The 72089-nt window shown below is 40.1% G+C and overlaps 1 protein-coding gene across 3 annotated transcripts; it reads right to left on the reverse strand.

The window, feature by feature from the left end:
- Positions 1-25802: 25802 nt before the first annotated feature.
- On the reverse strand, positions 25803-31373 carry LOC133830163 (protein STICHEL-like 2). Of its 3 annotated transcripts, none has more exons than XM_062260090.1 (8): positions 31028-31373; positions 28869-30467; positions 28561-28780; positions 28232-28414; positions 27954-28142; positions 26864-27611; positions 26385-26442; positions 25803-26116 (listed from the first exon to the last, which is right to left on the reverse strand). In XM_062260090.1, the coding sequence occupies exons 2-8, from the start codon at positions 30375-30377 to the stop codon at positions 26039-26041; spliced, it is 2985 nt and encodes a 994-aa protein (XP_062116074.1). In that variant the 5' UTR covers positions 30378-30467; positions 31028-31373; the 3' UTR covers positions 25803-26038. The 3 variants fall into 3 exon arrangements, with proteins under 3 accessions (XP_062116074.1, XP_062116073.1, XP_062116072.1); XM_062260089.1 differs by lacking the exon at positions 31028-31373 and adding an exon at positions 30688-30915; XM_062260088.1 differs by lacking the exon at positions 31028-31373 and having other exon boundaries at positions 28869-30656.
- Positions 31374-72089: the final 40716 nt, after the last annotated feature.

A 72089-nucleotide genomic window follows, 5' to 3' on the forward strand; every position in this document is an offset into this window, starting at 1 on the left:
CAGTTGAGCTCGGACAGTTCGAGATCACCTACCACCCGAGAACGACCATTAAGGCACAGGCATTGGCGGACTTTATAGTGGAAAGTACTAGCATAGTCGACGACGAGGTAATAACCCCGGCCCACGAGCTGTGGAAACTTTACGTTGACGGCTCATCAAACGAAAATGGAGCGAAGGCAGGGGTCATTTTGGTTACCCCCGCAAGGAGCAGATTTCATTCTGCCTTGAGATTTGGTTTCGAAGCGTCGAATAATGAGGCTGAATACGAGGCTTTACTCGCGGGACTTCGTATAGCAAAGGAGCTCAAAGCTAGAGCTGTACATTGCTACAGCGATTCCCAGCTCATGGTAAATCAAATCATGGGAGAATACCAGGCTCGCGGCACGAGAATGGCAGCTTATTTGGAGAAGGAAAAATCTGCATTGGAGTGTTTCAAATTTTATACAATCGAAGAGGTTCCCCGCGAGCGGAACTCAAATGCAAATGCCTTAGCTCGGCTCGCCACATCCGCTGAAAATGAAGAACTGAACGTTGTGCCCATAGAACACCTATCGGCACCTAGCATTAATGATCCAGAGGAGGAAGATGTGTGTATGATCGAAACAGAACCTACCTGGATGACCCCAATAGTTGAATATCTCGAGAACGGAGTCCTTCCAAGAGACCGGAACCAGGCTCGAAAGTTGATGTATCAACTTCCCCGTTACACCATTTTGGACGGAAAGCTATACAGAAGGGGATATTCCATGCCGTTACTTCGGTGCGTAACCCCGCCCGAAGCTAAGAAGATCATTGAAGAAATTCATGAAGGGTTCTGTGGAGATCACACCTGGGGGCATTGCCTGTCCAAGAAGATCATACGCCACGGATATTTCTGGCCAACTATTAAAACGAATTCTTTCGAGTACGTGAAGAAATGCGACAAATGCCAAAGATTCTCCACGATTCCTCGAGCTCCACCATCCGAGCTGACCATGTTGACTTCCCCATGGCCTTTCGCGGTATGGGGCATCGACCTCATAGGCTCTCTCCCGACTGGCAAAGGCGGAGTAAAATATGATGTAGTCGCCGTGGATTACTTCACGAAGTGGACGGAGGCTGAACCGTTGGCAACTATAACTTCAAAAAAGATCCTTGATTTCGTAGTAAAAAGCATCGTGTGCCGATATGGGGTGCCGAGGAAGATCGTATCTGACAACGGAACCCAGTTCGATTGCGACTTGTTCACCAACTTTTGTGAAAGGAACGGCATAATAAAGAGCTTTTCATCAGTAGCTCATCCTCAAGCGAATGGCCAGGTCGAGGCTGTGAACAAAACTCTCAAAAGTTCTCTGAAGAAAAAGTTGGAGGAGGCGAAAGGACGGTGGCCCGAAGAATTTCCCCAATTCCTATGGGGATATAGGACCACAGCTCGAACATCAACGGAACATACCCCGTTCTCTCTAGCATACGGTTGCGAGGCAATGTTGCCCATTGAGGTCGAAATCCCAACGATCCGAACTCAGATTTACGATCAAAGTTCAAACCACACTCAGCTCCAGGAGACCTTAGACTTGATTGAAGAAAAATGAGAAGAGGCCCAGTTAAGAAACGCTGCCTACCAGCAGCGAGCTATCAGGTATTTCAACAAAAGGGTTCGAGATCAAAGATTCGGTGTGGGAGATCTGGTGTTAAGACGCGTATTTTTGGCAACACGAGATCCGGCAGCTGGTGTGCTCGGACCGAATTGGGAAGGACCATACCAGATAGAGTCAGTCATCCGGACTGGTGTTTACAAGCTGGCGAGATTGGATGGGAGCCTGGTACCGCGAGCATGGAATGGAAAACACCTTAGACCTTACTATCAGTATTGTAGGAAGTGTGTTGCTTGTAACCATGATTGATTATCTGTAGTAGTTTGTCTGCTTTTGAATTCCATCAAATAAAGATCTATTTCGTTTAATATGTTATCTCTTTTTATTTTTGCAAATCTCTCTTAATTTAATAACCTATGGTCACACTCATAGGATATTAAGGGGGCATTATTGGTATATATACCATTGATATAAAAAAATAAAAAAATAAAAAACATAAAAGTATTTGGATATAACCAGATACGCGAACTTAGATAGTTTGGACATAACCAAATTATCAAAAACATAAAAGTATTTGGATGTAACCAGATACGCGAGCTTAGATAGTTTGGACAACCAAATTGTCAAAAGATAATAACGTTTGGATTTAACCAGATGTGCAAACTTAATAGGTTTGGAACAAACCAGCTAAAACTAATCGACAAGTTGGAATTTAAACCTACTCCGAAATAAGTCGAGATCGAGGCTGGAATATCTTAAAGAAAAATAGTTTCGAACTCATAACCTCGGGGAGATAACCGAGGATGAGGAAAAGTAACTAAGCAATAAGATATAACTAAACCATTCACATTACATACCATACAAGTACTTTCGAGTTCATGGTTAAAGTAATATCCGACCTTGATGAATAACGAGATCGGAAGCGGATAATTCGAACAAACAATGCGTGGATGCATCGAGTTTCGAGCCTAAATCCCAACTATGTTTGTATGAAGAAATAAACATAAAAAACTCATTCATATAAAATATGCAAAATATTTCGAGCCAAGAAATGTAAAGCATATGTAAGTTTATAAAAAAAAAAAAAAAAGAAATTGTATCAGCCCTGTGGGCATAAATTAAAGTAATTACAAAAATAAGGGGACGCAGCCCCGAGATAAGATTTCCCCGAGATCAGATTCAAGAAGGAGGAGTCTCCTTGGCCTTCTCAGCATCAGCAGCACCGGACCCCTCAGGACGAATAGCATGACTATCCTTCCGAGCTCCCTCGGAGGCGGCCTCCCGAGCAGCCTCTTCCGCCTTAAGCTGAGCATTCCACTTATCAAGAAGCTTCGCCTCGAGAGGGCCTAAGAAGCTGGTATCCAGGTCTTCGCTGTTGGCCCACATTTTGTACATGGCCAAATCAACCTCCTGGTCCTTCTTCTCTTTATACTCAGCAAAGAGACGAGCCTTTTCACCCTCAATAATATCAAAGGTGGCGGCCTTATCTTCTTCGAGCTTTTTGTTGGCCTCCTGGAGCCGAGCGTTCTCCTTCTCAAGTTCTGCGAGCTTGGAATTCTCCTTCTCAAGCTCCTCGAGCCTAGCTTTCAGCTTCCCAAGCTCGGATGCCTTGGCCTCCAACTCCTTAGCTTCTGCCTCAAGCTTTGCATTTGCTGCCTTCAGGTCATCACTTGCTTTGAGGTGGAGATCCTTCGCCTCCTGAGCATAAGACTTGCTCGAATGGATCTCATTGTTCAACTTATAGTTCAGCTGGGCAGTAAAGGCAAGAGACTAACAAAAGAAAAAACCGTCATTAGCGCCAGGTCGGTGTGATTATAACTAAGAATTAAAAGAAAACTTACCGCGGCAGCAAGCTCGATACTCTTCTCATAGAGGGCGGTGCAGTCTCGGGCATTGTTCAAGTATTGCCACTGAGGAGCTTCGAGACTACTAAAGCTCTGGCCGATTCGGGACATAACATCCGAGCCCAGCGTAGACCCATGGGACCCAGCTGCATTGTCAATTACATACTCCTCCATGTGGGTAGAAACTGACAGCTTCTGAGTTCGAGAAGCAGAAGGCTTTCTAGGAGGTGGACCGAGTGTCAGCCGAACCACTACAGGAAGTTGGGGCCCGGTTGTGATAGAAGCATCGACCTGCGAAGTCGGTGCCACGGTTGAGGCACCAACCTGCGAAGACGGCGCCGTGATGGAACTGGTAACAGGCGGAGCTGGGGGAGGAGGTGTCTTCTCAGCCCTCTTGGGGACTTTGGCAGGCCGGTCCACCTTTCGCGACCCCGCCCTGGGGCGCTTACTCCTTTTGGCGCCACCACTCTCGATGATGTTGTCAAGGTCGAAGTCCATCTTGCCTGCACAATCACACCACAATGTGAATCATAACAAAAAGAGGGAATAGTATAAAAGGTGATTAAAGATCGTATAGATATACAAAGCAGTGATAGAAGAAACCTAACTGGAACTCCCCCCCCCCCCCCCCGAGCTCGAGCTCGGGGACCATGAAATTCCCCCATCTTCAGAAGAGGCGGGGGGAGTACCTTCCCTATAGGTGGACGTCAACCTCGAAAGGTCCCTATAGTTGTTGGTCCCATATTGGACAGCTATCCCGTTCCACACCTCGTCTGAAGTATACATGGTGTCATACTTCCCGAGCCAACTATCAGACCTATGAACACAATCGTCTACCCAACTCCATATGTAGAAGTGGTATCTATCATACGGGCATGAAACTAACCTATCGGGTTTATGCTTTAGTAAGGTGGGGGACCACATTCTCGAGGTGAGGATGGCTTTACCTTCATCCGAGTCTGAACTCGAGGCTTCGTCATTAGCCTCATTCCCCGATGGCGAACTCCTTCTGCGAACTGGAAGTGGGGGCCTCACCCCTCTCCTCGGAGGAAGGACGCCTGTGGGCAAAGGCACCTGCTCCCAATGTTCATACTTTTTATTGGACCAGTCAAAGGTGGACTGGCCCTCTCCCAAAAGTCCGCAATCTCGGAGCTTATCTTCATGTAAAAGATACAAGAGAGACCTCCTGCCATGAGGGAGTTGGAGCAGGGTCTCTTTATGCCCCTTCATTGCCTAGTCAGGAGTAGGACGCTGAAAATTGGCTGGAAAGCAAGACACATTTCAACTAAGTATGGGTCTTACAGCTAAAATCCCGAGCACAGAGATAAAGAAAACTGGAATACTTACGAATCCGCCTAAATGAGTAGTATCGAGACGGGGACAGACAATCTGTCCAGAAGAAGGCTTTTTTGAAATCAGGTGGATGATTAGGGAGATCTTCAAAGACCTTTTTCTCTTTGGGATAGGTCGAAAGATAGTAAAATCCATCTCATCCCCGAGCTCGGGAGGGGTTGCTTTTCAGCAAAAGAGATATAAAATCTCCTGAGGTGAAGGTCCTTCCCACTTCAGCTCATGGTATAACGACCTTAGGGCTGACATGACCCTGTTAGAATTAGTGTTGAGCTGGAACGGAGCCAACCCAACAAAATCCGTGAAGTCCTTGAAAAAAGACTTCAAAGGCAACAGCGCCCCCGCCTTCATGTGTTCCTGGCTCCATGCCGCGTATCTCAGCCTGTTATCACGATCCCCGGGGGCGTAACAGCTTCGTTCGTGAGCGGCCGGAGCTTGACACTTCAAAGAACTTGACAACCTAAGGCCATGGAGGGCCAGAATGTCAGTTATCTGACTCGTCGAGGTAACCGAGCTCCAATAGTGCTCGGCCTCGAAGATTTCTTTCCTCGGCTGCGAGGAAGAAGGCTCCCCCATCAATGAAAATTGAAGTTCTCCTAGACTATACACGACGGTGACCTTTAATGCGGGGTCGAGGGGGATCGGCCTAGGCCCTGAGTTGGACTCTGGATAAAGGGCCTCCCGAAGAGTTCTCCTCTTCTTCTCTATGACCTCGTCTATTTGGCGACGATAATGAGCTCGAATATCCTCCTGCTCGCGCACAAGCTTGTACTCACGAATTTGACGTTGATTCCGAGCAAACAACGATTCTAGGCTCGGGGTTTTTGGCGAGTAAGGGATTGCCAGCAACGACCCCCACCGTCTTTCCAGATTCTGTGACATCTAGCGAGAAAGAAAAAATGGTGAGGGCCATGCATGCAAGAATACGAGCTCGATAGGACGAGCTCAGAGTTTAGGAACAAAACAAGATCGATACTAAGACCCTTATTAAAGAGTCAAAACGTGTGTTCCACGAGAAAGGGAGGAGAGTAGACAATTTTTTTTTTGTGAGAATCCCAAAAATCAGGGGAAAGAGAGTGGCGGATAACCAGAAAAGGTAACCTTGGGTATCGTGCATTTGTCAAAGCCAAGGTTTTATACCCGATATCTTGGTGTACAAGAAATGTCTTTTAAAATTTTAAAACCCAGAAAAAAAGAGATCTTGATCAAACACCAAAACTGGGTATGGAACCAGTGATGAAAACCCAGTATGGAGACGTGAACGTGAAAGCCCATCGGCCAAAAAATTCCCTAACGTATCGTACTAAGAAAATAAACTAGTACATTCACAGAAATAACAAGAACAATATGAACAAAAACTGGGATAAGGGAAAACAAAGATTGGACACTTACACAATAATGGTGATTGCAGAGAAATTGCTGACTGAAGGAGAGGCTGCAAATATGAGCTCACGGACTCGAACAAACCGGAAGTCCTTTGTTTTTTCGGCTAAGAGAACATGCACAAGAAAGAAGTTTTCTGGGATGGCCACTGGTTTCGTCCTTTCTTTTTTTGTGTTTCTGATGCGTGTAAAATAAAAGGAAGGAGAAGACCTTGAATATATAAAGGGAGAAAAGTGATAAAAAGGATTAATCTGGGCCATTGGCCAGAATCCTCATGAAATCCAACGGTCAGGGGTCAATGACATGATGGTACCAAAAAGGAGGCAGACGAATGATCGTGGGCAGGTTTCCAAGGTACTCAAGTACCATAAATGAGCAATATCCAACCGACACGTGTCCATTCTCAAGTGTGTGACGGTACGGTTCCCGAAAAAAGTTGTTCAAAAGTTTCCTTCTCTTAGGATTCGAACAAATATTTTTGAGGGGGCAAGATGTTATACCCAGATTTCGAGCCATGACAAATGTGACCTAGAAAGCTTGATTCGCAGCGAATGAACTCGTAAAGTCTGAAGTATGTATCAAGACTAGACATCGAGCCTGCAAAGCTGAGACGACTTCGAATATGGTAGCCTCGAAACCCACACGATCTCGAAGGGGAGCTCCCGAGATGCATCTACCCTCAGGGATGACCTCGGATCAGGGGTTCCGAGCCTGACGCGCGAACGATCTCGAAAGCCATGTGACCTCGGGAGATGTCATTAGCTCGAACGTTGATGAGAGACCTGGGAGAATAAGGCCTTGGAGATATATGATAATAATCTTGAACATCTACAAGTGTTGTCCATAAGAGACGTGGTCTACATTTATTAATTTAAATCCCCTAAAATCATGGGATATTATTTGATTAGTTATACGCCCCCTGGTCTTCAGGGGACGTTTCCTTTTATATCGAATTACAGGCATTTAAAGCCATTTGATTTATTTGCACAAAAAGAGTAACTACCCAAAATATGTGGGATAGTATTCTGCAATCTTCTCTATAAATAGAGAGGTCATGCACCATTGTAAAGGACCGAATTTCTGAATCTTGAGAGAAAACTCTGAAGAATTCATCCTTGAAGAATTTTCAGAGATCATCTTGAGCTTAATAAAAAAGACTCGTGGACTAGGCAGATTTAACTGCTGAACCACGTAAAAAATCGTGTTTTGTATTATCATATTTTTATAGGCCATTACTAGTTATTGTTTACGTGCTCTTCTTTCACTGTTGACGAAAAACGGCGTCAACACAAATAATCTAGATTCAGATTATTGATGTGGTAAGACATCTCGGTAAATGTGACATGGACCCATATGAATAAAAGTATTTATCTGAAAACCATTTAATGATAAAGACTTGTAATTCATATCATAACTGATGATCATTTATAGATCAACCTAAATCCTGAGTGTTCATGAACTCCTGTTCATGTTTATTAAATCATTTGATTCATTCGTTAAGGTCTCTTCAAAGAATGAGGCTAATGACTTTTGTTTTGGAGATTTAATATCATGGATGGTTGGGTACATGTATCAACAATACGGAATCTAATCTTTCCTATCAAATCGTATATTAGTTCTCTTATGTGTTAATTCTGGAACTGAATGATTTTGGGCTCAAATCTATAATTAGATTATAGATTAATTATTCACTAGTGAATTAATGGTACTTAAGGAATAAGAAGTAAATTAGAAAGGTAAAATGGTAATTCTTCCATTCTAATTTATGAACTAATTAATTAAAGGATTGAACTATTGTAAGATGGTTATATCAATGGACGACTTAAGATAAGATTTCTGTAAAAGTGTATCTATAACATAAAGAGTGCAATTCTGAATTTATAGTGGAGAAATATCAGAATTAATAAATTAACTATTATAATTAAAGAGTTTAATTATTTAGTTTCAATTTACTGGAGCTTAATGTTATAGGTCCATGGTCCCCGAAATGGCTCAAACAAACACTGACAAAGGTAAATATAAATATGGGCAAAAGGATTTTTTCGATAAGTAAAATATTTTTTCTATGCACCAAACATAATTATTCTATAATTATGTGTAATTAATTAATTGAGAATTAATTAATTATTTGATTTAACAAAAATATAATTAATTTTGAATTAATTTATTTTTGAGAATTTTAGTATTTAAATAATAATAAAAATTAGGAAAAATCTCATGCCTTCCCTGGCATGTGGTACACGTGTAGCACAATGCTCAGTCACTGTGCTACACGCATAAGAAGTTCTTGGTAGTTTCTTGGATCACAATATTAGTTATTTAAATATTAAATAAATAATGAGATATTGTAATATGATTAAAATATTATTATTTAAACATAATCTGATAACTGATTAGTTATTTTCAAATTGTTTAAAATAACTAATATTTTTTTAATATATTGGATATATTAAATATAGGATATCAGTTTTTCAGAAAGATACTTTTCAGGGATAGAAAATATATCGTGAAATCTCTCTGAGAGAAAGAGAACAGTGATACAAGCATAGGTCATTGTTCTTCACAAACTTAGGTCCAAACTTTATCAGATCTCATGTGTTGAGAACATCTGATAAATAGATTTTGCCTATTATTTTGTATAGTTAGCCCACACTCGTTCGTTGTGTGCTGAGAACATTTTGGAAGATCTTGGTGTGAGATCTCAAGGATTTTTGCCATACAAAAAAATAGCAGCAAGGAATGACTTGAGGTAATTTTCTATTCATATCTTTGATTCAATATATATATGTATGTGAAGAAGTAGATCTAGAAATCTTGTGGGATTAAATTAACAATTTTGATTGTTGTTCCACTGCGTATAATCTCTGATTTGATCTATAAAATCCAACATGATCCCGAGCACGATCCCCTAATCTTGAGCCTTGGTGGTAAAACCTAGTCACAACGCAATAATAATAATCCATTAATCCCTAAATCAAATAAGAACTTTGGAATAATATTCTAGCCTCTGGGACCTCGAATTCTACTAAACCGGGTAGTAGAACCCTTTCTGAGCCCTTAAATTTGGGTTCCCGAGCTTAAAACCCTAAATTGGCCATTTCCCTTAATTTGAGTCACGGCCCGCCCCCTAGGGTTGTGGCGTGCTACAAGTCAAAGAGCCTTGGGGCTCTCTTGTGGGGGACACGGGCCACGACGTGCCCTACTTGCGTCGCGGTGCCTAGGCAAAATTTTAGAGGTTCCCAGCCTCTTCGCACACACGGGTCGTGGCGCCCAAAGAACAAGGTCGCGCTCGAGCCCCAAAACCCAGAAATCCTACATGTTTTCACTACGTTTTCCTCAGCGAAATTTTCCAAATCACACCCAATTCAACCCCTAGACCCATAATTAAATCTAGAATTCGTATCAAGGCGACCTAATCAGTATAAACACCTCAAAAGCTAACCCTTAGCCTTACCGAAATCCAAAATAAGACTTAAGGTTTGAACCTAAACAAAACTTTAAATCATAGCAGAAAACTTAACAATTTAGTACCAAAATCCTTACCTCAATTGATAATTCAACCTGAGCTAATTCCCCAAGCACTTCAAGCCTCAAGTTATTCAAATCCTCAACCAATTTCCTCAAAATTCATCAAAACTTCCAAACTTAGTTAGAGAGTGAGCATCGAGAGCCAGAAAGAGGAAGGCTAAGAGAGTGATGTTTTTTTGTCTTCTGATTAGTTCTAGAGTTCTAAGCTTAGTTTAAGTCTATCCTCAACTCCCAAAATGTCCAAAATGCCCCTAGGTTTACCCTTGGCCACTTAATACCTCCAAGGGCAATCTCGTCATTTGCCACATTCTCGCTAATTCCTCGAATAGTCCTATAAATCCCCATTTAATCCCGACATACCCAAATAATCGCTCAATCACTACCCGTTACCTGGTAATTTCGAACACGTGCTACATTCCCAAAATACCCCTAGGCTCACCCCGAGCCGGGTATTCGACCCCGTTGTGACTATTTCGCTATTCCGCTCCCTAGGACCATCTCGGACTACACATCTCAGTTATATCTCCATAATCTCGTGGTCTCAAGCACAACACACATATAATCACATTTATGCTCTCAACGGGCCAAAATTACAAGTATGCCTTTATTAACAAGAACATATCCACATGCATATTTAATTCTCCTAAACATGCATATCTAGTCATATAATCATATATTTCAAGTAATCACGTACTAATACACATAGTTATCGTTATCATGCCGAAAACTAAAGGTTCCAAGGCTGCCAAGGCTCGACCGCCAAAGGAATTCCACTCTAATGAAGCTGAGAAACGCTTCCATGCTTTCTTTGCCACTAAACAGTTGATGTGTGAAAGAGGTTTTCGGGTTTCTAGCTCTAATTCAGAAGCCTTGTCGAATTATGTAGCCAATGTGATAGCTCAGACAAATTGGATAGCTTTTTGTCAACAACAATCTAATCCCGATGAAGAAGTGGTTCGTGAGTTCTATGCTAATCTTGTTTCATCAGACCAAGTAACTGTTATGGTGCGCAAAAAGCTTGTCCCATTCTCTGCTGCCGCCATTAACTAACTATTCAGATTAGAAGATATGGAAGATGACTATTCAGCGTTCTTAGATAACGAGGACCATGGATTGAGATCCTATGTGCTGAAAGTCATCGCTGCTCCTGGTAGAAAATGGAAAATTCTTCAAGAAGGAGCTCATAAGTGCAAGCATGGTGATTTAATCCCCGCTGCTGCGGTATGGTTCTATTTCATTCGGTACAGCTTCATGCCTACAACCCATACCTCCCACTTGTCATTCTCACGCTCTCTACTCCTTTACTGTTTGTTGGCTGGAAAAACAATCAATGTGGGGCGCATACTTGAGCAACAAATCAGGGAGCGCTCTCAGAAGAGTGCTGGAGAATTATACTTGCCATGCTTGATCTCTAACTTATGTTTGGCAGCAGAGGTCCCCTTGTATACTTCTGTTGGTCCCAGCCGCCATAAAGACATTAGTCCTGCTTGCATTCAGAAAATCCTTCATCTGAGTAGTCACTCTACTTCAGCGCCAGCCTCCTCTAGTTCGACCCCTAGTGTTAGTCCATCGAACACTCAAGTGTTGGACCTGCTGCATACAATCTATGCCAATCAGCAGGCCTATTGGAAGTATGCTAAGGTGTGAGATGAATCATTTCAGGGTGCACTAGATAGACAATTTCATGACGCCTTGCGCACTTGGTTTCCATTCCCCGAGTATATTCTGGACCCTCATGAAGAGGTTGGCAGTCAGGAGAGCGATGATTCTGATGCGGAAGCTACTGCGGCAGCGACTAGTGTGGGAGGGAGTTTCTCTTTAACCTTTTTGTTTATGCTCTTTATGTTATTTTGATATTTTCTTTCATTTTCTGTCTTGTTTATTGTTATTTTTGTCGTTAGTGTTTGGCAGCAATGAGGACATTGCTTTCCTCTAAGTTGGGGGGGAGTGTGTTTGATTTGTCGTTATATGTTTTACTTTCTATTATTTTCTTAATTTCTATGTGTGGTTTAAGTGTAGTTTGTCTAGAGTCTAGGGTTGAGTGGAATCATTGAATGTAGTGTTGTGCCAAAGTTTGGGGGTTGCTCGATGATAAAAATTCAAAATTAAAAAAAATAAAAATGATGTAATGTGGTAACTTTTATGTGTAAATGAGCTGTTAGTTCTTAAAGTTTTTGATGCTAACTGAATTTTAGTGAGAGTGTGAATTCCATTTAATGCACATATTCAACCATGAAAACTCCAAATTCCTTAGAGAAGAACTAAGCATGCATGAAGGTTCAAGCTTTTAGAAATGGCTTAATAATTCTCTTGAAGCGAAATCCTAGGAGGCTTAGCAAGTTAGATAGGATTTAGGCATTTTATTGGACTGTTTGAGCTTTTCGAGCCTACCCTATTAAAAATTATCCCTAGTTGAACCACTTTGAGCATAATGGCCTAAACATTTTGTTGATGAACCATGAAATTGAATAGCCCATCCCTTTGTGAATATCCTTTATTTTTCTTCTCTTCCAAACTGTAAGCTTAGCTTGTCTTGGATATAATCTTGATTAAGTTTGGGGGAGTAAAGAAGGAGTTTATTTCTCTCTTAGGGTGTTCGCAGTTAATAGTCATACGCATTTATATGCTCAAGTTCTTGTAGTTATGATTTTGTTCTTTTGATTATAGTGTTATTTGTTATTTTTTGTTTTATTCATCGAAAAAAAAGAATTTGTTTATATATATTTGTATGTATTTAAAAAAAAGTTGTAAATAAATAAAAGTTTTGATAGTTGCATTTGTAATTGTATTAGTTGAGCATATACTTTGTATTCAAAGCAAAGAGAGTGGGACTTGTTGGGTGAATTTAAGGGCTCATTCTAATTGTACATAGGGGTAAAAAGTGATGTGTTTTATGGGGTCCAAGGCAAGCTAGGTTGAAGGTTTTAGCTTAAAAATATTTACCTCCATCCATACCTTTAGCCTAGCCAACATTACAACCTAAGAAAGACCTATTGATCTAAATTGCTTAGCCAACTACATTAGTGGAGAGGGGTTATTAAGTCCAACATTTGAGAGCATGAAGTGAACCTTAGGATTGTGGTTTAGCTTGATCTAGGGAATATGAGTTGATCGGAAAAAATTATTCACACACTCACGGGAATAGCATTCAAATCTTGATTTTGTTAGCATCTTAATACTTGTGGAATTTGGCTTGTGAGCGCATTGGAGTTATCATATGCATAATAATTTTGAGAGATTTGTTCCCCTACTTTGGCATGATCCTTGAAAGAATTGGTTCCATTTGTTTGTTGTGTCTTGTTCTATTTTTGTGTTTGCGTCCATTTGAATTTTGTTTATTTGTTGTGTTGTTTGGGTTGTGTTCTTAGGTTCATTAGTGTCATCACTCGAGATGAGAAATGAATTAAGTTTGGGGGTGTGATAACTCTAGGATATAGAGTTATTTTACCATTGTTAAACTAATATTTTTAGCAAAAATTGTGTTTCTCGAGTGATTTACAATTATTTTAAATGTAGTTTTTGTTAATTTGCTAATTAGAGCTATTAAATGTTAATGCTTGTAAATTGATGAAAATAGGCTCATAAATGCTATCTTTGTTTTTGAAGTTGGGCAAGAGATCTAGTGGAAACTATAGAGAAGATTTGGAGTTCGAATGGAGAAGTAAATGATCAGATTTCTGCAGCATTTTCATAGAACTTCAATCAGGCAGCATTAAGGACTTTCACATGTTTTGGTCTGCCACTTTATAAATTCTTGAGCCCTTTGTATTTTATTAATATATATTTTGGGTCGAAGTTTAGGCTTTTATTAATTGGTGGTCCAAAAAGTTGGAGAAAGAGACAAGAGGAGGGCTTGCACATGAGAGAGGAGCCCTGCTCATGTGACTAAAAATTTCTTCCTTTTTGGGAGGAGAGGATAGACAGAAAGAATATACCAGCCGCCTGGTGCATATTGAAGGGACCCATTCTTTTTGGCAGCCATTAATATGAAGAAAAAAAGGAGAGAGGATTCTAAGGAGGAAGACAAAAAGAGAAAGGCTATTTGGGGGACACTCCACAATATTCTTGGCTTGCTTTCTTCCCCTTCTCTTAGATCTTAATTCTCTCTTGCATTTTATTTTGAGTTATGGATGATTATAAGTTGGGTTATTTTGTGTTTGCATCTATGAACTAATTCTCTTAAAGTTAGGATAATTAAGAAACTTTATTATGCAATTGTAGAACTTTGCTATTGATGCTTAATGCTAATTGAGGTTTATTCATTCAAGTAATTTTCATGCTTAATATTTACTATTGCTTGATCACCTTTAGTAAATGATTGAAATAGTTGAGATTGCTGAAAATGATTATAATTATTGGACAAAAGACTTGAATGGTGCAAAATTAATTTCTTTGATTTTAATTTTGTAAGGGTATAGACATATATCTTTGCCTTGCATAATCTAATAGAATTGGTGCTTGATATGAAATTCTTTAAATTAAATTGGCTTAGACATAAGTAATTTAATTAGAGAATTAAACCCATTTGATTTTGACGGAAACTTATGGTTTGATTAAAATTCTTGATAAGTAAACTGTCAGTGTGCCACAGCATTTTCATAGCATTGTTTCCAGTATTTGCATAATAGGGGGAATTAATTATCCTAGCTTACCATTTCATTATCAACTAATTTTCATATTGCATTTCATTCATTTAGATTTTAAATTCAGCTGTTAGTTATTTTTAATTGCATAAAAAAACAACTTCCAATTTAATTTGAGTTTGGTTCTTTTATTTTTAATCATTTTGCTAGACTTTAATCTCACAGTTTTAAGCTTAAAAACAATCCTTGTGGATAGGATATTGGGTTCTTATCACCTTATTACTTGTTGACAGTGTACACTTGCACTTAGTATCTATTTTACACCACCAGTTCCATTACCTTGTTTTGGTGGATTGGAAGTCCCGAGAGTACGGGATTAGTCCCGAGAGTGAGGTTTTAGATTATGAACCTTTAATTGATTTACTTTATTGATGGATCCCATATTTGGTTATGACTAGGTGACCGCTAAGGAATCAAAGGGTCAATCATTCTCAAGGGTCATTCTTTTACTAATTCTCGCTCGAACCGGAGGTAAGAAAACTGCACCCCATATGTGACATGCATGGTTGTTCATTCGGAATGTTGAGTGTTTAAATGTGTACATTGATTTCATATCAAATGCTTAGAAAACCTTGCTTACTTGTGAATGGCACTGACTTATTAGTCAGAATTGGCAATGGTGTCGGTATTAACTGTGAAGCTATGACTTACTAGTCAAGTTCGGTAGTAATACTAAGCACTGGTCGTATGGTATTGGCTTAAGAGTCAAGAACGGTATTAGCGTGTTTAACACAAGCCAAAAATATTAGACCTAATCTACATAAGCATTGATTGACTCATCATGAGCACTAATGCCTGACCGACCTCACGTTCGATGAAAAACAAAAGCGTTTGTCTAGTCTAATGGCTAGTTACTTAGAGTTAGGGCTAGAAGGCCCAGGTGACTGCATCGTCACATGGCTAAGGGTGCCGAACCCAAATAAGTGACTCACTCATCAGTCACTCATCTGGTTTAAGCTAGTGACTCCGTGGTCACTCATTTGGTTTAAATTAGTGACTCACTCATCAGTCACTCATCTGGTTTAAGCCAGTGACTCACTCATTTGGTTTAAGCTAGTGACTCCATGGTCACTCATTTGATTTAAGTTAGTGACTTGCTCATCAGTCACTCATCTGATTAGGGCGACAAGCCCCAACATGGTTACTAGAATCTTGAAGTGATATTCACTCATCTGTTTAGGGTTATAAGCTCTGTATGATTATCATAATCATCATCTGATATTATATACATGCAGTAATGAGTTTTCTTGCTGAGCCTTGGCTCACGGGTACTATGTGGTGCAGGTAAAGGGAAAGAAAAGCTCACCCAGCCTTGAGTGGAGAGCTTAGGTGGCGATGTGTACATATGCGGCCGCTTGTCCACCACGGCCAAGGTGTTTCTCAGGGGAACTAAGGGTTAACCCTATTTTTGCCGCTTAGGTCGGCGGGTTGTAATTTTTACACTGTAATGACCATTTTGGATTGTAAATAACTTGTAAATGCTTTTATGGGCCCATGTACAGTTTTATGTTTTAAATAAAATATATCATTTCCTTTTGATCGAGTTTTTCACCTTAGCCTATTAATAACACCTAGATGCACGTTTATAACCAAATGACTCCATTAGTGAGTTAAGCACAATTCAAAGTTCACAGTAACAGTCTTGGAGTAACCAGGGCGTTACATAACGTGCACTATGATGGTTAAAGCGATGGAGCAAACTATTCAGGCAATGTTTGATCAATATCATGAGTCAATTGATACACATGTTGATCAATCAATGACTCAGTCTTAAGCTATTGTTTCTAGTTCGTCCTCATATGTCATGTCTGCTCGGCCTACCACCACTTGTACCAGTAGCAAGAGTAAGAGGTCACGTAACCTGCATGATGAGTATTTGGCGCAAAAAAATGGAGAAGGAGGGTGGTGAGACAAAAAAATGAGATCGATAAGTATTTGGAAGAGGAAATTGAGCTACCAAGTCAGAATTTTGATGTTTTGGGATGGTGGGCAAGTAGTGGATGGAAATACAAGATCTTGTCGCTCATGGCTCGTGATGTGTAGCTATACCAGTTACCACAATTGCTTCTGAGGCAGTATTTTCAACTGGGGTCAAATTTTGGATCCTTTTAGGATTTCACTGAGCCCAAGGATGGTAGAAGCATTAATTTGTCTCAAGAATTGGTGGAGCAATTCACATCAACCTATCATCGTTTGAGACTACATGGATGAAGTAGAAGTGCTTCAAACCTCTGATGATCTTGAGTTTGGTAATTTTATTAGGATTTCTCATTATTTCAATTCAAGTGTCTAAGTATTTTATATTCTAATATTTATCTTTATTTTAATAATATTTGTAGAGATGATGACTGATGCTGTTGGGGGTTTGATGCCCTAATTAAAATCCAATTTCTTTGTAATCTCATTTATTATCAATAAAAGAATAGAAATCATTTTTTGACTTGTTCAATCACTTTGCTCACATGTTTTATTTTCATGATTATTTGTTTAATATAAACTTCTATTAAATCTCGAGCATATAGCAAATCGTATATATAGTGACGTAATCACAGTGGAATATAAATATGATTATATGTTCAAAATAAGTTAGTTCTAAGATTAGTCAGTGCACAGGATTTACACTGACTTGCCAATCTACGATATGATCTACTTACACATTGTAGTGTTATGTTCTTTCCATAACATTAGCAAAGTAGATAAGATCAGATGTATTTGTTACATCGGACAAAACTGATATTGACAGTTGATAGGATAAGTAAACATACCGTTATTATCTATTCTAGTCATATCATACAGTTTACCATAAGTTAATTCAATCTCAATTCTGAGTGCTTAGTATTCTAACTGATTGTATTATTTGAGTTCTTTGACTTGTTAGTTACCAGCTTACCCTACAGACTAGCCCATACTTACATCTTGGGAACTCAGTAGTATAATTGAGTGGAAGTGTTAATCATAGATATGAACATCTATAGCTTCTGATGAAGAAGTGAAACGATGGTTTCCTTTTAGTTTGGATCAAGGTGTTAAATGATAGAGATCTCATTTCAGGAATTAATATTAATTTACTGAAATATTATTTACAAAGAACTAAGTGTTTTAAGGATAAAATACAATGAGGGGTAAAACAGTATTTTAGTCCCATCTCATTGTAGACCGTCTATGGAGGATTGAGTGGCAATCATGGTTGTAACAATGTATAATTAATAGCGTATCTATATTTGTTATAGAGTTTTCTATGAATTCAAGAGTGCAATTCCGAGTCTTTAGTGGAGTCACGAAGAATTAATAAGTTAGTAAATTTATTTGTTAGATTTATGATAACTTATTGGAGCTTGATTTCATAGGCCCATGGTCCCCACTGTACCTTGAATAAAATCATCTAGATAGTCTCAATTAATTGATTTAATTATCAATTAGAATTATTAAAGTTTACCAGGTCAATTTTGGATAGTTTCACAAAGTTATGTAATTTTGAGAAGAAAAGAGAAATTAGGGCAGATTTCTTAATTAAGATAAATTGGTATCTAAATTAATAAATAAGTTTAAATGAAAGTTCAAATTTTAAATAATTAATTTGATAAAAGATTTAAATAATTATTTAATTAATTAAATCAATATAAAATAATACAGATCTTGATTTTAAGTCCAACGGGCTTATAAACAAATGGAAAATTTCACGGGCTTAAAGCCCATGATAATTTGACCTAGGGTTGTTAATTGGCTATTATTTTATTGATTTTTTAATTAAATAAATGACCTAATTGATTCTATAAAATGAATGTTAAAAGAGAGTTGAAAAGACAAGTCAAAACATAAGTCAGATTTCAGATGACAAATAGTAGTTTTCTGATAGGTTTTAGATTCTCTCAAAACATAAGTCATTTTCTAAGCCTTATTGTTCTTCTCTCTTCTTCTCTCTGTATCTATCTTATGTGTTGAGAATTTCCCACTCTAGTCTAGGTGATTCTAATGATACTTTGGAAGACTATGAAGATAATAGAAGATCGGTTCAGTTTCTTGGTAATACTCTGCGACATAAAGGATACAAGGGTTAGAGAAACTGAAGGAATGACTCATTCATTCCGCTGCATATAATGTAAGTATTCTTATTATTATTTATCTTTGAATTCAGTTTTAGAAACATGTTCTAGGTTATCTCATATTAATTTATTTAATATTAGATCTACATGAAAATAAATAAATATCCTGTATAAGTTTTCACTACAGATGCTTTTAGGACTAGCGTTCCCTCTGTTCATACTCCATCTTCAGTTTTAGCCTCAGCAGCCTCATTGCCTGCACAACAATATGGGAATTGAAATAGTAAGAAATTTCTTATTTTCTTAACTTGTTATTTATTTACTCCTTAATTTATAGTTTGTTTTGAAAAGGTTAGGATTTGGACATTGAAGTTTAAAAATTTGGAAGAAGAAGTAAAGAAGGACAAAGAACTTTGTATTTTGGAAGAACTAAAGTTTGTTTTGGGAATTATGGTTGTATTTTTTTAGACTTTATGAACCAAATCTTTTAGTGTTTTCTGTTTAGTATTTAGTATTTACTATTCGGACGTTTGTACCTATTTTGGACTTTGGACTTTTGATTTTATGACTTCTTTTCTTTTCTTATGTTTGTATTTTGAATTTGAACTTTTGATGGACATTAGTTAGGGAAGAGACTTTATGAAGTTTCTAGCTTTCTATAAATTGTGTTGAAATTATGTTTGTTTTTATACATTATGTTTGGCGTGATGAAAATGTGGCACGAAAATTATGCTTGTTTTAATACATTATGTTTGTTTTTACTTTTTATACATTATGTTCAAATTAATTTTCTAAAAAAACATGACGAACGTAAAAAAAAATACAAGACAAAAGTAAAAAAAAAAACTCTAAAATGACATTTTTGCAAAAAATGTTGTCAAAACGCATTGAAGGCCCAAACCCGAAACTTGACCATTTGACACCCAAACCCAAGCCCACTCGACACCGGAAACCCGAAAACCCTATAAATCTGAAATTATTTTGGACAGGTTCGGTACAATTTTCTTACACCCGACCAAACCCGAGCAACCAAAAACCCGCCCGATGTTCAGCCCTAGTTGGAGCTTTACCAAATTACTGAAGGTGGTCGGAGTTGATCGAAATTGGGTCAGTGGAGATATTTCGCAGTTTTAGGTCCTAAATTGGTTGTGAAGTCAATTCCGTCTGTGTTTTTCTAATTCAATTTTGCTTTGAATGTATTGTTTCTGTTCTAGTAGTTACATTTCATTTTTTTCGTAAATTTTGAGCCTTTATCCAAAATTTCTCATAAAATTTGGAATACATTTTTTTCTCGTATTTTTGTAAACTGTGGGTATAAAAGCCATAAAAACGATAAATTCTCTTAATTCTATCAATTAAATTTTAGGCTTAATGACTATATCCTAATTATAATTAAAATTCTATTTTTTTACTATTAAATTGAATATAAATTTTTTTGTTTAAAATATTTTTAAACTTACTTTTACATTATATAATTTCTTCAATATGTTTTTTTAATGTTAAAAATAATTTAATTTTGAAAGATTATAAATATTCAATTTAAATATTTTGATGTATATATATAGAACTCTCTTTTACAATAATTAATGTATATTTTTTTTAAATAAAATTATATTTATATAAAATGATATTAGCGAGTAATTATCCAAACTTTTATAAGCATGACTGATAAATACTCAAGCTTTTCTTTTTTTATGGCAAACTTAACGTTGTTAGATGTTGGGTAATAACGGACTAGTACTTTAGTGAGCTTAAGTAGTTTTGTAGTACAAAAAAAAAGTTTCGATATTTATATGTTACACTTACAAAAGTTTGAATAGTTTTACACCCAATATCTTCTTATTGTTTGATTGAGAATTTTAATAAGCTATATAATTTTTTAAAAGAAAACTACTATTTTCATTGAAAAATAATAATTTTTCAAAAATTAAGTTGTAGTTAGATAAGAAATAGAAAGAAAAATAAATTATACCCAGATTAAAAAAAATTATATCAAAATTTATTAATGAGTTTATACTATTTTATACTTGTAAGTTTTAGCTAACTAGTTAATGTAATTTTATATTTTAAAAGTAAAAATTGATTCCGTAAGAGTAGAAGGAAAATAATATTTTGTCTTAAATCTAAAATTATATTAAAAAATTCTTCGTTATATTAATAAATTGTAAAAATTTAAATATAAATAAATAAATGAAAAATAATATATGTAGTTTTATTTAATTGAAAATATCTTAATATTATATTAAAATTTGATCAGAATTAAAATAAAAATAATATTTATTTCATTTTAATAATTACATAATATATTGTTAAAAAATTTAAAATATATAAGACTTTTAGTGTAAATGTTTCAAGACAATTATATTAAACTAGAAAACATAACTGTGCTTCGCGCATTTTTTTGTAATTATTAAAAAAAAAATTATTTTTATATATTTTTTGGGAGATTGTATGGTAGTAATTCATTTTTACGCTACTCATACAACATACTTTTTATATGGGCACATAAAGGCGTCTTGATCACAATTTTTTTTTCACGATGGTGTTCATTGTATAGTGACCCTCATGTAGGTTTTTGAAAAATTCAGAATAATTAAAGTGCTAAAAACAAAATTAAAAAAGCTTTTTGTACGTGTACTTTTATTTAATATTATTATTATATGTGTTTACGTGGTTTTTTATTATAAAAAGTCTAAATTATGTATAAGAAAATTGATGTTTGGTGTGAGGGTTATTTTGTTAGATTAACCGTTTAAACTATTTATTTTAAAAAATGAACTTTTAGACATCTTGTTTTGTTAAAAGGTTAACAATAGGAATAGATAGATAGTTATTTGAACACCATATTTTGCTCGATTACCTGTTTTGACTATTTATTTTTTAAAATTAATGTGTGGGCCATGTATTTATTGAAAATGTTAAAAATATTTTATAAAAAGTAAATTATATATATTTATATAATTTATGACCATTTTAAACCTTGTATTTTAGCCGATTACCCGTTGAGACCCTTTATTTTTAAAAATTAACTTGTAGATCTCAAGTTTTGTCATGTTAAAAATAAGAATACATAAATCAATTATTTAAACACTATATATATTGTGATAGATTACTCGTTTTGACCCTTATATAAATATATGTATATATAAATAGATTTAGATATTTTAGTTTTTTCTTTTTAATGATTAACTAATAATTATAATTTTGAAAAAGAAGAATTGAAAAATGTGAAAATTTTAGAAAATAGAAAAAGTGCATTGGGGAAATTTTAGAGTACACATCATCTTCTTTGTGCTCTCCTTTATATAAATTTATATTTTTATATATTTTTTGGGAGATTGTATGATAAAGATTCATTTTCACGCTACTCGTACAACATAGTTTTTATATGGACACGTAAATGCGTTTTGACCACAATTTTTTTTTTCACGATTGTGTTCATTGTATAGTGAACCTCCTGCAGGTTTTCGAGAAATTCATAATAATTAAAATGATAAAAACAAAATTCAAAAAGCTTGTTGTACGTGTACTTTTATTTAATATTGTTATTATATGTTTTGCGTAGTTTTTTTTTATAAAAAGTCTAAATTATGTATAAGAAAATTGATGTTTGGTGTGAGGGTTATTTTGGTTGATTAACCGTTTAAACCATTTATTTTTAAAAATAAACTTTTAGACCTCTTGCTTTGTTAAAAAGGTTAACAATAGGAATAGATAGATGGATATGTGAACACTATATTTTGCCCAATTACCTGTTTTGACATTTTATTTTTAAAAATTAACATGTGGACCATGTATTTATTGAAAATATTAAAAATATTTTATGAAAAGTAAATTATATATAATTATGATCATTTTAAACCTTGTATTTTAGCCGAATACCCATTGGGACTCTTTATTTTTAAAAAGGTAGGTAACCATTTGGTACCTATGTTTTTGCAAAGTATCATTTTGGTACCCTCTATTTTTAATAATGCTCATATGGTACCCTGTATTTTAAAATCGTACATATTTGATACCCTAACTCAAATTTAATTAATAAAATTTTACCAATTTAATCAAATTGCTATTAATTATGTAAATTCCAAATTTAAATTTAATTACTTAATTACATATAACTGATGACAGTTTGATCATATTGACAAAATTTTATTTATCAAATATGAGTCTATGGTATCAAATATGTATAATTTTAAAATACAGGGCACCATTTAAGTATTTTTGAAAACAGAGGGTACCAAAATGATACTTTGCAAAAACATAGGGTACCAGATGAGTAAATTCCCTTTTTAAAATTAATTTGTAGACCTCAAGTTTTGTCAAAACGTTAGAAATAAGAATACATAAATCGATTATTTAAACACTATATATATTTTGACAGATTACCCATTTTGACCCTTATATAAATATATATATATATAAAAATAGATTTAGATAGTTTAGATATTTTAGTTTTTTCTTTTTAATTATTAACTAATAATTATAATTTTTAAAAAGGAGAATTGAAAATGTGAAAAATTTAGAAAATAGAAAAAGTGCCTTGGGGCAATTTTAGAGTGCACATCATCTTCTTGGTGCTTTCCTTTATATAAATTTATATTTTTATATATTTTTTGGGAGATTGTATAGTAGGAATTCATTTTAACGCTGCTCGTACAACACACTTTTTATATGGATACGTAAAGGCATCTTGACCACAATTTTTTTTTTCACGATGGTGTTCATTGTATAATGAACCTCCTGTAGGTTTTCGAGAAATTCATAATAATTAAAGTGCTAAAAACAAAATTCAAAAAGCTTGTTGTACGTGTACTTTCATTTAATATTATTATTATATGTTTTGCGTAGTTTTTTTTTATAAAAAGTCTAAATTACGATAAGAAAATTGATGTTTGGTGTGAGGGTTATTTTGGTTGATTAACCGTTTAAACCATTTATTTTTAAAAATTAACTTTGAGACCTCTTGTTTTGTTAAAAGGTTGACAATAGGAATAAATAGATAGATTATTTGAATACTGTGTTTTGGCCGATTACTTATTTTGACTCTTTATTTTTAAAAGTTAACGTGTGGACCATGTATTTATTGAAAATGTTAAAATATTTTATAAAAAGTAAATTATATATATTTATATAATTTATGACCATTTTAAACATTGTATTTTAGCCGATATATCTGTTGAGACCCTTTATTTTTAAAAATTAACTTGTAGACCTCAAGTTTTGTCAAAACGTTAAAAATAAGACTACATAAATCGATTGTTTGAACACTATATATATTTTGACAGATTATCCATTTTGACCCTTATATAAATACTAGATACAAGCAACGTGCAATATCAACGTTTCTTAGTTTTATTTATAGAATTCATTAATTATTTTTATTAAATTTATATTAATGTCATATAAATTTTGAAATAAATATTCTATTTTAATTAAATAATTTATTTATTTTTGTTTAAGTTTATGTTTGTTATAGTTTTTGAATTTGGGAGTGTCAACAAGAGATTATATATTATATGTTTACTGTAATATTAAATATTATAAGTATATTTTAAATTTAAGTTTCTCTCTTGCTAGTTTTTTTTTTTTTAAATAATTTGTTGCCAATTCACAATAGATTATATTATATGTTTAATATGATATTATTCAAATATGTGAGTTTAAGTTTAATTAAATTTTATTTAAGTTATAAAAAATTTATTATTTTTAAATAATTATCATCGTAAAATATCATATTTTAATTTGTTTAATTATTTATTATTTTAAAACAATTATCATTGTAAAATATCTGAAAAATATCATATTTTAATTTGTTTAATTATTTATTATTTTTAAATAATTATTATTGTAAAATATCTCAAAAATATCCTATTTTAATTATTTTATTTTATTTTATTTAAGTTTAAGTGTTTACAAACTACCGTTAAATATAAGTATATTCTGTTAAATATAAGAATATTCCATTAAAGTTAACTTTAAAAAGATAAAAAAACCGTTAAAACCAAGAATTTCCGTTATCTACACACTTATTATATAGAAGAGATATATATATAGATTTCGATAATTTAGATATTTTAGTTTCTTCTTTTTAATTATTAACTAATAATTCATAATTTTGAAAAAGAAGAATTGAAAAATGTGAAAAATTTAGAAAATAGAAAGAGTGTTTTGGGACAGTTTTAGAGTGCACATCGATCTTCTTGATACTCTCATTTATATAAATACTAGATACAAGCAACGTGCAATTTGCATGTTTGCTTAGTTTTATTTATAGAATTGATTAATTATTTTTATTAAATTTATATTAATATCATATAAATTTCAAATAAATATCATATTTTAATTAAATAATCTATTTATTTTTGTTTAAGTTTATGTTTGTTCTACTTTTTGAATTTGAGAGTGACAACAAGAGATTATATATTATATATTTAATGTAATATTATATATTATAAGTGGATTTTAAATTTAAGTTTTTCTTGCTTTTAAAAAAAAAAATAGATTGTTGCTAATTAACAGTAGATTATATTATATGTTTAATATAATATTATTCTAATAAGTGAGTCTAAATTTAATTAAATTTTATTTAAATTATAAAATGTATTATTTTATTATTTTTAAATAATTATCATTGTAAAATATCTAAAAATATCTCAAAAATATTTTATTTTGACTTTTTTAATTATTTATTATTTTTAAATAATTATCATTATAAAATATCTTAAAAATATCATATTTTATTTTTTTAATTATTTATTTTATTTTATTTAAGTGTTTACAAACTACTGTTAAATATAAAAATATTCCGTTAAAATTAACATTAAAAAATTAAAAAACCATTAAAATAAAAAATAAAAATTATTTACACGCTTATTATATAGAAGATATATTAAAATAGAAAAAGTACCTTGGAGACATCATATTTTGGTGGGCTGCTTTATATAAATATATAGATATAGATATATAGAGGCCATAGACATAATTGAAGTGAACTACATTTTTGGACGTGAGATTGATAAAATAATTTCAAATAAATATATCCATTTCGAAAATTAAATTATTTATCGAAATACTGGTGCCGAAGGAATATGGATTGCGTTTAAAAGAGCAAGGGTTAAATTGGTTTTTATAAATATAATCTATCAAGCTAGATCCTAGATCTCTCCTCACAATCACAAAGAAGAGTCCAAGTTGAAATTTCTCTCCCCGAAGTAAAAAATAATAATTTTCCTTACTAAAAAAAATCTCTATTTTCTTTTACTTGTATGTATTTTTCCACCTTCTCCCTTCTCCCTTCTTGTTTTCTTATTCAAAATAAAAACTACAGTTTCTTTTGCTCTGTATTTCTCTCTTTTCTTTGACCTGTTTGGTAATTAATAACCGGTATTGCATCATCAACTATAGTATTAATATAACAAGAAGAAAGAAAAAAAATATACACATATATATAGATTAGATGTAGATATTTAATATACATATCCACTTCTTCAGATATGTAGATATGTGGTGACCTCAGTATCTATTTGCTTTCAAAAGAATGCATTACAAAATATGGCAAAGCTTCTTCCTATAAAAAAAGACATCTTTTTCAGATATGTGTAGTGTTTCAAGTATGCAATGATAAGGTGTGAATTTCATTTTCATGTATAAAGCTTCTCCTATTTAGCAGAGTTTTACTTGGAAGTGGAGGCGCATGGCAGAACCCATCTAACCAACTGCGAGTTTTCTTGCTGATGCCTTGACCGCCAAGCCTGTTGCATTAACACAGATTTCAGATCAAAATGTCAAAAAATTATTGTATAATTGTCCTCGGAATCAACATTTTGAATCATCAGAAACATCTAATATATAGTTTAAAACTTTTATCAGATAGTAACCAAGTTGAATATTCAATAAACTAAACCTCCACAAAGAAAGCTGCTGCCCCTAAACCTTAGAGGAGAGCATTTGTTCCATTACCTACATTGGTTACTACTTTTATTGCTGTTTAGAAAAAGAAAGTAAAAATAGGAATGTTACCTTTTTAAGGTGAAATGTAGGAGTTCTCCAACAAAGGGTTTCTGAGTTCTCCCGCAATCTGCAATAAGACAATAAGAAATTCAACGTTACTAAAGACATTTCTTTGCTGCAGTCGGCAGTCACTTAACAAAGCAATCCTTATTCCACAGTGTGATCACTAATTACAGCAATGATGAAGTGCAAGAGTCTACACAAAAATAAAGATTAATTTGTTTCTCCTCTTAGTTGAGTAAAATAAAACATCCAAGTGAACTTCTGGTTTGGTCATCTTTAACGTTAATACCTACGCTATGCACAATTTATTTCTTCGTAGACTCCATTCGTATTTGTCAGTTTTATGTAGCACAAATCAAAGACAGACTTCATACTGTTCTATACCAAATGTAAGTCAGTCATATTTTAAAACTTTTTAATGCCAGGGAATATTCATAGAATGACTGAAAATTAGCAGATTGAGAGAGGATTATATAACTACTCACCCATTCTCATCTCCAGAGCTGTTAGTATAGGTGTTTGAGTTGTTATTTGTGTCACTGGTAGTTACACTTGTTTCAGAAGATGCCTTCCTCACAATAGACAATGCAAGCATGTTCTTCTGCTGGGATTCTGTTCTACAAACCAACTGAGAGGCATCTGATGAACGTGACTTTTTATGACGCCTAAAAGTTCTAGCAAAACAGTTTGGCTGATTCTCGGGCTCTTGAAAAGGTAAAACACAGCCTTCATTATTGTATCTCGATTCATTGGGAGCAGCAGCTACTAATTCAGCAATCGGTCTATGTTCCAACGATCCATGACCAGGACCATGAGGAGGAGGTGTTCTTGTGCTCTGCACATTTCCTTCACCATTTCCCAATGTTCTTACAACATCCATTCTGTGACAACATTCATGTGGAATTTTCAAACTAGAATCATCAGAGAAAGGTCTAGTACATCTTTCACTTATCATAGGCCTTTCAGATGTGTATTCTGAATAGTCTGAATCACTTCCACATTCAGTAGACGGTTGTGACTTACGGACTCTGCGGCAACAGCTAAATAACTTGAAAGATGGTTTCTTTACTTTGGCATGCCTTGACTTAGAAGAAGCACAAGGTACAAGATTAATCTTAATCTCTACATTACAATCCAAAGTAGACCGAAGTAAGTTGGCAATCAGCTTCTGTGATTTTTCTGCCTTAGATATACAATTAGGATGACAGAACTCCAACTCGGCTACCGCTCGCCCTGAAATTCCATAATTACTTGCAATTTAAATTTTAAAACCCGGGCTTGAGCAAGTATATATACTTTGAAGAGATATATATATATATTACATGAAAAAAGAGGCGTAATAATAGAGCTCTTTCCAGTGAGCTGTCACAAAAGGCCAGTGGGAAAGATTTTTCAATAAAGACATACATATATATAAATACTGAAAAAACAAAAGGCTAATGCACTTAAGCTATTTAAAGCTAGTGATGTGAAGATTTAAAGCTAGGAACAAGAGGAGATGTTATCAACTCATTATCACCTGATTTCAATTTTCTCTTGTAAGTGAAAGAGATTAAGTTTACGATATGGATGTACCTTGACTAACAACTAGAGAAGATAGTTTCCCTTGTTCTAGCAGAAAGTTCTTAAAAGAACTGGATTGGCATAGTTCTGTAGCCTTCTTCCATATGGATTCCAAGGTTCTTCTATAATCTTCAGGTATTCTTAATGTTTGTGGCGTTCTCTCCTCACATGAACAACTCACAACATGCTTCCAGCTCTCCCCTGAAATATTATAAGAAACAGGAATTGGTATCAAAGTTTACCATTGGAATTGTACTCAACTAATAAGCTTCTATTCTAAAGATTCAGACCTCTTTCATGAACATTATCCAGCCACAACTTTGAATCATTCACTTCTGAAGAACATTCCATAGAACTAAGCTGCAAAAGAGCAACAGTAAGCCATGTTGTTTGATTTTTTGACATCCTCAATTGTTTTTCTGTTTCCGATAGTATTTTCAGTGCATGACTCAGTTTTTGTAAGTCCACTTCAGCTGCAGGAGAGAAAAACAGTAAGCACAACACTAGACAAAACAAATAATTCTAATAAAAAAATAAGCCTTTGGAAATATGCAAATTGTTTGTAAGGCTTATGGAAAGTAAGACAATAATTCCGTAAATAAAACATCAAACTACTTACAGGTATGCCTACTCGAAAACCTTCTTCTAACTTCAGAGCAACCTTCCTGACAGTTACCCGCAAGAACATCCATAATGAGATTTGCTAGTTGTGATGTAAGCTGCATAGGATCAATTCTTGATCTCATCAGCTCCCTGGCCCTTATCACCGTTTTTGAAGTGTCTGATGACATAGCCAAATCTAGCAGATCAAGCAACTCATCATCTGATACAATGCCAATCTGCAATAGAGAACATAAAAGGGACACCTCATTAGAGATGCACCTTCACTGCTTGAAAAACCAAGTGACTATAAGGCTTCCCACTTACTAGTTCATATGCTAGGGACATTGTGATCCTTTTACCCAGCAGACTCAGTTGATCAAGCATCATCTCGGCATCCCTCATTGAACCACTTGATTTAGCAGCAATAAAGTCTAAAGCAACTTGATCAAAGTCAAGACCCTCTTCATGACAAATTTTTACTAATCTGCCAGAAATATCAGAATCCTTTATCTTAGGAAAGTGGTACCTCTGGGACCGTGATAATGCACTTCGGGGAAGCTTATCCAGATCGGGAGCAATCATTACAAAGATTACATGTTGAGAAAGATTATCCAAGCTGTGTAAAACAGTAGCCCATGTTTCTCCATGTAGTAAGTGACACTCGTCAAAAATGAAAATTTTAAACCTTGAAGAAACTGGAGGGATGGCTGCCTTCTTAATTAAGGATCTAACCCTTTCTCGCCGATTGATTCGTACTGGATCTACTTCTTTGACATCTCTGCTCCTCCCAGAAAAGAACATAACACATTCCCTGCAAATACCACATGGCCTGTTCTCCTCCAATGAGAGGCAATTCAGTGCAGCAGCAAAAATCCTAGAAGCAGAAGTCTTGCCAGTACCACGAGGGCCGTGAAAAAGATACAATGAAGTTATTCTTCCTTTAATGATTGCACCCAATAGAGACCTTGCTACTACATTTTGTCCCACCAATTCACCAAAAGATTTTGGCCTAAACTTTTGACTCAGACTCCTAGGAGTTTCAGAATGTGGAACAATTTCATTGCAATTGTATTTCAAGCATCTGGTATCATAACTACTGATCTCATCCACATTCTTGCATAGCAACGGGTTGTTTTCTACGTCGGAAGATTCTCGGAATCTTGGTGTTCCTGACCAACAGCAGCTTATACCACATCCAGGGTCATCATTATATACATCATCAACCTCTTCATTCGCAAACAGTGAAGTGCTACGGCTCGAAAGAGCATCTCTAAGTGAGAGAGATGGACTTGTACCATTACCAACAATTCCGAATGATTTTTTCACTTGATTGTGACTCTGGAATTTTCTTTCTGATGCAATGTGTTCTGTTCTTTCTTCCGGTAATTGACCTATGCTTAGTTCATTACACGAGTCAATATCTTCCAAAGGATTAATGGAAGGTATGATACTTTTGTTATCAATACGATGGCTGCAATATCTTCCACCATCGATGGTCAATGGACCCGAAACCTCATACGAGTTAAACTTAGATTTCCCAAGATCATAACTTAAATTGAAATCGTCAAGGAACTCCTGTCTTTGGCCATCTAAATAACCCACATTCTTAGTTCTCAAACGATGGATTTTACCAGAACCACCACCTTCTAGGCAAGAATCCAAGAACCGGAGAGAAATTCCAGAACCCGAATTCGTTTCCCAGTTCACATTATCAACCAAAGCAGAGAACTTGCTCGTTGAAGTAGTAGATGGATCTCTCAGAGACCTCACTCTCCTCAACGCTACAAGAGTCTTTGAAATAGGAATATCAACCGAATGCCGCCGTCCGTCCATGAGTTTTCAAACTCAATATTCAGAACACAAGTATCATCATTATCTAAACTTCACACACTCGAATGTGAGGATCCAATGAAAAGCACCCCCCTACAAAACAACAAGAACAAAGTATGTTAGCTCCAAATCCAAACAACCCAAATGCATAAACATGATAATGAACCAACTACTTCCCAAAAACAAACTAGATTAGAAACTAGAGCTACATTATAAAAACTAGATTAAAAATCAATCAGCATTACAAATTTGAAAAAATGGGCATAAAAAAATTAATTCATTAGTCGAAAGGGTATGCAACACAATGTAGCACCTTTTTCTTGTAATGAAAAAAATAACTTAGAACTTTGAAACATATTTTCTTTCACCCATGGATAAGAGAATGAAAACCCACAAACCCCATTCTCCATTTATTAAAAAAAATCACACATTTCATGTTTACACACACATGCAGACAACAAAGACAGAATAATATCCGCAAAAACTTGCTGATTAGCTCAAACTCTAGAGAGAGCAAGTCCAAAGAGAGAGACAGAGATAGTAAAAAGAGTGAGTCAAAAGAGAATCAACAATTCAAAACCCAACATCAAAATTAAGCAAATAAAAACAAAAAAACAGTGGGGGGAACAGGGACAAAACTTAAAAATACCAACCTCCCCATACCCCATACTTGTGAAAAATCCAAATACTCAATAAATATATAGCTAAAACTTCGAAGTTGACGAAATTTTTGAAAAGGGTCAGCGCATAAGGCGGGGAAGAAAACCCTAACCCTAAAACAGTGTCCTTGGTGATTGAGCTGAGTAGTGGTAGTAGGTTGAGAAGTAAGAAGATGAAGAGGAAGAAGATGGTTGAAAGAGAAGGGTGAAGGGGCAAAGTAGTAAATGTCATAAATGCGAAGGGCAGAGTAACACGCCATGGCCTGTGACAGAGCCGACGTGTACAGAAAATTCAGAAAGGCTTGTTTTTTTGTGTCAGAAATTCTTTTGTTCTCTTTCCCTCTATCTTTCTCTTTCTCCCTCTTTCATTACCACTCTCTCCCCAGATATTTCACTGTAGAGAGAGACCGGTTATGGTCTCGCCCAGTGAGCTTCCAAGGGTATTTTTGGTATTTCGTACAGGGTGTTTCAGATTTTCAGTTAGTTCAGTTGGAAGAAAAATATTCATAAATGCTTCTCACGCTCTCTGCTGGCGCGTGTTAAACACATGATTACCGTTATTCTTTTTCATGATTACTGTAGGGCAGGGCATATCCATGTGATAGCTTACCATTTTTGTTATTTATTTAAATTTTGATGCATATTATTTATAGATATAAAAATAGGGAAAATATTTACTTTAGTTTTTATAGAAATTCCACTGTTATTTATTTTGTCTTTTTTTTTATTTATTTATTAATGGGTAAGGAGCATTTTGGCGCCCCAAACTTTAGCAAGTATGCCACTTAAGTCCCCAATTTTTTTTTTTAGCATTTAGATCCTAATCAGTATTTTTTAGCTCCCATCTCCAACATCATATTCAATAAATAAACCTTAAAGTTAAGAATAAAATGAGATTTTAACAAAATAACACCTTTTTTTCTCTTTACACCATTTTAATTAATTTATTGTTACGAAATATATTATTTTGACAAATTAACTTAAATATCAAAAAATCTCTAACATATTTAATATATCACTTATATATTAATTAGTTTATCATTTGTTAATTATTAATAAAACAAATATACATATTTTAAATTTTAGAAACATAAAAATTGAATATTTTGATTTTACTAATGATTGTTAATTCTAGTGATATGCATAATTTTAATTTTTAATTATTTATGTTTTTTTATTTTTGAAAAGATTATTATTATTATTATTATTTCCTTAATAGCTCAAATTTATTTCAATTTTTAAATAATAATTTTTAAAGGTGCAAAAAAAGTAAAATTATATTCTACGTAATTTTGTACTTAAAATTTTTCAAATGGGTGTAAAATTTTCTTTTAACAATTTATGAGAAATTTAAATAGAAAAATGTGTAGTGAAAAAAAATCGTGTATAGATAAAATCACCATCATTAAATTTCTAGCTTCTAAAATTTAAATTATGCAATTTTTTTATTAAATATTTTAGATGTATAATAAAAAAATTATTTGGTATTATTTAATGAAAATATTTATGTTAATTTATCAAAATAATACATTTGATGATAAATAATCAATTAAAATTGGTGTAAAGAGAAAAAATTGGTGATATTTCATTTATTTATGTCAAATTATCAATTTACCCTGAACTTTTAGAATTTATTTAACAATATATGACATTGGAGACTTATGTGAGCCAAAAAATAATAATTAAGGATCTAATTACTAAATAAAAAATAAAATAAATTGGGGACCTAAGTGAAACACTTGGTTAAATTTGGGGACCCCAAATCTATTTACCTGTTATTAATTATACATTGTTAGGTATGTTTGTTTTCATGGAATGGCAATGTGAATTGGAATAAAATATGAATAAAATGGGAAAAAATATTGTATTGATAACATTATTTTTATGTTTAAGTGCATGTTGATTAAAAAGAATAAATTGTTAATATTTGAATTTATTATTGCTGAGCTATTAAAAACTAAAAAAGAATTGTGTTTCTATAACTAGGTAGAACAATAATGCTAGTGGAGTGACAATTTGTATTGCTGTAAATTTTTGGCAATGTCATGTGCCAAAAAAAATATATGATTAATCTATAAAGGAGCTGATACCCATGTGATAAGTTTAACTTAATTAAACAAGTCTATGTTATGTTTAAACATATTAACTTTTTTAATTCGCTACATAAAAATTAAATGTAACTTTAAAATAAAATATGAACCAAGAAAAATAAAAATAGCATACAAGTTACAACATATAAATAATTAAGAATGTAAAACGGACTGGTTGAACTGACAAGTTGTGTGGTATAATAATAGCAATCCATAAATATTTAATAATATAACGGTTAGCCAATTTTTTATGAGCGTTTTTTTTAAATATATATATATATATATGTAATTAAAAAAATGGTTAGTGACAAACTTTAAAGAATAATATAAATAAAGGATATTAGTGGCAAAAGTACTTATTTTTTTGTGTGGGAAAAGTACTCAATGTCTAATTCCATTTATTTCCGTCGGTACTCACCCTAATAGCTTTGTTACACTCAAATTTCAAGGATAAATAAATGAGCATTGAAATGTAGGCTCGAAAAGCGTAAGCTCGGAAATAACAAGCATTGACTGAGCACTTGTATAAATGGCATGATTCCTAATTTGTTGTTGTTGGCGATCGAGCACAAGTTGAAAGGCCCGAGTTTAAGTTTCAGGCTCGAAAGTAGGAACCTTCTCCGAAGCATGAGTTCGACGAAGTCACTAGATGAGGAGGAAGTTATCTGGAATGATGAGCTCGAAGTTTGGATCGGTCTTGAAAACGCGTTAACCTTGCATTCGAGATCAACAACGCATTTTGCATATGACAGCTGTTAGGAAATCCCTACTCCTTAGGGATTTGTAATTATCAGATATTAAATCTCAATTATCATGGGATATTATGTAAATAATTTATTTATTTGCATTTATTTTAAATTTGAATAATTGATTGTAACTTCATTTAATCAGTGGAAGATATTCTCATAACCAGGTCTATAAATAGCCTGAGATTTTTCATTTGTATTCGCGCACAAAATTGTACTGAGAATACTCTGCCGAATTGCTCTGAAAAAGCTTTGAGAGAATGTCCAAATCAATAATATTAACTCGTGGACTAGGCAGATTTTAACTGTTGAACCACGTAAAAGCTCTTGTGTTCTTCTATTCTTTCTGAAATATTGTTTAATGCTCTTCAAAATTAAGTTGACGAAAAAACGGCATCAACGGTTTGGTGCTTTTATTGAGAGCATTAAGCAAATCTCTATATTATTTAATTAGAAACCTCCTGCATAACATCAATGGCTGACACGAACAATCCAGGAGCTAGTGGACGACCATTGCCTCAAATCCCTAAGGAACGAACTCCTCAGACTGAAAACTATCCACGAAGGCCTGGGAAACAACCTATGGCAGATCAGGGCCCGGATGAGGGAAGCACATCATCCAACTCTAGGAGGCCACCTGCTCCAACCCCCAAGCCCGATGAGGATCTCTATTATAACCCTGAGAGATATGTGCCCATTGTGGAATTGGAGAATCGCCAACTACACCAACAATCGATCGAAGCCACACGACGTAATGAAGAATTGGCTAGGCAGGCCGTAGAGGCCTAGGCACCTCCTCGGAGGACCAGAGGGCGTCCCTGCGGGAGTACGGCCGCCCCTCAAACCCCGATTTGCAGGTACATCTGAACAACCAAAAAGAGCCCACGCAACCAGTATATGGGAACCAGTATAACCCTGTATTGGGACAAGGAGTTGGAGTTTTCACAAACAATAACCAGCTACCCCCAGCGCAAGCTCAACCTCCGGTGGACGTAGTCCAGGAAAGAATTAACCAGGTCGAAAGAGCATTCAGACTCCTTCAAGATGAAAGGAATAAGGACAAGATCCACAACTCTGATGAGGAGCTCGAGCATTTTGCTCCACATGTATCAAATACAACATTCCCTTACAAGTTCAAGATACCTTATGTAGCTCCTTTTGAAGGGAACTCGGACCTGTACAACCATCTGAGCACGCTTAACACAATCATGCATGCTAGCAATGTTGGTTACGAGCTCAGATGCATGTTATTTCCAACAACTCTGACGGGACCAACAAAAAATTGGTTCGACAAGTTTCGAAGGCATTTGATCTCATCTTGGGAACAATTAGCGAAAGAGTTCAAGATATAATTCAAGGCCATGGTAGGCGTCAGGCCCGAAGCCTCAGCCTTGACAAATGTCAGACAACAGCCAGGAGAGTCGTTAAAGAGTTACCTGGTGAGGTTTAACATTAAGGTGGCATGAGCCCGTAATGTCGATGACAGTGGTCACCTTATGGCAGTATGAGCTGGAATATTGCTAGGAAGTCCCCTCTGGGATGATATGCAAAGGAAATAGATAAGAACAATAACCGAGTTCAACAAAATGGCTCAGAGATTCGTCAATGTAGAGGAGGCAAGGTCAGCATTAAAACTAACCCCTAAGCCTGTTATAACTACAACGACGAATGTTAACTCAGCATTGACCTCAGCGTCTCGACCCTCTGGAGACAACCCTTCAAAGACAAAGAAAAATGAAGGGAATAGCTCAGAGGCGGACGGGGGGAAAAAGAAGAAGGGAGACAAGTATTTCTCCATTTACACGGTTTACACCAAGCTTACTGAAACTCGGGAGAACATTTTTGTCGCAAATGAAAATCAGGTCTCGTTTAGGCGACCTGACCCAATGCGAAATAAAAAAATAAAAAAAGAGACACCAATAAGTACTGCAAATTCTACAGGGACATCAGGCATATCGCCGATGAATGTCGACAACTAAAGGATGAGATCGTAGGTCTGATCTTGAGAGGGTATTTTGGACAATATATAAGAAACCAAAATCTGACTCAAGCATTGGCTGGACAGAGGGAAGCTCCTATGTAGCTTGCCTAGCAAAATACCACCTCACGAGCAAGGGAGGATGATCAACCTCCCCCAATAGATGGGGAGGATATGGTAACCATTTCTGGAGGACCACACCTTGTTGGATCAGGTATAAATGCCCAGAAAATATATGTGAACGAGCTCAAGACAGGAGACGGATCTCCCTACAAACCTGAACCGCGAGCTCCAAAGCAACAAAGGGTTGAAACTCAACCCATTACTTTTACAGAAGAGGATGCATCGCATATTTAGTTTCCCCACAACGACCCTCTGGTCATCACACTCCAGCTCGCCAACAAAAAGGTGTGCATGGTCCTGATAAATAACAGGAGCTTGGTTAACATTCTTTATAAGGCCACTGTAACACCCTACTGATTAGGGATCGTTACCATGTGTGTTTAAAATTAGTGTTGGACTCGCTAGACGAGTCATTTGGGCTAAAATATGTGATTAAGCCACTAAGGGTTCAAGTATTAAATTTTTTGGTCAAGAAGTAAACTTTTCCATTAAAAAAAACTTTAGTATTTACATGGGATCTTGAAACACAAGTTTAGAAGTTGGTTACAACCTAAAGATTACAAAATAAGTCGGCCTAGGCGGCAAAACGAGGTCCAACCCTAGCTCATCTCAGTCGTGGCGGTCGAGCGAACAACATATGTACACATCACCGCTATCGCTCTCCAACTCATGGCTGGCCAAGCTTCTCCTTACCTTTACCTACACCACAAGGCACCCGTGAGCCAAAAGACTTAGCAAGAAAACATATTCAACAATTCACAGAGTAAAACAACAGGCTTAGTAGTAATAACTGGAACTAAGCATAAACACTATACAGATCAGCAGCTATAGGGTTACACAAGGGCATGTTGCACTCCCTTTTATGCATATGGAATCCGAGCCAGCCAAGTGCTTAGTGCACTCCCAGGGTGGCCCAACCATGGCGGCCTGCGCTCAACGCGCATAATGTCGGTCTCGGCTCATAAGCCGAGTCTTACAGATCCTCGACTTATAAGCCGAGCCTCACAGACCCCCAGCTTATAAGTTGAGCCTTAAAGACCCTTGACTTATAAGTCAAGCCTTGGAGCCCCTCGACTTATAAGTCGAGTCCCTTAAACTAAGTATGCCCTCGACTAGCAGGTCGATCTTTAAACAAATCCTCGGTTTATAAACCAAGCTTCCTTGCCATAACAAACAATCACATAATACATTTATCGTACATATAGATACAATGCATTACAATACATTAAAACAAATATACACAGGCATAATCATAATCATGCGCATTTACAGGGCCAACACCCAAATCAAGACTATGTCCAGCACTCGAGCCAAGCCTTAATCATGTATATCACATATTGGGTGTAGTTTTCTTACCTTTGGTCCAAGTACAGGCTACCAATGAACGACCCTCGAGTACGATCCCTGTTCTAATCCCCTAGCGATGACCTAGTCACAACCACGATATAGGATCCCATCAATAACGAGTATATAAAGGCTTCTAGACTGAGTCCTAGCCTCTAGGACATCGAATTCCACTAAACTTGGTAGTAGGATCGATCCTGAGCCCTTAGGGTTGAGTTCCCGCACTCAAAAACTAACTCGAGGTTCATAACCCCTTAAGCATCGAGACCCCAAGCCCCTATGTCGTGGCTCGCCCCAAGTCAGAGGCTTAGCCTCCCTTTTTACTAAACATGCATCGCAGCGCGCCCTCGCGCCAGGGCCCTTCCCTGGCCCCCTGGGTTCAAGAAGGTCGCGACACTCCAAGAACAGGGCCGCGACTCGACCCTTTGAACCCAAAATTCTTAGGTTTTCCTTCAGTCAAACCCAATAAAAATCACCCCAAATCAAACCTAACACTTCAATTCAATTCCCATACTACAAATTTAACATTTCTCTAGCAACAAAACCTAACTCAAAACTTGACGGAAAACTCATAAAAAATCCAAAATTCAATCTTTGAACCCTCTCACAGGCAAGCTCTAAACTTCCTATAGAATTCAATAGAATTGACATAGAAATATTAAGTTCAAGCCCTTACCTTTGAGATATCCTCAACCCTGAACCAATTCCCAAGTTCAGCCAGTCCAATCCTTTAAGCCCTTAGTCTAGAATCCTCCAAATTTTCCTCAAACCTCCAAGCACAACAAGAGGGAGAGAGAGTCGAGTGGCAGGGAGAGAGAGAGTCGAAATATTCTCTTTCTTTCTAAGTGTTTCTAAAGTCTCAGCTACCTAAGACTCAACTTGACCCTTTGCCAAAAAGTCCAAAATGCCCTCAAGACTATCTTCAATCCTCTAGTGTCATTAAGGGCAATTTTGTCAATTGCCACTTCCCGTAAAATCATTGAGTGTTCCACTAATTTCCCCAACTATCTCCAAATAATAATCATTTAATCTCTCATTACACAATAAACCCTGGTAATGTGCTAAGGAACCAAAATACCTAGGCTCACCCTGAGCCGGATATTTAACCTCGTTATGACTTTTCCGCTAACTTGCTCACTAGGATCGCCTCGTGTTGAATAATCCAAATATATCCACATAATAATGTTGTCTCAATCATACACACGCATATTCACAATTATACCCCCAACGGGTCAAAATTACTAAAATGCCCTTCTTATAAGAAACGAGGCCACATGCATATATAATATTTCTAAACATGCAAGCATAATTATATTATAATATAATTCACATAATAATGAAATGCTCATAATACATAAGCACACAATTAATACAATTATTACCTTTCGGCCCCCTAATCCAGGCACTAAGCCACATTGGGGAATTTGGGATGTTACAACCACTCTATAAAAGATGAGACTCACGGTTCAAGATTTGAAAGCCTGTGTAACAACGTTGTATGGATTTTTAGGAGAACGGATAGCTAGCATAGGAGCCATTGAGCTCTCGGTAACCTTTGGAGACTATCTAGTCTCGGTGACCAAGATGATGGAGTTCATAGTGGTGGACACCCCATCTGCCTTCATCGTACTGCTCGGGAGACCAGCTCTGATTGGGCTGGGGGCAGTGTCGTCCGTTAGACATTTTTCCATCAAGTTCCCAACGACTAGTGGCATTGGGACACTAAAGGGAGACCAGCTCGCCGTACAGGAATGCTATAGCATTTCCATGAGAGGGAAGAACCAAACAAGTGCACATGTACTTGTTATTATCCGGGAAATGAGTGGATCTGTATTCGAAATTGAAAAAGAAATCGACCCTGGAGTAGAAGAAGATAGGCCAATCTCAGACCAATAGAGGAGCTTGAAGAAATAAAGCTCGATGAGAAAGATGCCACGAGGGTGGTGAAAATAGTAAAGAACCTCTCCTAGGATGCGAAATAGCAATTAATTTGCTTCCTGAGAGAAAATTAAGATGTGTTTGCATGGTCACTCTCGGATATGATTGGGATCAGCCCAAGCATTATAAGCCATGCACTCAACATAGATGAAAGCTTCCCTCCGAAGCAACAAAAAATGATAGGAAGAAAGCCCTGAAAGAAGAGGTCGAAAGATTGATGGCAAATCGGTTTATCCGAGATACTTTCTACCCGGACTGGATAGTCAATCCTGTACTAGTTTCGAAGCCCAATGGCAAGTGGCAAACTTGCATTGATTATTCGGCCTCAACAAGGCATGTCCCAAGGATTGTTGTCCCTTGCCTCGAATTGATCAGCTCGTAGATTCCACTGCAGGACAAGGCATCATGTCATTCATGGATGCTTACTATGGATATAACTAGATAGCTATGCATGCACCTGACCAGGAACATACGAGCTTCATGATCGATAAAGGTTTGTATTGCTACAATGTAATGCCTTTCGGGTTCAAGAATGTAGGAGCCACATACCAAAGACTTAGTGAATAGGATGTTTGCTGAGCAGATAGGGAATAACATGGAAGTTTATGTGGACGATATGCTAGTCAAATCCAAGCATAAATGTAACCAGGTGGATGATCTCACTGAGTGCTTCGTTGTGCTCCGAAAATAAAATATGAGTCTTAACCCACATAAATGCTCATTCGGAGTGTCCTTAGGAAAGTTTCTCAGATTCATAGTGAATGCTCAGGTTATAGAGGCTAATCTCGACAAGATCAAGGCGTTAATTGATATGCCCTCACCCCGAAAATAAAAAGATGTCCAAAGCCTAACTGGATGAATGGGGGCCTCAAGTAGGTTCATCTTGAAGTCTACAGATCGGTGCCTTCAATTTTTTAATCTTTTAAGAGGGAGTAAGAAGTTTGAGTGGTCGGACGAGTGTGAACTCGCGTTTCAAAACCTTAAGAAACATATCCCTGAGCCACCAATCTTGTCCAAACTAATCACATATACCTCGCCACAACTGAGCATGCCATCTGTGTCGTACTTGTTCGAGAGGATAAGAAAGTGCAAAACCCCGTTCACAATGTCAGCAAAAGGTTACTGGGGGCAGAATCAAGATACCCATTAATGGAAAAGCTGGCTTTGTGCCTAAGACATGCTTCTCCAAAGCTTCGACCCTATTACCAAGTGCTAACTATACATGTATTAACTGATTAGCCGTTAAGGCAAGTATTATCCAAGCTTGAAGCCTTTGGAAGATTGTTAAAATAGGTCGTCGAACTCAGACAATTCAAGATCACTATCATCCAAGAACAACGATCAAAGGGCAGGCCTTAGCAGATTTCATTGTTGAATGTACAGGAATCTCCAACGAGGAAGTCGTAACCCCAGCCCGTGAGCTGTGGAGACTTTATGTCGATGGATCCTCCAATGAGAATGGGTCGGGGGCAGGAATCATTTTTATCACTCCGATAGGAAATCGTTTTCACTCGTCCTTATGATTTGGCTTCAAAGCATCAAATAACGAGTCTGAGTACAAAGCACTATTAGTAGGGCTTAGTTCAAGGCGAAGGCCATTCAGTACTATAGTGACTCCCAATTGGTCGTTAATCAGGTCCTAGGTGAATATCAAGCTCATGGCATTAAAATGGCAGCCTATTTGGAGAAAGCTAAGGCAACATTTGGAGAATTTGAGTTCTATGCCATAGAACAAGTTCCACGGGAGCAAAATTCAAATGCGGACACATTGGCTAGGCTCGCCACGACCAAAGAGGCTGACACACTCAACGTGGTGTCAGTCGAGTTCTTACCGGTCCCGAGTATAACCGAGTCTGAGGAAGAAGATGTCAATGTGATTGATTCGTAACCCACTTGGATGACCCCATTACCTCAAAACCGGAAATCTCCTAGTAGACCGAAATGAGGCTAGGAAACTTATGTACCAAATACCAAGATACACCTTCTTAGAAGGAAGATTGTACAGAATGGGGTATTTCATGCCACTACTAAGGTATGTAACTCCACCCGAGGCAAAGAAGATTTTAGAAGAAATCCATGAAGGGTTTTGCGGAGACCACACTTGAGGGCATAATCTGTCCAAATAGGTGATTAGGCAAGGATACTTCTTGCCTACAATTAAAGCAGACTCATTTGAATACGTTAAGCATTGTGACAAGTGTCAATGGTTCACTTCAATACCGCAAGCTCCACCCACTGAGCTCACCATGATGAGCTTCCCATGGCCATTCGCTGTATGGGGGATTGACCTCATAGGCTCCTTGCCGACCGAAAAAGGAGGGGTAAAATACATTATAGTCGTCGTTGATTATTTTATGAAGTGGACCGAAGCTGAGCCCTTAGCTACTATCACCTCGAAAAAAGTCCTAGATTTTGTAGTAAAGAATATAATCTGTAGAAATGGGATGCCCAGGAAGATCGTATCAGATAACAGGACCCAATTCGACAGCGACATGTTCACACACTTCTGTGAAAAGAATGGGATAATTAAAAGCATCTCCTCTGTGGCCCATCCACAGAAAAATGGCCAAGTCGAAGCAGTAAACAAGACTCTAAAGATTTCTATGAAGAAAAGGCTAGAAGAAGCTAAGGGAAGATGGCCAAAGGAACTACCACAGGTTCTGTGGGCATACAAAACGACAGCAAGAACCTCAACAGGGCATACCCCTTTCTCCCTGGCCTATGGCTGCGAGGCCATGTTGTCTATTGAGGTCGAAATCCCAACTCTAAGGTGCGAGGCGTACGACCAGACCTCGAACCAATCTCAACTCGAAGAGAGTCTAGACCTAATTGAAGTAAGACATGACAAAGCCCAGCTAAGAAATGATGCATACCAACAGAGGGCTACGAGATATTTCAACTAGAGGGTTCGAGATAGGAAATTTGGATTGGGAGAGTTGGTACACAAACGCGTGTTTTTGGGCACACGAGATCCATTTATTGGGGTGCTCAGGCCTAATTGGGAAGGATCTTACCAAATTGAGACCATCAATCGACCTGGTGTTTATAAACTAGCGAGATTAAATGGGGGTTTGGTCCCGCGAGCTTGTAATGGTGAACATCTACAACCTTATTATTAGTAATGTAAGAACAATGTTTACTCATTTTAACCCAACTTGTATTTAATTTCTACTTTTCAGCAATAAAGCATTGGATTTCATTCACATGTTGTATTTTTTATTACTATACTTTTTTGCTAGCCCTCAAATTTCAATAACCTAAGATTACAATCATAGGATATTAAGGGGGCATAAGTGGTGTACAATCATACCATGAGCTCGAAAAACATAACATCAATAAAAAATAAACTCTGATAGCAATTTATGGATTGTTAAACAATAAGTGTATGGATCATTAACCAAACACGAACTACACAAGTCTGGAACAAACCAGCATAGCCTAATCGACACAATCAAAAATTGGAATTCTAGATAAACCAACAAAAATCATAAGTCGAGATAAGGGCTGGAAATTTTAGCAAATAAGTTTCGACCTCGCAACCTCGAGATCATACTTGAAGATGAGGAAAAGTTACTATGGAACAAAATAACTAGACTAATGAGATTACACACCACTAAATATTTTTAAATAAAAATATGTGGTAAAAGTAATATTCAACTTTGACAATAACGAAGTTGAAAAAGGGCAGCCGCATGAACTATGTATAAATACATCGGAATTCGAGCTTAAGCCCAACAAATATTTGTACAGATAAAAAATATAACACGTTATGCACAATATGCATAAATATTTTGAGCAAGAAATGTAAGCGTGTGATGAATTAAAAGGCATCCAAGGTAGACAATATGCGTAAATATTTCGAGCAAGGAATGTAAGCATAAAAGTAAAAACTACCATTAACATATAGGCAAGAAATATAAGTAAATGTATCAATTGTATTTGCCCAAAGGGCATAAAAATAAGTACAAAAAATAATATGGGACGCAACCCTTTTCAAAACAAGATTCAGTTCTGACCATGGGAACAGACTCAACTTCCTCCCCAGTCTCCTTTTCACCTCTGCCATCCAAGTTAGTGACCGGGACCTCCTCCTGGGCCAACTGAGCCTTTCACTTGGAGATGAGATCTTCCTCCTTGTCCTCAAGGAACGAGGTGTCCAAGTCAGGATTCTAGGACAACATCAGGTATATGGCCTGGTTAGTAGCCCAATCGTTTTTGGCCTTTAACTCCTCAAGCATGCGTTTATTTTCATCCTTGAGAATTTTTAAGGTAGTGTTCTTCTCTTCCTTCAGACGTTCGACCTCTGCTTTAGTAGCGCTTAGCTTCGCCTTAAGGCAGTCGATCTCGGCCTTAGCAGCGTCAAAGTTAGTCATCTTGGTGTCGAGCACCTTTAAGTTGTGAGCGCTAGCCTCGGAAGATGCGAGCTTGACTTGGGAAAGTTTGAAGGCTTCCTCGACCTCGTTCAAGTTATCCTCAGCATGGATCCGAGCCTGGTTTGTGTCATAAACCAAGGTCTCGATCGACACCATCTTTGAGGAAAAGAGGGAGCTCTGGCATAGGATACCGAGAAGGGCCTGAAACACAAGGTGATACATCAGTTAGAAAATTAACATGAAACCTAGAAGATAAAGGTAAAATGAAATAGACTTGCCGAAACCCCAAGCTCCATAGTCTGGTCAATGAGGCGTGTGGGGTATGCCCCCCTCAAAAATTGCCACATTTCAGTATCAAGATTGCAGCACGACTGACTGGCCTGAGACAGAAAGTCCGAGTATAGGTTGGCCCCTAGGGTCCTAGCCACGCCTGCCAAGGGATATTCCCGCACGTGGGTCAAGGCTACAAATTGGTTAACCACAGTTGAGATCGGTGCACCCACGAGCTTGGGGGCAGAGGGAAGTACATCCTTCTTGCCCTTGTCTCTAGCTGGGACTAGGTGTGGAGGAGGCAGCATGTTGATTGGAGGCTTGACAATGGTTTCCTTCGAGGTCACAAGAGCAGTGCCCCCGGCCACATTTGAAGGATCAAGGGTCTAGGTCATGGGCTCAGTGGGAACGACCTTCGAGGGAGAGGAACCCTCTGCAACCTTCGCAGGAGGAGCGCCCTTCTTTGAGGTGACGAGCCCTCACTTGGTGCCTCAAGCCTTAGGAGGTTTCCCAAAAAGGTTATCCAAATCCGAGTCCATGTCACCTAAAAAAAAGGAAAATAGTATGTCAGCAGATTATTGAGGTCGCCATACATAAAAATGACTAAGTGTCAGGAACCTAACTGGAGGACTCATTTGAGCTCGAGATCGAGGACCAAGAGATTCCCCTATCTTCTGACGAGGCTACTGAAGTCCCCTCCCTGAAAGTAGGGGACATCCTCGAAAGGTCCCTATAGACATTTGTACTATACTGAACAACTATCCCATCCCAAACCTTGTTTAAACTATACATTGTTTGGTATTGCCATAACCAGCTATCGAACCTATGGACTCTAAGGTCTACCCTCGACCATGCTAGGAAGTTATTCCTGGGGTCCTTAAAGAGAACTGTTACATTAGGTTCATACTTAAGAAGAGAAGGAGACCACATTGATGGGTTGAGCACGACTTTTCCTCCTGACGATCTCGCTAAGGCCTCGTCCTGTGCCTCATTACCCGAGCCTGAGTGTAATGTCCCAAATTCTCTAATGTGGCTTAGTGCCTGTATTAGGGGGCCAGGAGGGCCATAATTGATTTAATGCGTTATTATGTGATTGTATGCATAATTATGTGCATTGTATAATTATATGGCTATAATTGTATAGTTATGTGCATGTATGTGATATATGGGTGAGATCACATTATTATGTGATTATGTTTGAGCTATTCAGCATGAGACGATCTTAGAAAGCAAGTTAGCAGTTTAGTCATAACGGGGTCAATTACTGGGATATTGGGTAATGAGAATGATTATTTGATGATATATTGGGAGATAGTTAGATCAGGAGGAAATTCTGGGAATTCTGACTATTTTACCCTCGGGGGTGTTTTTGGGACCCCAAGCATTGGGATTTACTTGAGATTACTTAAGGTTCAAAACAATTTCTCTCTTTCTCCCGTTATTCCTTTTTACCGTTCGTCGCATTTTCGAAGGAAACTTAAGTTTTAGGACTTGGATTCAAGCAAGGATCGAGTTATAGCAATTCTAGGGAAGATTAGAAGCTTTTGGCCACAGGATTTAGTTGGGAAACGACTCAATCAGAGGTAATCCAAGCTTTAGGTTTTGAGTTTTCGAGTTTGTAAGCTTTGATTGGATTTTATGTGTTGATGAGTTTTTGAGTTGTTTGAGGCTCCGATTTTGATGGTTTTGGGCCATTGGAATGTTTGGGAAGTTTGTTTTTGGGATTTGGATATGTTTGGGTAGGTTTTTGGACGATTTTTCAATGGGAAAAACAAAGGTTTTAGCTAGGTTCCAGGTCGGGCCGCGACCCTGTTCTTGGGCGTTGCGGCCCAAGCTTAATGAAGAAGAGAAAAGTGGTTGATGGGCATTAGGGTTGCGATGCCTGGTTAGCGGGCCGCGGCGTGAGGTGCAGGCAGAATGGGGCAGGGGTCTTTGTCTGGAGGTGGGCCGCGGTGCTTAAGGGCAGTTTTGGCCAAAGTTGTATTTTAATCGTGGGAACTCAAACCTAAGGGCTCGGGGACGATTCTACTACCCGGTTTAGTAGGTTTCAAGGTCCTGCGACTAGGACTTGGTTCGGGAACCTTTTATTACTCATTTTATTGATGAGATTTCATATATGATTATGATTAGGTAACTGCTAAGGGCCAAAGGTCAGGATCGTTCTCAAGGGTCGTTCTTTATCTATTTTACGCTCAAGCTTGAGGTAAGAAAACTGCACCCATTATGTGACATACATGATTATTGATGAAGCATGTTGGGTGCTCTATATATATATGGATATCTGCTGCATTATAAATGCTTGGTTTCATTGTTTACTTGAGAATGGAGCTGACTTATTAGTCAGAAACGGCAATGGTGTTAAGTGATGGTCGTGAAGCTCTGACTTATCAGTCAGGATTAGCAATAGTACTAAGCGCTGGTCGTATAGAATTGACTTATGAGTCAAGAGTGGAAATAGCGTATTGAACGCTGGTCGATATGATTGGATCTAATCAACAAGAGCATTATATGCTCGTCTGACCTATTGGTCGAAGAAAACTAAATTGCTTGGCTGGTCTATGGCTAGTTACTCAGAGCTAGGGCTAAAATGCTCAAGTGACTTAATGGTCACATGGCTTAGAGTTCATGATCCCTAGAATGTCTTATTAGTCATCTATTATGGGAGCAGGACCCCAGAATGACTTAATAGTCATTAATCTAGGGCGCAGGACCCCAGAATGACTTAACAGTCATCATCTGATTAGGGCTGCACGCCCCAGAATGATTACATGATCATTTGTTAATATTTTCATACATGTAGTAATAAGTATTCTTGTTGAGCCTTGGCTCACGGGTGCTAAATGGTGCAGGTAAAGGGAAAGAAAATCTTACCTAGCCTTGAGTGGAGAGCTTAGGTGGTGATGTGTACATATGCGGTCGCTTGACCACCACGACCAATGTGTTTCTCAGGGGAACTAGGGTTTAACCCTATTTTTGCCGCTTAGGTCGTCGGATTGTAACTTTTGAATTATAATGACCATTCTGGATTGTAAATAACTTTGTAAACACTTTTATTGGATCCCATGTAGAGCTTAACGTTTTAAATAAAATATATCCATTCCTTTGACTGAGATTTTAACCCTGGCCCATTAATAACACTTAGATGCACATTTATGGCCTAATGACTCATTTAGCGAGTTAAGCACCATTTTAAGTACACAGTGTGATGGTCTTGGCTAACCAGGGGGTTACAACTTGATATCCTAGCGTGCCAAGGTTTAGGGTTCCTGTAGACTGGCTGGTCATGTACACTCGCCACTAAAGACAAGCTTGACTCGTGGTTTGGTAACTATTTATGTGGTTATGTGTTTAACTACTTAAATAGAATATAAATGCTTTACCTGCATGCATGAGATACACTAATAGGGCTGGCCCTTGACTGCTGCATGATGAGCAAGAATGTGCTTATTAGCACTGATATTGTTAGAACATGTTTATTAGCATTGTTAATTGTTAAATTGCTAAGTGTTAAATGTTAATTGTTATGTTTATGAATCAACATGCTTATTAGCATGACTATTGAATGTGGATGAGTTTCTACTTGATCTTGGACCGTGAGGTGGAAAGAGGTTTAGTTATCACTACCTAACTGGCCACATTGATTATTGCAACAAGGTATAAGTTGAAAGTATGCTTCCAAGACAGGTAGATTTATCAGATGGCCAGGATTATCAAGGCCAGAATGATAGACAGGGTCAGATCCCTCAGCCAGCTCCTGAGAACTGGCAATAGTTGCTTGTTGATTTACAAGCCAGGGTAATGAGGCAGGAAGAAGAAATACGCCTCCTAAGACAATAGGTTCTTGCAGGGAACATTTCGCTATAGGCACCACCTGTAATGATGCCAACAGTTGAACAGCTGCTAAAGGCTGGGAATAAATGGGAACCTCTCTATGAAAGGTTCAGGAAACAACACCCTCTAGTTTTTTAGGGTAGTGCAGATCCAGCTAAGGCTGAGCAGTGGATGTAGGGCTGAGCATAAAATCTGAAAAAACCGAAAAAACCGAGTACACCGACCTTCCGAACACCGAAAAAACCAAAACCAATTAAAACGAACATCGAAAAAACCGTTAACGGCGTAAACCGCCACTGTTCAGTCGGTTTGAAAAATCTGTGTGGACCGACCGGTTTGAACCGAAACCGACCGAAATTATAAATACATGTAGGTTATGTTATGCTTATGGACTTTTAATTATGTTTTCAAACTTTTAAATTTGTGAATGTAACTATGTTCTATGTATTTATGTTTTAAAAAAAGCACAAAAATTGATTCCAACAATCCAAATTTTTTAGGATTTTTTTAACTAAAACGTTCTAAAAAATTATGGAATTTTTTTTTAAAAATGAACTTCGGTTTGGTCGGTTTAACCAACCAAACCACGATCCAAAACGGTCGATTTTTTTCTTTAATTGGTTTGGTTGGTCGGTTTTTGGATCGCACCAATCCGGCCTGAAAACCGAATTCTGGATTTAATAATAAGAAAAAACCGCCAAAATCGACCGATGCTCAGCCCTAAGTGGATGAGCATGGTTACCACCATCCTAGAATTTATGAGGGTGTCTGGTAATGAGAGGGTGGCTTGTGCCACATATATGTTTCGGGAGGATACCCGAATTTGGTGGGAAGTGATTTCCCATACCAGAAATGTTAATGCCCTGAGTTGGGAAGAGTTTCAGACTCTGTTCAATGAAATGTACTATAATGATGCCATCAGGGCTGCAAAAGCTGCAGAGTTTAGCAATCTGTTTTAGGGAAGTTTGTCAGTGACTTAATATGCTTTAAAGTTTGATCAACTGGAAAATTTTGCAGGGGAACTGGTGCCCACTGATGGGACCAGAAGGGAGAGGTTTCTCCAGAGGCTACAACCTAGGATAGCCCGTGATGTTCGTATTACCACCATGTCAAGAGTGACTACTTATGCACAGGTAGTTGAGAAGGCGCTCATAGCAGAGAGCACAAAGAACAAAATCTGGTGTGATAATGCAGCCAGGAGGGACTTTAGGAGGGGTGCACCAGTTTTGTTTGTGAAGGAGAAGGATAGTTTTCTGAGGATGTGTATTGATTACAGAGAACTAAACAAGTTAACAATTAAGAACAGGTATCCTCTGCCAAGGATAGACGATCTGTTTGACCAGTTGCAGGGTGAAAATGTATTCTCAAAGATAGACCTTCGATCTGGTTATCATCAACTGAGGATCAAGGAGGGAGATATACCGAAGACTGCCTTTCGCACCAGATATGGGCATTATGAGTTCTTAGTCATGTCCTTTGGATTGACAAATGCTCCAGCTACTTTTATGGACCAGTTTATGATCATCTTCATTGATGATATTCTGGTTTATTCTCAGTCAGAGTTAGAACATGAACAACATCTGAGGTTGGTTCTACAGAGACTGGGGAACATAGATTATTTGCAAAATTCAAGACTTGTGAATTCTGGTTATCTCAAATAACTTTCCTTGGTCATATTGTCAGTAAAGAAGGGATCAAGGTGGACCCAGCCAAGAATGAGGCAGTCAAGGATTGGCCAAAGCCAAAGAATGCTTCAAAGGTTAGGAGTTTCCTTAGGTTGGCAGGTTATTATAGGCATTTCGTGGAAGGGTTCTCTAAGATTGCTACTTCATTGACTAAACTGACACGCAAGAATCAGAAGTTTGTGTGGTCAGATAAGTGTGAGAACAACTTCCAGGAATTGAAGCAGAGGTTGATTACAGCTTCAGTTTTAAGTCTCCCGACAGATCAGGAGAAGTTTATGATATATTGTTGTGCCTCGCATCAGGGTTTGGGTTGTGTTCTTATGTAGTAAGGGAAGGTGATTGCTTATGCATCACGTCAGTTAAAAGAGTATGAACAGAGATATCCCACTCATGACTTAGAGTTGGCAGTAGTGGTCTTTGCATTAAAGGTATGGAGACATTATCTTTATGGGGAGAAGTATGACATCTACACTGACCACAAGAGCCTGAAGTACTTTTTCACACAGAAATACCTGAATATGAGACAAAGGTGTTTGCTAGAGTTAGTAAAGGATTATGATTGTGAAATCTTGTATCTCCTAGGAAAGGCCAACGTGGTAGCAGATGCTTTTAGCCGAAAGGGTCTGGGACAAATTTTCAGTGTGAGGCTGATATCCAGAGAGTTAGCAGAGGATATGACCAGGGATGGCATAGAGTTGCTAGTAGGCCAGTTGGCCAACATTACGCTACAGTCTAGGCTGTTGGAAAGAATAAAGGAAGGTTAGTTGGGTGATCCACAACTAACGAAGATAAGAGAGGATGTTCTAGCTGGAGTATCCAGAGATTATACAGTGTCAGATAGGGGCTTGTTGCGATACAAAAGTCGGATATGTGTTCTAATGGACACTGCTATGAGACGGGAGATTCTGGATGAATCTCATACTACTCCTTACTCTTTGCATCCAGGCACCACAAAGATGTATCAGGATGTGAGATCGTTGTATTGGTGGCCTGGGATGAAGAGGGATGTGGCAAAATATGTGGCTAAGTGCTTGACATGTCAACAGGTCAAGGCTGAGCATCAGAGACCAGTAGGGCTATTACAGTCTCTGAACATCCTAGAGTGGAAGTGGGAGGACATCACAATGGATTTCGTGGTAGGGTTACCCAGGACTGTGGGTCAACATGATTCGGTGTGGGTTATCGTGGATCGATACACCAAGTTAGCTCACTTCTTACCGGTGAGGATAACCTATAAAGTTAACCAGTATGCATATCTCTATGTGAAGGAGATTGTGCGCCTTCATGGGGCACCGAGGTTGATCGTGTCAGATTGGGACCCCACATTCACTTCCAAGTTCTGGGGAAGTTTATAGAGGGTCATGCGTACACAGTTGAAGTTCAGTATTACTTATCATCCTCAGATAGATGAACAATCTGAGAGGACGATCTAGATATTAGAAGACATGTTGAGAGCATGTGTGCTGGACTTTAGTGAGCTTTGGAGTAAGTATCTACCTTTGATAGAGTTTTCCTACCACAACAACTATCAGTCGACCATTGGGATGACTCCTTATGAGATGCTTTATGGTAGGAAATGCAGATCTCCCATTCATTGGGACGAGATAGGAGAAATGAGATACTTGGGTCCAGAGGCAGTTCAGGGGACCAATGAGGCCATTGAGAATATTACAGCTTGGGTGCTCGCTTCTCAAAGTAGACAGAAAAGTTATGTTGGTCCCAAACGCAGGAACGTGGAGTTCCAAGTGGGAGGCTACGTCTTCCTTAAAGTCTCGCCATGGAATGGGGTGAGAAGATTTGGGAAGAAGGGCAAGCTGAGCCCGGGATTCGTAGGTCCATTTGAGATCCTGGAGAGGATTGGTCAGGTGGCCTATAGGTTGGCCTTATCACCAGCATTGTTGACAGTGCATAATGTATTTCACATTTCAGCTCTTCGAAAGTATGTGTCAGATGTGACTCATGTATTGAGTTACGAGGATTTGGAGCTTGAGGCAGATCTCTCCTATAAGGAACAGCCAGTACAGACACTAGACAGAAAAGACAAGGTCCTGAGGGATAAAACTATACCTTTGGTTAAGGTATTATGGAGGAACAACAAGGATAGGGAAGCGACCTAGGAGCAGGAACTGGGAGCTGGAACCAAATATGCAGAGTCAGTATCCCGAGTTGTTCAGGTAAATTTTGGGGACGAAATTTCTGTAATGAGGGGATAGTTGTAATGTATCAAATTCTCTAATGTGGCTTAGTGCCTGGATTAGGGGGCCAGGAGGGCCATAAATGATTTAATGTGTTATTATGTGATTATATGCACGATTATGTGCATTGTATTATTATATGGCTATATGTGTATATTCATGTGCATGTATGTGATATATGGGTGAGATCACATTATTATGTGATTATGTTTGAGCAATTCGACATGAGGCGATCTTAGAAAGAAATTTAGCGGTTTAGTCATAACGATGTCAATTACCGGGATATTGGGTAATGAGAATGATTATTTGATGATATATTGGGAGTTAGTGAGATAGGAGGAACTTCTTTGAATTTTGACTATTTTACCCTCGGGGGCATTTTTGGGACCCCAAGCATTGGGATTTACTTGAGATTACTTAAGATCAAAGTAACCTGACAGAAAGAAAATACGTTCAAAACACTTTCTCTTTTTCTCTCGTTATCCCTTCTTACCGCTCGTGGCATTTTCAAAGGAAACTTGAATTTTAGGACTCGGATTCAAGCAAGGATCGAGTTATAGAAATTCTAGGGAAGATTAGAAGTTTTAGCTGCAAGATTTAGCTGGGAAACGACTCAATCAGAGGCAATCCAATCTTTAAGTTTTGAGTTTTCAAGTTTCTAAGCTTTGATTGGATTTTATGTGTTGATGAGTTTTTGAGTTGTTTAAGGCTCGGGTTTTGATGGTTTTGGGCCATTGGGATGTTTGGGAACTTTGTTTTTGGGATTTGGATATGTTTGGGTAGGTTTTTGGAAGATTTTTAAATGGGAAAAATGAAGGTTTTTGCTAGGTTCTAGGTCGGGCTGCGGCCCGAGCATAACGAAGAGGAGAAGAGTGGCTGGTGGGCATTAGGGTCTCGACGCCTGGTAGGCTGGCCACGACGCGAGGTGTAGACAGAATGGGACAGGGGTCTCTATCTGGAGGCGGGCTGCAGCTCAAGGGTGTGGGGTCATAGCGTTTAAGGGTAGTTTTGGCCAAAGTTGTATTTTAATCGTGGGAACTTAAACCTAAGGGCTCAAGGGCAATTCTACTACCCAATTTAGTAGGATTCGAGGTCCTGGGGCTAGGACTTGGTCTGGGAACCTTTTATTACTCATTTTATTAATTGGATTTCATATTTGGTTATGATTAGGTTACCGCTAAGGGCCAAAGGTCAGGATCGTTCTCAAGGGTTGTTCTTTATCTATTTTAGCTCAAGCTTGAGGTAAGAAAACTGCACCCATTATGTGACATACATGATTATTGATGAAGCATGTTGAGTGCTCTATATATAGATATCTATAATGCCCCAAAATCCCTAATAAGGTTTAGGACCTTGATTAGGAGGTTGGGAGAGCCATAATTGATTTATTACGCCATTAAATAATTATATGCATGTTTATGTAAATTATATTATAATATGATGATAAATGCATGCATATGGGTCCATTTTTAATTATAAGGGCATTTTGGTAATTTGGCCCGTTGAGGGCACGATTGTGTATTTTCAAGCATGTGGGTGACTTATGAATAATACCACATTATATGTGGATTTGTTCGAGTCATTCGGCATGAGACGATCTTTGAATGCAAGTTCTCGGTCTGGTCATAACGAGATTAGTTTTGGGGCTCGGGGTGAGTCTCGGAGTAATTTGGTGATTAGAGCATTGCTGGGAATTAAAGGGTAATGGGATATGATTTGTTAGCATTTGAGAATGTTGAGAATAATGGGAATTGAAGGGTGTTAATTATAATTAACGAAATAGGCGGGAAAGGACAATTTTGCCCTTAGTGGTTGTTAAGGGTTTTAATTAGGCATGAGGGCGTTTAGGTCTTTTCACCCTAAGGGATATATATTAGCCATTAGATGGCTGTGGAAGTAACCAAAACAGAGCAAAGGTTCCTCCTCTCCCGTGCACCATTTCTCCACCTTTTCTCTTTAGATTTTGAAGCTTCTTTTGAGGAACCAAGCCAGGGAACCAAGCTTTGCTAGTCTAGGGTTATGCTCTACCATTGAAGAGGGTCCTAAGCTGAGATTGAGGTTAGTTTCTGGCCATTAAAACCTTAGTTCTTGCTCTGTTTTCATTTGAGTTTTATTTGGGTTTTTGAGTTGGAAAGTTGAGAATTTGATGGAAGTTTTGGCTAAGGTTACTTGGGTTGTGATGCCTAGGACATATGTAGATGGTATTTGGGTTCAATTGGGACTTAAAATGAGGTTTGGAAGCTTTTGGTTCTGGTTGGAAATGGTGGAGTCGAAGGGGAGAAGAACCAGGGCATTTCTGCCTGGTTGTAGCGCTACAGCGCCCACAAGGGGGCGCTACAGCTCTACTTAGGGGGGTTTCAGATCTGCTTAGGGCGCTGGGGCAGCGCTACCCTGTTTCTTCATATTCCTGTTTTGGGTGTTTTTAAGGGTTTTTGGCTCTGGGTTTCAATTCCTAATGTTCGGGATCGAATCTACTCACCGTTTGGGTACAATTCGGGGTCCCGGGAGTGAGGTTTAGGTCAAGACCCTTTTATTGTTGATTTCATTAATTGGAGATTGTATTTGGTTATGATTAGGTGACCGCTAAGGAATTAAATGATCGATCGTTCTCAAAGGTCATTCAATTGTTATTTCTAGCTCGAACCAAAGGTAAGAAAACTGCACCCAGTATGTGATGCATGTGATGCACGAGAAACATGTGGTTAGGGTATGCCATGAATGTTTAATATGAGATTAATCAGAGCTTGAGTCTTTGTGTTTGTTCATGATCCTAATTATGGTAGCAATTGCTAAGTAAGCATGCTGAATGCCCTACATTTGGATATTTGACATATGATATATGCCTGGAAGCATTGCTTACTTGTGCGTGGCACTGACTTACTAGTCAGAATCGGCAATGGTGTCAGAACTGACTGTGAAGCTGTGACTTACTAGTCAAGTTCGACAGTAGTACTGAGCACTGATCGTGTGTTATTGACCTATGAGTCAGGAGCGGCATAAGCGTCATGAACGCAGAGCTGAAAAGATTAGATCTAATCGACATCTGCATTGAATGACTCATCATGAGCATTAATGCCGGACCGACCTCAAGTTTGATGAAAACTAAAAGCGCTTGTCTAGTTTTATGACTAGTTACTTAGAGCTAGGGCCAGAAGGTCCAGGTGACCACATCGTCACATGGCTAAGGGTACGGAACCCACACTAGTGACTCCATGGTCACTCATTTGGTTCATGTTAGTGACTTGCTTATCAGTCACTCATCTCAGGGTGCAGATCCCATGTTAGTGACTTGCTCATCAGTCACTCATCTAAGGGTGCAAATCCCATGTTAGTGACTTTCTCATTAGTCACTAGTCTAAGGGTGCAGATCCCATGTTAGTGACTTACTCATCAGTCACTCATCTCAGGGTGCAGATCCCATGTTAGTGACTTGCTCATCAGTCACTCATCTAAGGGTGCAGATCCCATTTAATTAGGGCTATAAGCCCCAACATGGTTATTGAAACCTCAAGTGTAAATAACTCATCCGTTTAGGATTGACTTGATAGTCATCCATACAGGAGGGCAGGGCCCACAACCATCATTATTTGAACTTATTTGCGTGCGTGATTAAGGCTATTATTTCTAGGCATGCACATTATGATTTAATGACATGTTATTATTTTTCATGAGTATATTGAGTTTTCTTGCTGGGCTTCGGCTCACGAGTGCTATGTGGAGCAGGTAAAGGCAAAAGAAAGTTGTACCATCCTTGAGTTGGAGAGCTTAGGTGACGATGTGTACATATGCGGCTGCTCGACCACCACGGCCGAGGGTTGAAAGAGGAACTAGGGTTAAACCCTATTTTGTCGTTTAGGTCGGCTGGTTGTAAATATTTTGTTGTAATTGACCTTTAAATTATATTTTGGGGATCCCAATGTATACTGTAAACGTTTTAGTGAAACGTTATATCTTAACCAAAAAATTTAACCCTAAATTGCTAATCATACTTAGTTACACGATTATGGCCAAATGACTCGATTAGCGAGTTTAACACTGTTTAAAAGGCACACCGTAATGGTCCCTGGAGTTTAGGGCGTTACAATATCTGTTGCATTATAAATGCTTGGTTGCATTGTTTACTTGAGAATGACATTGACTTATTAGTCAGAAGCGACAATGGTGTTAAGTACTGCTCATGAAGCTCTGACTTATCAGTCAGGATCTGAGTACTGAGCACTGGTTGTATGGAATTGAATTATGAGTCAAGAGCGGCAATAACGTATTAAACACTGGTCGATATGATTGGATGTAATCAACAAGAGCATTATATGCTCGTCCGACCTATTGGTCGAAGAAAACTAAAGCACTTGGCTGGTCTATGGCTAGTTACTAAGAGCCAGGGCTAAAAGGCTCAGGTGACTTGATGGTCACATGGATTAGGGCGTAAGATCCCCAGTGTAACGCCCTGGTTACCCTAGGACAGTACTGTGAATGTTGAACCGTGAATTTAACTTGCTACCCGAGTTCTTTGGTTAAAAACGTGCTTCTAGGTGTTGTTAACAGGTTAAGGTGGAAAACCAATCAAAAGGAAAGGAAATATTTTATTTAAAACATAAAACTGTTCATGGGCCCATAAAAACGTTTACAAGTTATTTACAATGCAAAATGGTCATTACTGTTTAGAATTTACAACCCGCCGATCTAAGCGGAAAAAATAGGGTAAACCCCCTAGTTCCCCTGAGAACTCCTTGGCCGTGGTGGTCAAGCGGCCGCATATGTACACAGCACCACCTAAGCTCTCCACTCAAGGCTGGGTGAGCTTTTCTTTCCCTTTACCTGCACCACATAGCACCCATGAGCTAAAGCCCAGCAAGAACACTCAATACTGCATGAATATAATATCAACAATGATCATAATAATCATTACGGACTTTCAGTCCAAAATAGAGGAGTGACAGCTGTAAAAGTCACTAAGGTGGGTTCCGTTCCCATTAGCCATGTGACAATAAGGTCACCTGGGCTTTAAAAATAAGTGATCTTTTCACTAGCTTATCAAGATAGGTGTTTGGTGAACTAGTCACCAACATAACCTACCGCATGACCATAGAGTCACAACCATGGGTTTCCGCTCCCCAGCCACATGACAAAACAGTCACCTAGGCCTTAGGCCCTGGCTCTGAGTAACTAGTCTTAGACTAGTCAAGCGCTTATAATTTTCATCGACCTTAGGCTCGGTCCAACATTAATGCTCCTAGAGTCATTCAACGCTGATATCGATTAGATCTAATCTCTTGTTGGCTCTGCGTTCATGATGCTTATGCCGTTCTTGACTCCCAGGTCAGTAATACGCGACCAGTGCCAATTCTGAATAGTCAAAGACAAGTCTTGTCCAAGCCAGAAGCTTCAGGTCGACTACTGAAATGGGCTGTTGAACTCGGACAATTCGAGATCACTTATCATCCAAGGACAACCATTAGGGGGCAGGCCTTGGCAGACTTCATAATGGAGTGTACAGGCGTGGCCAACGATGAAGTTATAACCCCGGCCTGCGAACTGTGGAAACTTTATGTTGACGGGTCCTCTAATGAAAATGGATCAGGAGCAGGAATAATTTTGATCACCCCTGCAGGAAGCCGATTTCACTCTGCCTTAAGATTTGACTTCGACGCGTCGAATAACGAGGCCGAGTATGAGGCTCTACTAGCGGGACTTCGCATAGCCAAGGACCTCAAAGCCAAAGCAATACATTGCTACAGCAACTCCCAGCTAGTGGTTAACCAAATTTTAGGAGAATACTAGGCTCGTGGTACGAGGATGGCGGCATACTTAGAAAAAGTGAAGTCGGCACTGGAGCAGTTCGAGTTCTATGCGATAGAACAGGTCCCCCGAGAACAGAACTCGAACACATACACCTTAGCCAGGCTTGCTACCTCTACCAAGAATGACGAACTGAATATCGTGCCAATCGAACATCTCGCGACACCCAGTATTAACGAGCCAGAACAAGAGGATGTTTGTATGATCAATTCCGAGCCAGCTTGGATGACTTCGATAGTTGAGTACCTCGAGACCGGCGTTCTCCTGGGAGATAGGGCCAAGGCTCGAAAGTTGATGTACCAAATCCCTAGGTATACCATGGTAGATGGAAAACTGTATAGGAGAGGATATTCCATGCCGCTACTCCAATGCGTGACCCCACCCGAAGCTAAGAAAATCATGGAAGAAATTCATGAAGGGTTCTGTGGAGACTATACTGGGGGGCATAGCCTGTCCAAGAAGATCATACGCCAGGGATACTTTTGGCCTACCATCAAATCAGACTCGCTCGACTACGTCAAGAGGTGTGATAAGTGCCAACGGTTCGCCACAATTCCTTGAGCTCCACCATCCGAGCTAACTATGATGACCTCCCCGTGGCCATTTGCGGTCTGGGGAATTGACCTCATAGGCTCCCTTCTCACTGGCAAGGGTGGAGTAAAATACGTAATGGTTGCCATATATTACTTTATGAAGTGGACTAAGGCCGAACCTTTGGCAACAATAACCTCGAAGAAAGTCCTTGACTTCGTGGTGAAGAACACCATCTGCTGATATGGGATGCCAAGGAAGATTGTATTCGATAATGGTACCTAGTTTAACAGCAATATGTTTACCAACTTTTGCGATAAAAATGGGATAATAAAGAGCTTCTCATCAGTGGCCCATCCCCAGGGGAATGGCCAGGTTGAAGCTGTAAACAAGACCCTAAAGAGTTTGCTAAAGAAAAAGTTGGAAGAAGCTAATGGAAGATGGCCCGAAGAATTGCCCCAAGTCCTATGGGCATATAGGACCACGACCCGTAGGACATACCCCATTCTCTCTGGCGTATGGATGCAAGGCTATGTTGCTAATCGAGGTCGAAATTCCCACAATTCGAGCCCTCGCTTATGATCAAACCTCAAACCACTCTCAGCTCGAAGAAACTCTGGACTTGATCGAAGAAAGAAGGAATGAAGCTCAATTAAAAAATGCTGCATACCAACAGCGAGCTACCCGGTACTTCAACAAAAGAGTTCGAGATAGAAAATTTGGCGTAGGAGATTTGGTGCTGAGGAGTGTATTCTTGGCAACGCGGGATCTAGCAGCTGGCGTGCTCGGGCCAAATTAGGAGGGACCCTATCAGATAGAATCAGTCATCCGACTTGGCGTGTACAAGTTGGCAAGATTGGATGGAAGTCTGGTACCACGAGCATGGAATGGCGAGCTCCTACGACCTTACTATCAATAGTGTAGGAAGGATGTCGCCTATAACCATGCTTGTTTGTCTGTACTATTTTTCTATTTCCGGATTTATCAAATAAAGTTTGATTTCATTTTAATATGCTGTATTTTTTGCAATATCTCTTAATTTAATAACCTATGGTCGCATTCATAGGATATTAAGGGGGCATTAGTGGTACATATACCATCAGCTTGAAAAAATAAAAAGCATATATCAAAAACATACAAGCGTTTGGACATAACTGAATGCGCGAGCTAAGATAGTTTGGATATAACCAAGCTATCGAAAATATACAAGTGTTTGGATATAACCAAATGTGCGAGATAAGAAAGTTTGAATATAATCAAATTATCCAGAGATAAGAATATAAGTGTATGGATTACAAACCTAACACGACCTTAATAGGTTTGGAACAAACCAGCTAAAACTAATCGACAGTAAGTTGGAGCATAACCCACTTCGTGTTAAGTCGAGATCGAGGCTGGAGTATCTTGCAAAATAATAGTTTCGACCTCATAACCTCGGGGAGCTAAGCGAGGGCGAGAAAAAGTAACTAAAAAAGTAAGATATAAATAAACCATTTGCATTACACACCATATAAGTACTTTCAGGTGCATGGTAAAAGTAATATCCGACCTTGAAAAATAACAAGATCGGAAGCGGATAATTCGACCAAACTGTGCATGAATGCACTGAACCTCGAGCTTAAATCCAAGCTATGCTTGTATGAATAAACAGACATATATGACACTTTAATATAAATTGTGCAAAATATTTCAGCCCAAGAAATGTAAAGCATATATATTAAGATAAAAATAAAAAATGGTATCTCAAATATCATATAAAGGCAGCTCTTTTACGAGCTGTAGAATTGTCTTGGCTCTATGGGCATAAATAATAAATCAAACATAAAAGGCTATCACAAAAGATTCAGAGGCACGCAGCCCCGAGGCAAGTATTAAGAAGGAGGAGCAGTCTCCTTGGCCTTCTCAACATCTTCCATGGCCTTCTCAGGGTCAGCATCCTCCCCGGCTCCCTCCGCCTTATCTCGGGCAGTCTCTTCATCATCTAGCCGAACCTGCCATTGGGCCACGAGCTTCGCTTCAAGAGGGCCTAAGAAGCTGGTGTCGAGGTCGACATTGTTGGCCCAGATTCTGTACATGGCCATGTCGACTGCCCGGTCCTTAAACTCTTCGAGAAGACGAGCCTTTTCACCCTCCATGATCTCGAAGGTGACGGCCTTCTCTTCTTCAAGCTTGGCATTGGTCTCCTTGACCCGAGCATTTTCCTTTTCAAGCTCTGCGAGCCGGGCATTCATCTTTTCAAGCTCGGAAGACTTGGCCTTTAGCTCCTCAGCTTCTGCCTCTACCTTTGCTTTTGTTTCCTTGAGCTCGTCACTCAGTTTGAGATGAAGATCCTTTGCCTCCTGAGCAATAGACATGCTCGAGTGGACCTCGTTGTTCATCTTATAATTGAGCTGGGCAGATACAGCAAGAGTCTGGCATACAAAGAATTCAAATTAGCATATAAACCAAGTGTAAATACGGCTAATTCTGAAAGATGAGGGAAGTTACCGCAGCAGTGAGCTCGATACTCTTCTCGTAAAGTGTATTGCAGTCTCGAGCATTGTTCAAAAATTGCCAATGAAGGGCGTCAAAGCCACTAAAGCTCTGGCCCACTCGAGACAGAATGTTTGAGCCAAGTGTAGCCCCATGGGGTCCGACAGCATTGTCAATTACATACTCATCGACGTGAGTAGAAACTGACAACTTGCGTGCTGTGGAAACTGAGGGTTTTTTCGGAGGTGGCCGAGGGTTGAGTGAACCATGATTGGAGGGGATTGGAGCTCGACCGCAGTGGACGCTTCGACCTGAGGAGTCGGCTCCACAGCCGGGCTTATAGCAGCTGGAGCTGGTGGAGGAGGTGTCTTCTAAGTCCTCTTGAGGACCTTGGCGGGTCGCTCAGACTTCCGTGAGCCCCTCGGGCGCTTACTTCTCTTGGCCCCGCCACTCTCTAGGATGTTGTCAGATCGGAGTCCATCTCGCCTGCACATTTACACCACATTATGAGTTATCCCAAAAACAAAATAATTTGACATGATACAGACAGACAAGGGATAAAAAGACAAGTGGAGAGAAACCTAACTGGAACTCTCCCCCGAGCTTATGCTTGGCGACCACAAAATTCCCCCATCTTCAGAAGAGGCGGGGGGAGTACCTTCCCTATAGGTGGATGTCAACCTCGAAAGGTCCCTATAGTCGTTAGTCCCGTATTGGACGGCTATTCCGTTCCATACCTCGTTCAGGCTATACATGGTGTCGTATTTCCCGAGCCAGCTATCGAACCTATGTACCCTTTCATCTACCCAAGACCATACATAAAAATGGTTCGTATCGTCCTCACACAATACTAATCTATCTGACTTATGTTTTAGTAGTGAGGGAGACCACAAATCCGAGCTAAGGATGACTGTACCTTGTTCATCCGAGCCCAAGCTCGAGGCCTCGTCGTTGGCCTCGTTCCTCAATTGTGGACTCCTTCGATGTTGAGCCAGAGATGGAGGCCTTGCATCTCTCCTTGGGGGGAGGTTTCCGGTCGGCTGAGGTACGAGCTCCCACCTGTCATACTTCTTGTTGGACCAGTCAGATGTAGACTGATCCTCCCCTAAGAGCCCACATGCCCGGAGCTTGCCTACATGTAGGAGGTAGGAGAGGGATCTCCTGCCATAGGGAAGTTGGAGCAGAGTTTCTCTGTGCTCCCTCATCTCCTTGGTGGGGGTAGGGCGATGGTAGTTGGCTGGAAGATAAAACACATTTCAACTAAATACGGGCCTAAGCAAAATTCGAGCACAAAAAAGAAAAAATTGAGATACTTACGAATCCGTCTGAAAGAGTAGAATCGAGACGGGACTAGGCCATCTGTCCAGAAGAAGGCCTTCTTGAAATCAGGAGGGTGGTTGGGAAGATCTTCAAACATCTTCTTCTCCTTGGGATAGCTCGAGAGATAGTAGAAGCCATCTCCCCCCCCCCCCCCCCCCGAGCTCGAGAGGGATTGCTTTTCAAGCAAAAGAGATATAAGATCTCTTCTGGCGAGGGTCCTTTCCACTTCAGATCGTGGTACAACGACCTCAGGGCCCTTTCCACTTCAGCTCGTGGTACAGCGACCTCATGGCAGACAGAACCCTGTAAGAATTGGTGTTGAGCTGGAAGGGAGCCAACCCAACAAAGTCTGTGAAGTCCTTGAAAAGAGACTTCAAGGGCAGTATCGCCCCTACCTTCATATGCTCCTGGCTCCAATCTGCGTATCTTAGCTTGCTGTCAGGATTTCCATCTCTTGGAGCGCGGCAACTTCGCTCGTGGGAGGTCGAAGCTCGACACCTCAGCAAGTCTGATTGTCCTATTCCGTGAAAGGACAGAATATCAGCTATCTGACCTAATGACATAACCAAGCTCCAGTAATGCTCGACCTCGAAGAATTCTCTCCTCGGCTGCAAGGTACAAGGTTCCCCCATCAGCAAAAATTGAATAGCGCTGGGCTTGAAGGCGATTGTCACTTTGAGCGTAGGATCGAGAGGAATCGGTCTAAGCTCGGTGTCCGAATCTGGATAAAGGGTGACCCTTAATCTTTTTCTCTTCCCTTCTTCGACCTCGTCTATCTGACGTCAGAAGTGGTCTCGAGTGTCCTCTTGCTCACGCCTCAGTTTGTGCTCCCGAATTAGGCGTTGGTTCCGAGTAAAGGGAGATTCTGGGCTCGAAGCTACTGGTGAGTAAGGAATCGCGAGCTTTGACCCCCACCATTTTCCCGAATTCTGCGGCATCTAACAAGAAAGCAAAAGGGTGAGGGCCAAGCGAACACGAAATAAAGAGACAAATAGTACCTAAGCTCAAATGATCGAGGCTATAAGGCAAGCTCAATCCAAAGGATGAGGCCAATCTCAGAGCGTGTATTCCACCGAAAGGAAGGAAGGTGGATATGTTATGGGAAATCCCAAAGTATTAGGGAAAAAAGGTGGCGGTTGTTTAAAAGGTGATATTTTTGGGAATCGTGCATTCTTTAAAAACCCTGATTTTGTACTCGATACCTTGATGAGCAAGATATGGTCTCTAAAATTTGAAAACCCAAAAAAGGAACCATATTTGGACCCTTTTTCGCAAAAACTGGGTTTGAACCTAATGTCTATCAGTCGAAGCACCCTAATCCTAGTGCATTAAACTAATGAATGGGTTGAGAATAAATCCTAGTGCCCACAGTGTAACAGAAGCACAAACATACATGAAGAAAAAAAATGTATATATAAAGCAAAGAAGCCATAACCGAAAACTTACACAATGTAATCGATGGAAACCGAAAAATGGATGATTGAACGAACGGCTGCAAGTGCGATCTCACTGAGTCAAAAATTTCAACGTTGCTTTGTCTTCTCGGCTTGGAGAACATGCAAGAACTGGACAAGAAAGACTCTGGTTTTTTCTTTCTGGAAGTTTGAATGTGAAGGAAAAATGGAGAAGACAACCAGAAACTTATTTATAGGCCCACGGGTATGTTAAAAGTTGAACCAATCTGGGCCATTGGCCAGATTCCGTATCAGATCTAACGGCCAGGGGCTAGTGAAATGATAGTACCCAAAATGAGGGCAGGCGGATAGACATGGGCAGAGTTTCAAGGCCCTCAAGTACCTAGAGTGAGCAATACCCAACTGACGCGTGTCCATACTCGAGTGTGTGACGAAACGGTTCCCAAAGAAAGTAGTTCAAAAGTTTCCTTCTCATAGGATTCTAACTAATACTTTTGAGGGGGCAAAATGTTACACCCAGATTTCGAGACTTGAGATTGTGACCTCGAAAGCTAGACTCGTCAAGTGTGAGCTCAAGATATCCAAAACGCATGCTCGTGGCCCAGATGTCAAACCCTCGGATCACGATGGCAACCTCGAATAAATTTAACCTCGAAGTTCTTTATGAGCTCGAAAGAATTTAGCTCGGGGTATATTCGTTGTCGGGTGTCTTCAGAGCAAGTAGACCGAGCTTAGCAGAAGTACAAGCTCGGAATGTAACAGCCTCGCTGGTATCTACCCGCTCTGAGTTGGTCTTGGAGTAAGGCGGCTAGTTCGTAACTTATATATAGACCTAGACCGACATGATGCTGATTGCCGACCTCGAAAGATTTAACGAGTCATCTGATGTAACGTGTTCCATGCATTTAAAGATATTTATTGTTGTAACATCCCAACATTAAAGGGATATTAACAAGTCTCTTATTCACCCCTGGTCTTCAGGGGATGTTTCCTTGTATATAGGAGTTACAGTATTTAATATCATTATTTTAATTAATAAGCAGAAGTATCTTCCTGAAATATGTGGGAATGAACTCTGAAAACTCTCTATAAATAGAGAGTTCATGAACATTTGTAAATGACGGATCTTTTGATATACTGAGAGAAATTATGGAAAATTCATCCCTGAAGGGTTTCTAGAAAACTCAAAGTCTTAATAAAATAGACTCGTGGACTAGGCAGAGTTAATTGCTGAACCACGTAAAATTCTTGTTGTTCTACCATATTGTTCATCTGCGCCATAGTTCTTATTGTTTAATTGCTGTACATTTTAAGTTGACGAAAAACGGCGTCAACACGGATATTTTTAGATATTTTACTATGATAATTATTTAAAAATAATAAATAGTCAAACAAATTAAAATAAGATATTTTTTTGATATTTTACAATGATAATTATTTAAAAATAATAAATAATTAAATAAATTAAAACCTGATAGTTTTTAGATAGTTAACAATGATAATTATTTAAAAATAATAAAATCATACGTTTTATAACTTATATAAAATTTAATTAAACTTAAACTCACTTATTAGAATAATATCATATTAAACATATAATATTGTTATCCCCATTTTCCTGTCAGGGTGTTGGGCCCTCGCCCCGGCCCGCGGTCGGAGGGACGGTTCGGTATTTGGGCCTAGTCCAAGGACTACGGACTGGGCTTGTGTAGAAGGGTCTGGGACGTTCCTCCGGGTCATGTTCAGATTGAACGGTCCCGGCACTGTCCGGAGTGCCCCGGACCATCGCGGCCATCGCGTCCCTGTCCCGAGCCCGGAATGGTTCGGGCCCGAAGTAAACGAAGCGGGCCAAAGGTAAACGAACCTGGGCCGTTTCATCCCCAGGCTACGGGTCAGGCGTCCAGGACACTGAAACCGCCTCATTTCGCGTGGGCATTGTCCCCCCACTTTTCACCTGCAGAAAGGGTCACCTTGGGATTATCTGCTGGCATGTCAGGACTGCGCAGCCAAGTATTCTGACCGATCTTGTCCCCTGAATCGGCCTCATGATTCGAAGTGGTCAGAGCCAAAGCGCCGTTTTGTTGGGAGAATGCTTGCGCCTCAGGGCAGCTACTTGGGCCTGAGCTGGTTCGGGTTTGGTGTACTGTATATCTTTTTAGCGTGGGCCTCCACTAGGAAGGCCCCTTGTATACATTCCCCAGATGGGTCCGGGTCGGGCCTGGCCCAAACCTGATGTTCCCCTCGAACTATAAATATGAGTTGTAATGCAACGTAGAAAAAGAGAGAAGGCAGAAACTCTGCTAAAATACAGTCAAACAACTCCATTGTAAAAGCTTATCCTAGCTCTAATATAGACTTATATACAGACTCGTGGACTAAGGCTAGTTAACGCCCCAACCACGTAAAAATCTTGTGTCAATCTGCCACTTTCATTATCATTATCAGTAAACATCCTTCCTTAGGATAGTTGCCGAAAATCTCGGTTAACAGTTTGGTGCTTTCATTGAGAGCTGAAGGAAGCTAGCGCCGACGCCAGGCCTTTGCTACGATGGTGAACACGCGTCACACCACCTTTGACCCTACCAACCCAGACCAGGGTAACGAAGACCCACTGCCTTCTCAGCACATTCCTCAGGACCCGCCTGAAGACGTGCCTCTTCAGACGTCTCACCAGGACGAGTCGCAAGACTACGAGGGTGAGGCAGAGTACGAAGTAGAAAACGAAGAGTACTACGAGGAGAACGAAGGGGAGTATCACGATGAAGCCGCGGACCCCGAAGTCCCTCTCGACGGTCAGCAAGACTCAGAGGTGACTAGGCTGAGGCAGCAGATCCTGGACCAGGAGGCCAGGATGGCCGAGCAGGCGGAGGCGCACCGCCGGGCGCAGGAGTCTCTGCAAGCCCTGCAAGCACTGATGGCCGCGCAGGGCCCGGCAGCCAACCCCACAGCTGGCCCGCAACCAGAAACGCAACAACCCGCTCCCCAAGCGCAAGCCGGGGGCCCCAGGGGTGCCAGTCCGATCCGTCCGCCGGAGCATCTCCTCGACGCGGCTCCGAAAGTCCCGGACAGGGAACGACGGACGACTCGGAAAAAGACTACCCCCGTCAATAAAGCCGGGGCACGTTCACGGCCGTTACCCAGGAAAGAGAAGGTGCGCCCTGTCCCAGGACGAGGCCACCCTTTCGATCCGCAGGGGGTACGGCCGCAGGACGGTCAGCCCCGGCCCGCCCCAAGGGCGAACGGGAGGGAAAAGCCTTTACACCCGAGTGCCTCGGTCAACAAGAACCATCGGGAACGATCCCGCCGCGAGGATCGTAACGCTCTCAGCTCCGGGGACGACACTTCCTGGGTAGATCTACGTGACGGACTAAATGCCCAGAAAGAGCGGGCCCGCAAGCAAAAAATCCTTCATCGAAATGGCGACCTCAGGAATGACATAAACGACAGGCGGAATGAGAGAATCCCCCTGGAGGACAGCGCGGCCAGGAAACTCATGGAGCAAATGGCAGCATTAAAAAAGGTCACCGACCGCTTGGTCCGCAAGCAGGAAGGCGCGGACACTGACTCTGACGAAGAGGACAAGGAGCCGTGCGTAAGACATATCCTGGACTCCGTATTGCCCAAGGGGTTCAAGATGCCAAGTCTCGCCGCCTACACTGGAAGCACGGATCCTAGGGATCATCTGTCCCGGTACAACCGACTCATGACCGTGGCTCATGTCAGTGACGACGGAAAGTGCCTCTGCTTCTCCATCACGTTGGGCGGTCCCGCCGAAGAGTGGTGGAAAAGGCTTAAACCGTGGTCCATTCAAACATGGTCTGGGCTACAGTCGGCTTTCCGAAAGCAATTCGTGGCCGCCATGAGGATGGACATGCAAATCAGTGCCCTCGCCAATATTAAGCAAATGCCCGCGGAAACATTGAGGGCCTACATCCAGCGCTTCACTGAAGAAGCCTCCAAGACAAAGGTCGATGACGGACAGCGCCTGGTGGCACTACAGTCTGGAATCCGGGCCAGGTCCCCGCTCTGGGACGACATGCAGCGCAATAAAGCCGCCACTCTAGAAGAGTTTATTAGGAGGGCCCAAGGATTCATCAATTGGGAGGAGGCTCAGATCCAGGCTTTCGGATGGCCCTCGGCTCCTCATCCAGTCCCTCAGACGATTCCAGGAGGTGCGGGACAGTTCCCCGCACAGTCCTACGCAACACCTCCCATTGTTCCGGGGGCGGTTGTCGCGCCCGGCGTTTGTTACACGCCTACAGTGTACGGTCCTGCCGCTTCGGGATACACCCCGGCCCAATCAACGCATTTCTCCGGGTATGGCGTCGCGCCAGCAGGGCACAATATGGCCCCCGTCGTGGCCCAACAATCACAGACCGGAGTAACCGAGGTAAGCGTGAATCCCTCCCGGGGTAAGCGGGCCGGAAAAGGCCAGAACCGGCCAGAGTTGGCCAAAAAAGGGAAGAGGGGCTATGAGCCCCAGTATTCAGAATACACTAACTTGGTGGATACCCGGGAAAACATCTACCTGGCTATAGAAAGAGCGGTCCACTACCGGAAACCTAGCCCCATGTTTAGGGGGGGGAGGAATCCCAGAGACACCAGCAAACGGTGCGCCTATCACAAAGATGTGGGCCACACCACCGACGAGTGTCGGCAGCTCAAAGATGAAATTGAAAACCTCATCAAGTTGGGCCACCTCCATCAATGGGTAAGGATGCTCGTAAGCGCCCCGGGCATGACAGCAAACCCCGCGCAGTCTGCGGCGCCGGCAACGACTCGTGTATTCCCACCCCAGGGGGGTATACGCCGGGGCTCCCGGCCCAGGCCCCTCAGGGGGCCGTCGCCACGCAGGCGCTCGGTCCTGGAATGCCCTATCCTTCCGGGGCAGCGCCCCCTCGAGTGGACGGGCACGTGTCGACCATATCGGGCGGACCCCACCTAGGAGGACCTTCGAAGAATGATCAAAAGTGCTATCTGAGCGAGCTGGACCATGACCTAGAAGTTTGCGCCCTCGTCCAGGCCCCTGCTCAGCGCCCCAAATTGATGAACCTCCCCATCACGTTCACGGAAGATGACGCCCGTAACGTCCATTTCCCGCACCACGACCCACTGGTCATAGATGCTCAAATTGCCAACAAGATGGTGTCCCGAGTGTTGGTAAATGACGGAAGCTCCGTCAACTTATTGTTCAAATCCTCCTTTGCCGCCATTGGCCTGACGGAGGCTGATCTGGCGTCGTGCCCGACCCAAATCTACGGCTTCAACGGAGACGCGCTCCTCCCCATGGGAAAGGTCCAGCTGCCTGAACTCTGGGGGACGCGTTGCAGCAATCGTTCAAGTTCTGCACCTTTGTGGTGGTGGATTGCCCGACCGCTTACAACGTCATGTTTGGCCGGCCCGCCCTGGTCGAGTTCGGGGCCATCACCTCCATCCGCCATCTATGCATGAAGTTCCCGTGCAGCAACGGAGGGGTTGGGACGGTCCGCGGAGACCAGAAAAGTGTGCGGAAGTGTTACCATATCTCTGCCCGTCCCGTTTATATGGTCCGTGATGAGGACGATCTGGACCCACGGTTGGGAGAGGAGCCCGCCCTTGAGCCAATGGACGAAATAGAAGAGGTATGCATCAGCGAGTCCGACCCTGCCAGGGTCATCCAAGTGGGAAAGAGCCTGCCGGAAGACATTCGGGCCGCCATTATCGCCCAAGTCAAGGAAAACTAGGATCTTCTGGCATGGTCCCACTCCGATATGACCGGGATCGACCGCAATGTCATATGCCACGCGTTGAATATTGACCCAAACGCGACCCCGGTCCGCCAGAAGCGCAGACCTCTGGGGACGGAAAGGGCCGAGGCCCTCAAACTGGAGGTAGAGAAACTGTCTTCCATTAACTTCATCCGCGAAGCCGTGTACCCCGTATGGCTGGCCCGGTCTTGGTGCTGAAGCCTAACAGAACCTGGAGGACCTGCATCGACTTCACGGACCTCAACAAAGCATGTCCGAAGGACTGTTTCCCGCTCCCCCGGATAGACCAAATGGTGGATGCTACGTCCGGTTACGAGACCTTGAGTTTCATGGACGCCTACTCGGGCTACAACCAGATCTCCATGCACGTGGCAGATCAGGAGCACACCAGTTTCCAAACTGACAAGGGCATCTACTGCTATATCGTCATGCCTTTCGGACTCAAGAATGCCGGAGCAACTTACCAGAGGCTCGTCAATCGAATGTTTAGGGCCCAGCTGGGGCGAAACATGGAAGTATACATCAACGATATGGGAACATTCGAACGATTTGGCGGAGGCTTTCGCGGTTATCCGGAAGTACGGGATGAAGCTGAACCCTAAGAAGTGCACCTTCGGCGTCGCATCCGGGAAGTTCCTGGGCTTTATAGTGAGTTCCCGAGGAATTGAAGCCAACCCCGAGAAGATCAAGGCCCTGATCAACATGGCCTCTCCCCGGAAGCACAAGGACGTTCAAAGCCTGACAGGACGAGTGGCCGCCCTGAGCCGTTTTGTCTCCAAGGCCACGCACAAGTGCGTCCCTTTTTTCAACGTCCTCCGGGGAAACCAGCGGTTCGAATGGTCACCCGAGTGCGAAGAAGCCTTCCAGAAGCTGAAAGAGCACTTGGCCAAGGCCACCATCCTGGAGAAGCCAGTCGAAGGAGAACCTTTGTACTTATACCTGGCCGTAACCGAGCACGCCATCAGCGCCGCATTGGTGCGCGAAGAGGGAAGGACTCAACTACCGGTGTACTACGTGAGCAAGCGATTACTAGACGCCGAATCTAGATACCCACTAATCGAAAAGCTGACTTTCTGCCTGCTGACGGCATCCCAGAAGCTTCGACCTTACTTCCAGGCCCACACGATAAAGGTCTTAACCAACCACCCCCTGCGGCAGGTGTTGCAGAAACCTGAGGCGTCGGGGAGACTCCTGAAATGGGCCATGGAGCTGAGCCAATTTGATATATCTTACGTGCCCCGAGTGTCCATTAAAGGACAGGCTCTGGCCGACTTCATCGTCGAATGTTCTGGGATAGCCCCAGAAGAGATTACCCCCGCGGCCTGCACTTCTCCCGTTTGGAAAGTCTTCGTGGACGGAGCATCGAACGAGAACGGGGCCGGTGCCGGGATCATCCTGGTATCCCCGCAGGGGCACCAGCTACAAAACGCCCTCCATTTCCAATTCAAAGCGTCGAACAACGAGGCAGAGAATGAGGCCGTCATAGCCGGCTTGCGTCTGGCCCGAGAAGTAGGGGCGGCGAACCTCGAAATATACAACGATTCTCAGCTGGTAGTCAGACAGATTTCGGGGGAGTATCAGACCAAGGGAGAGCGAATGGCGGCATACGTAACCCAGACGAGGGAGATGCTCCAAGCGTTCGCGACGCATTCCATCCGCCAGATACCCCGGGAGAAGAACGTCTTCGTGGACACATTAGCGAAGCTAGCAACCGACACAGAGGCCGAGTTGGCCGGGCTGGTCCCCGTCAACCATCTCCCCACCCCAAGCATCGGGACTCCGACCGTCCATGCCGTCGATCACTCCAATTCATGGATGGGGCCGCTGATCCGCTACCTGTCCACCAGGGAGGTTCCGAACGAGCGAGCCGCGGCCAGGAAGCTTCTGTACTAGGCCAACCGATACGTCATGATGGACGGGAAACTTTATCGCCGGGGACTGTCTATGCCTTACCTCAGGTGCGTGTCCGGGACTGAGCTGGGCGCCATCATGCATGAGGTCCACGAAGGCTTTTGCGGAGATCACACAGCCGGACCCAGTTTGTCCAAGAAGATTCTGCGCCAAGGATACTTCTGGCCCACCATGAAAAGGGACTGCATAGACTACGTCCGCAAGTGCGAGCAATGCCAGAGGTACGCGAAGATTCCTCGGGCCCCCCCAACAGAGATAACCTTGATGAACAGTCCCTGGCCCTTTGCAGTGTGGGGGATCGATCTTGTGGGATCCCTCCCAACCGGGAAAGGAGGGGTAAAGTACGCCATTGTGGCGGTAGACTATTTCACGAAATGGGTTGAGGCGGAGCCTATGAACACGATCACGTCCAAGAAGGCCTTAGATTTCGTCGTTAACAACATAGTGTGTCGGTATGGCCTCCCCTACAAAATCGTGTCTGACAACGGGAAACAATTTGACAGCCTCCACTTCACGGATTTCTGCGAGAGGCACTGTATAGTGAAGAGTTTCTCCGCAGTGGCCAGGCCCCAGGCAAACGGACAGGCAGAAGCCGTGAACAAAATCCTAAAAGGAACACTGAAGAAAAAGCTCCAGGCCTGTAAGAGTAAGTGGCCCGAAGAGCTCCCGCGCGTGTTGTGGGCCTACCGGACAACCGAACGGACGTCAACCGGGCATACCCCATACTCAATGACGTACGGATGCGAAGCCGTCATCCCAATTGAAACGACCATCCCGTCCCATCGTCGCGACACGTATGACCCCACCCAGAACCACGCCATACTCCAAGAATCTCTGGACCTTATCGAGGAGATCCGGGAAGAGTCGCAAGTACAGTTAAAGATGTATCAGGGCAAGATCGCTCGACACTTCAACTCCAGAGTCAAGAGCCGTAAGTTCGAAACCGGCGATCTGGTCCTGCGGAGGGTCTTCCCTGCCACTCAGGATCCGGGGGTAGGGTTCTGGGCCCCAATTGGGAAGGGTCGTATGAGATCCAGCAAGAGATCTGCCCCGGAACATACCGCTTGAAGCGGCTCGATGGTTCCGAGGTTCCGCGAGCCTGGAACGCAGAACACCTCCGTAAATACTACTAGTAGCCCAAGGGCTCGTCCCAGTTTAATGTTTACGTTGTAACATGTACGCCTCAGGGCTAATTCCCTTTTTTTTTCTTCGAGCAATCAAAAGGACGTGTGCAAAACGTCATAAAGGACTATTATTTCCATGAAAATGTGTGCCTCAGGGCTATTAT

This window comes from Humulus lupulus, chromosome 4, assembly GCF_963169125.1.
Source record: "Humulus lupulus chromosome 4, drHumLupu1.1, whole genome shotgun sequence".
Taxonomy (NCBI): Eukaryota; Viridiplantae; Streptophyta; class Magnoliopsida; order Rosales; family Cannabaceae; genus Humulus; species Humulus lupulus.

Coding starts and splice junctions, on each gene's coding strand:
- LOC133830163 (XM_062260090.1), bottom strand. CDS start 30,377: ATGGACGGACGGCGGCATTCGGTTGATATTCCTATTTCAAAGACTCTT. Junction 28,415..28,560: donor GTTTTCGAGTAGGCATACCT/GTAAGTAGTTTG, acceptor TCTCTCCTGCAG/CTGAAGTGGACTTACAAAAA. Junction 26,443..26,863: donor AGCTCTGGAGATGAGAATGG/GTGAGTAGTTAT, acceptor GTCTTATTGCAG/ATTGCGGGAGAACTCAGAAA.